The following is a 70,548-nucleotide window of genomic DNA, read 5'->3' as shown; positions in this document are numbered from 1 at the left end:
ATGTATAGTACTTAATATAGATATGGTTAATATGATTATTAGTTAAAAAGTTATCGAATTTGATTTTTCTAAAACAACAAAGATGCATTATAACTTGAGACGGAGGGAGCACTATATACATAGTACTTCATCCGTTTTCAAAATAAGTTCATTTTTTCACATCTCATACATCTTAATAATTGATATAAACCAAAAGAATGTAATACTCTTACTTTATCATATGTTATTGTAATTATTTATCTTGTTATGTACTCCCAATGTATATACTTTCACAAATTTCTATGTAATGAAAAATAAACTTATTTTATTTTAGGGATTTGCTCCGGTCTAACAAAAAAATATCTCGAGATACCAGTACAACACAGTATCAAATCGTTTCTGATCGTTGGATCTAACAATATCCATTATGCCTAGCTAATCCAATAGTCAAAAACGATTTGGTACCGTAAGATAACGATACCTTGAAATACTTTTCGTTGGACCACAGCAAAATCTCTTTATCTTTATAATGAAGGAAGTAGTACCAAACTACCAATGCTGCAGCTCCTCCTGCACGGCTGTCTCATAGCCAGGTCGCACCGTATTAATTTCTCATGCGATGGACAATGGAAAGCCTTCATTTCATCCGGGCTGGAGGCCGTTTTGGCAATGGCCAATGGCTCTCTACGGCAGTAAATGCTGCAGCTCCAGCATGGTTGTCGTCCAAGACACTCAGATCGAGTCCTCATCATCACGGATCTAGAGATTCCGGGAACACCCAAAAAAAAGTTCTAGCTCCGTGTGTGTCTACATACACATATGTGATTTTTTTTTTAAAAAAGCTAATTTATTAATGTATTATTATGCAAATTTAATCAATTTACTTCTAACTTGGTTAAATTCAAGGTATTTTGCGTTCACGAAAAAAATTCAAGGTAAAGCTATATAAGTTGTATCACATATATAAAAACTAGCATGGTGGCCCGCGCAATCTGCGCGGCTAGCATCATTATATTTTCTCTCATATAATAGCATATATGTTTTCTCATTATATTATTCAAATATATTAAAATAACAATATAATTTTAAATTTTGCAATAACTTTACAAAACTACTAATGTATAATATTCATATTATATTTTATATACGTGTTAGTTGTTAATTATTTTTAATATCAAATTTTAGTTATTTGTAAATTATATATATTCCTATATGGACTCTAGACTCGTCTTTTAATATTTCTTTTTTTTAATTCCGAATTTTCTGTAAATTGTATTTCTATATAGACTCTATGCTTTTCTTCTAATATTATTTATTTTTGTTTCTGAATTTTTATTATTTCTAATTGTATTTCTATGTGGACTATAAACTCATCTTTCAATATTCTTTAATTTTTAATTTCGAATTTCAGTTACTTCTAAATTGTATTCCTATATTGACTTTAAACTCAATTTGAATTTAAGTTATTTATAAATTGTATTTTTATACGGACTCTAAACTCTACTTTTAGTTTTATTATGTTTATTCCAAATTTTAGTTAGTTTTAAATTCCTATATGGACTCTATACTCTACTTCTAATATTCCTTATTTTTTAATTACGAATTTCTATTTTTTTCCTTAACTGTATTTCTCTATATGGACTCTATAACTCTACTTCTAATATTCCTTATTTTTTAATTCCGAATTTCTATTATTTCCTTAATTGTATTTCTATATAGACTCTGTACTCTACTTCTAATATTCCTTATTTTTAATTCAAAATTTCAGTTATTTCCTAATTGTATTTCTATATGGACTCTTGTCACGCCCCGAACTAGTCCCGAGCGGAACTAGCCCGTGACGCTCCAGATTAACCTGTTAATCGATACCAGTCCCAGGAAACAGTGCTGGTATCACAGGAAGACAGAATATCACAGCAACAGAGGTCTCTTTATTATAGAGTAGGAGTACAGTCATGTTGGGCTACGGACAGATCCCGAGCTCACAACTGCATTTCAAAAGAGAAGCGGAAGCCAAGAATTGGACCAAACATCACAGGCGCGACTTGGGAACTAGGTCGAAACCCTAAAACTCATCGTATCCGGCTTGCTCCTGGAGGAACTCCTCGTCAGCGGGATCCGCTTCATCTTCTTCAACAACTGGGGGGGGATATGTATATAGGGCAAGGGTGAGTACGGGAGTACTCAGCAAGCCAGGGGAAATAAGTGTTTAATGCAGGCTTCAAAGGAAAGGCTGTTGTTTTTGCAATTGATTTTTATTTAAACCCTTTTTGAAACAGCTAAGTGAGTGCTTCTCAAACGACACGGATGAGACAGTGCGTCGTGTCCGGTCGGAGTATGTGCAATGTATCAGTCTTTTAAATTGATCAAGTTTGGCACCCGGCCAACAGCTTTCAAACGGCCACCCGGGCCTGGCTGATCCCATCAGCCGCAGATTTTCCAACATCAAACCCATTCCTCAACAGCAAATTTCACAAGGCAGTAGTCAAACAAAACTACGCTAGGAATCACCTCACATGCACCCATGACCGTGGGCACGGCTGTTCGAACAGTTTAATAACCTCTGCAGAGGGGGTACACTTTACCCACACGACATTACTAACCCGGATCATCCAGCCCGTGCAGAACGGCCATGACTAGAGACCTTAAGGCTTTCATGACAAGGCATTTCGAAAGCCGACACAGGTTCACCATATGCCAACGAGAGGGGTCCCAGACCAACACCAAATTAGGTCCCAGACCATACTGTGCCAGGAAGCCCAGGGGTCCTCCCCGACACCACCCCGGCGAATCCACAGGTCTCTTGGCATCAAGGCTCCCCCGATTAGCTAATTACTCAGCCAGGGGTGTCCCATTCCACCCATGTGGTCGTACTTGTCTTATGTTCGGATGAAATTCCAAGGAAACGGTCCTTAAGTGCAAGAGCGGGAAACCGTACTCCCGGTACGTTCCCCGGTCCGTGATTTTGGAAATTCATTTAGTTCGCAAGCACCGACCCAAGTGTCGGGTTTTCCAAGTCTTTTGTAAAACCCCAAGTTTTACCCAAGATGTTTCTCAGATTTTAAGTTTGAAGGCGACCGTCGATACCCGTGCAGAGTGCATGATTACCGAGGCGCAACTAGGTGGTTACAAGGGAACATGGTATAACAATTACAATGGAAGGATCAGATGCAGCAAGTTAGGTAGGCACACCGGTCTGCCTTGCAGACGGTGAAAACAGATTAAGTGCAATCCTACCTATGCATAATATTTTTCAAGCAACATAATTAATTTCAAATATAGACTCAAGATGTTCAAAGGTGGCTTGCCTTGCTCGAGATCTTGAGCCTGATCCTCGAAATCCTCGCACTGCGGGTCTTCGGGCTCCGAAACTACACGCGAAACGAGACAACTCAACAAACGGCGAAAATAAAGCCCTATTATTGACCTCTAAGCATGCCATTAGATAGATCTCGAGATTTGAGGAATTTTGGAAGTTGAACGGAGCCAGACGAACTTACGGTTGGGAAGATATTGAATTTCTACGATTATTGGATTTTTGGTCTAAAGGAAAAGGATTTAATTAAACCCTTTTTGAAAAAGAAAGGAAAAGGAAAGAAAGAGGGAGGGAAATTAGACTTCCCTCGGGCGGCTAGGGCGCGGCCCGAGAGGGAGGGGTGGCTCGACCGAGCTTAATGGGCCGGCCGGCCCAAGAGGGCGGCCCAAGGCGCGCGCGCGAGCGGGGAGGAGAGAGAGAGCCGGTGGGCCGGGTCCATCCCGCGTGGTCCCGGGTGGGACCCGCTTGTCAGCGACTCGGCTCACCGTGGGCGAGGTGCACGCGGGGCAAGTTAGGGTTTGGGGAGGGAGGCGCGGCGCATGCGCGCGGTTCGCGGAGGGCACGGTACGGCGGGCCCACGCGCAGCCTCACGGCTCGCGGTGGACCGCGCGCACGGGGAGGGAAACGGAGGGGCGGCTGACTTGGTCGGTGGGTCCGGTCGCGGCCGAGGTGGCGCCGTCGTGGCGCCTACGTGGCTGCCACGCGGACCGGCGGGAGGTAGACGACGACGCCGGCCGGAACGGACGGCGGACGACAGCGGCGAGCGGCGGAGCGAACCACGGCGATACAGGCGAAAGCGAGCACACCGGGGGGTTGCACGGGACGAGAGGAGACGAGCCAACGGCTCGGATTCGCCGGGGGATGCTCGCCGGCGGCGGATTGCGGCGGCGGCATCCGGCGGCGAGAGAAGGGGGAAACGGCGATGAGGTCACGAGGGGTCGATTCCCGGCGGTGAGAGCATCTACGCGGCTACGGGAATCCGTTGCTAGCGTCGGATTGGGCGGAGCTACGCCGAGCGAGGCCGGCGACGAGCGGGCGCTACGGAGCACGGGCGGCGACGGCGGCGAGCACACGGCGGGCGGCGGCAACGGTCGGGGCGGCGCCAGCTAGCTACGGGGAGGCTACTCGTGCTACTACCCGAGTCTAAGGGGAGGAGATGGAACGAGAAGGGAGAACGGAGGGAGACACTACCGTGCAGGGAAGGGGCGCAGTGACGAGAACCGACGGCGCGGGAGTGATCTCTCCGGTCTCGGGCCGGGGAAGAGGAAGAAGACGAGCGCCCGGAGTCCCCTTCCGTGTCCTCGCTCGTGCCGGTTCCTCCGACACGCGCGACGGCGAACGGCGACGGCGAACAGAGCACGGGAGGCGGCGACAATGGAGTGGAGATGATGGGACAAAACGAGAGGAGAAGGGAGAGAGAGGGCACCTGGGCCTTAAAGGGCGGCAATGTCGGTTTGGAAACCGACCTTGGGCGGTCAAGGGAGCGAGCTGGCGCTCGGCGCTCGCGGCCAAAACGGCGACAGGAGGGGGGAGGATGACGCCGGCGGGAGGGAAAAGGGGAAAAGGGGGAGAGGAAAGGGGGCTTGCCTCCTTGCCATTTCGGGAAAAGGAGGAGGGAGAGAGGGCGACGCGGTAGAGAGGGCGGGGGGGCTCTGCCTCCGTCCCTTGGAAGCTAGCGCGCGGAGAGGCGGGGCCGGGTTGTGACGACGGCGATGACGGCGGACCGGCTTGGATCGGAGCGGCGACACGGGCGGCAGGCGCGGGCAGGCGCGGCAGAGCCTGACGGCGGCGGCGACCAGGCGGTCGGCCACCACGGCGCGCGCGCGCGGGAAGCAACGGGCGGCGCGGCGATTTGGGCGGCATCGGCGGGAGGCGGCAGCGAGGGCGGGGCGCTCGGCTCGGTGCGGCTCGCGCGCACGCGCGTGCAGCGCTCGGGCAGAGCGGGGGAGAGCGAGAGAGAGGGAGAGAGAGAGAGAGAGAGCCGGGGAGGGAGGGGGAGATGGGCCGAGAGGGATTCGGCCCATCGAACCCTAGGGAGGCGAAATAGACTTTTGCGGAGGGATTTGATTTGGGAAGGATTTGGATTCGGGATTGAACTCGACGACCGATCGGGGATTTGAGATCTGAGATGGCACGGGCACTAGACAACAAGCAAAGAAACGGATTTCGCAATTAGGGTTTTTAAGAGATAGTTTTCCCGCTAGGCGCCACGACGGAACGGACGCTACAGACCAACCCCCCTAACAGGAATCTCGACCCCGAGATTCAGCACCTAAGGGAGCAGCTCCGGGAACTCGGCGCGGAGAAGATCTTCTCGTTCCCAGGTTGCCTCATCTTCAGAATGATTGCTCCATTGGACCTTGTAGAACTTGACGGTCTTTCTTCGGGTCTGACGTTCTGCCTCTTCAAGAACCTTGACCGGTCTTTCCTTATAGGTCAGGTTCTTTTCCAGCTCGATGTCACCTAGGGGAACTTGTTCTTCTGGAACTCGAAGACATTTCTTTAACTGGGATACATGGAACACGTTGTGCACATCTGCGAGACCTTCAGGTAACTCAAGCTGAAAAGCCACTTCGCCACGTCTGGCGGTTATGAGGTAGGGGCCGATGTAGCGGGGTGCTAACTTGCCGGACATCCCAAACCTCCTCATACCACGGAGAGGTGATACCCGCAGGTACACGTGGTCTCCTTTTTCGAATTCAAGGTCACGCCTCCGATTGTCGGCGTAATTCTTCTGACGGCTCTGAGCTGTCTTTAAACGTTCTCGGATCAGCTTAACTTGTTCTTCTGCTGCCTTGAGTACATCAGGACCGAATACCAGTGCTTCGCCAACCTCATTCCAGCACAAGGGAGTGCGGCACTTTCTTCCAAACATTGCCTCATTTGGCGACATCTGAATGCTGGCCTGATAACTGTTGTTGTATGAGAACTCAGCATACGGCAAACAACGATCCCAAGTGCCTTCGAAATCCAGGGCACACGCACGTAGCATGTCTTCCAGGATTTGGTTTACCCTTTCTGTCTGACCATCGGTCTGCGGATGGTAAGCTGTACTAAAATTTAGGTCGGTTCCGAGAGCTTCATGCAACTGCTTCCAGAACCTTGAGGTGAACTGAGTGCCTCGGTCTGACACAATCTTCTTGGGACAGCCAAATCTACACACGACATGGGTCATGTAGAGTTCTGCTAATTTCTTTCCATCATAGGTGGTTTTCACTGGCACGAAATGAGCTGATTTCGTGAGTCGATCCACGATTACCCAGATGGAGTCGTACCCGCTAGGGGTTCTTGGCAAACCGGTGATGAAATCCATTCCGATCTCTTCCCATTTCCACTCGGGGATCGGTAGGGGTTGCAGCAGACCAGCTGGCCTCTGATGCTCTGCCTTGACTCTTTGGCAAATGTCACACAGGGCTACGTATTCTGCGACATCTCGCTTCATTCCAGCCCACCAGAAGTATGCCTTGATATCCTGGTACATCTTCGTACTTCCTGGATGAATGGAGTAGGCGGACTCATGAGCTTCCTTTAGGATGAGATCTCTTAACTCCTTCTTGGCCGGTACACAGATGCGTGGACCACACCAAACCGTGCCTTGATCGTCTATGGAGAAATCGGTGTTCTTCTTCTCCTGTATTCTTTTTATTAACTCTTTTATCCCTTTATCATCTTTCTGAGCTTCCCGGATTTGCGATTCTAGGGTAGGCTGCACTGTCAAGCTGGCAGGGACACCTGACTGTACCATGGTCAGCCTTAACTCCTCCAATTCTCTGCACAGGCGATCTTGGTCTGGTCGTGTTTGAGCTACATTGCAATAGGTCTTGCGACTTAGCGCATCAGCGACCACATTAGCTTTACCGGGATGGTAATGAATTCCAAGATCGTAATCCTTGATTAGTTCCAACCATCTTCTCTGCCTCATATTTAACTCGGTCTGCGTGAAGATATACTTAAGACTTTTGTGATCGGTGTATACTTCACATCTGTTCCCGATTAAATAGTGCCTCCAGATCTTAAGAGCGTGAACCACGGCTGCCAACTCGAGATCATGGGTGGGATAGTTGACTTCATGAGGCCTGAGTTGCCTGGATGCATAGGCCACAACCTTTCGTTCTTGCATTAGGACACATCCTAAGCCTTGTCTTGATGCATCACAGAAGATCTCGAAATCTTTTCGGATATCTGGCAAGGTGAGAACTGGGGCAATGGTCAACCTTTTCTTCATTTCTTGAAAGCTGTCTTCACAGGCTGTAGACCATTCAAATTTCCTTTCCTTCTTTAGCAGCTCGGTCATAGGTCTGGCTAGCTTAGAGAATCCTTCAATGAACCTTCGATAATATCCAGCTAAGCCAAGGAAGCTACGGATCTCTGACACATTCTTGGGCGGGTTCCAAGCAAGTACAGCTTCAACCTTGCTGGGATCTACTTCGACACCGTTGGAGGAGATCACGTGTCCAAGAAATGCTACTCGGTCCAACCAGAATTCGCATTTCGAGAACTTAGCGAATAGTTGATGATCCCTAAGCTTTCCCATTATCAGCCTCAGGTGTTCAGCATGTTCTTCCTCATTCCTGGAGTATATCAGGATGTCATCGATGAATACCACGACAAACTGGTCCAGGTATTCCATGAAGATCTTGTTCATTAAGTTCATGAAGAATGCTGGAGCATTGGTGAGTCCGAAGGACATCACTGTGAACTCATATAGACCATAACGCGTTGAGAAAGCGGTCTTCGGGATATCTTCAGATCTGATTTTTAATTGGTGGTAACCTGATCTCAAGTCAATTTTAGAGAAAACTCTTGCTCCTTTAAGTTGATCGAACAAGTCGTCAATCCGTGGCAACGGGTACTTGTTCTTTATAGTTACTTCATTCAGGGCTCTATAGTCGATTACCATTCTCTCAGAGCCATCCTTTTTCTTAACCAGGAGCACTGGGGCTCCCCACGGGGATGAGCTAGGTCGCACATAACCTTTACTCTCCAATTCTTCGATTTGTCTTTTGACTTCTGCTAACTCATTAGCTGCCATTCGGTAGGGTCTTTTTGCAATTGGTGCGGTGCCTGGTGCCAGTTCTATGGCGAACTCAATCTCTCGATCTGGTGGCATACTCATTAATTCTTCTGGAAATACGTCGGGATATTCACAGACTATGGGCACCGACTCCAAGGAGGTGACTTGTAAACAGGTTAGGATAGACCGACTTGCTGTAGGGGTGTTAGAGGTAAAGCGGACTTGCTTTCCTCCGGGTCCTTGCAAGGTGATGGACCTTTCAGCACAATCTATCTGTCCTTTGTGCTTAGCCAACCAATCCATCCCTAGGATGATGTCCAACCTTTGCGAGTCTAGGACTATCGGTTTGGCTAGGAAGTCAACTTCCTCAATTCTAAGGTTAACTTCCGGGCATATTTGAGTTGCCCTTATATTCCTTCCAGGGGAATGTACTATCATTGGTACACGTAAATTTTGGGTTTTCCAACCATTTCTTTTCACAAAAGCTTGTGATATGAAAGAATGGGAAGCTCCCGAATCAAACAGGATTATCGCGGGTACGGAGTTGACAGAGAACATACCCATCACAACGTCCGGAGCATCTTGAGCGGTCTCAGCTTGAATGTGGTTTACCCGGCCTCGACCAAAGTTGTTGGAAGCACGAGAACCTTGTCCACTTGCTTGAGAGCTAGGACGAGACTGAGCTGCCGCTGGAGTAGGAGTTCTGGCAGTGCTGCCATTAGCATGCCCTGAGTTGGTGTTGGTAGGATTCTGAGGGCACTGTCTGGCATAGTAACCCATCTGGTTGCACCGGAAACACTGAACTACTGATAGTCCTAGAGGTGACTTGAAAGAGGAAACACTGTTTGGCGCTGTATTGCCACTTGGGGCGCGCTGCTGTGGCTGAGGTGCCGGTCGGTTCATTTGAGGGCGAGGGGCATAGCCTGGCTGGCGGTTAGCCTGAGTGACCGATTGGTGATATTGCATGGGTTGACCAAAGCGAGGGCGAGGTGCGCCTCGGGAAGTATTCCCCTGATGGTTAGACTTGCGTTTCTTGTATTCTTCGGTCGCTTCTTTTCTGGCGTCCTCAAGTAGAAGTGCCTTGTTGATCATATGTTGAAAAGTGGGGAAATCGTGGGCAAGCAACTGGAGTCTCATTCCAACTGCGATTCCCTTCAAGAACTTCCTGATCTTCTTCTTGTCTGTGTCCACTTCCTCAGGGGCGTACCGAGCCAACTTGTTGAACTGACTTAGGTACTCATTGACACTACTATGGCCTTGCTTAAGCCTGTTAAATTCCTCTTTCTTCATATCAATAGCGCTTTCGGGCACATGAGCTGCACGGAAAGCCGTAGCAAACTCATCCCAAGTAATGTTAGTGGGTTCCGGGTGTGCATTGCAGTAATTCTCCCACCAATCTGCGGCAGGTCCTCTTAGTTGGTGAGAGGCGTAGAGCGTCTTCTCAGCAGGAGTACACTGCACTAAGTTGAGTTTTCTATCAACATCCTTCAGCCAATCGTCAGCCTCAACGGGCTCAATGGTCTGAGAGAACTCTGGCGGCCGAGACCTCAGGAAGTCTGTCAGCTTGGATCTATTGTTGCCCATGTGAGGGTGGCCATTTCCATGCGCATTATGCTGAAAACCGGCTATGGCTGCGGCTAATCCTTGCAAGATTTGTGTCTGAACTGCCATCAAGTGCTGCATGTTGTTCTCCACATGAGGTGGGGAAGGGATGCGTTCTTCTCCAGAATTGTGACTGGCGGTGCGGTGAGAGCGGTGAGATTGTTCTTCTTCTGCATTACGAGAAGCTGTGTGATGTGAGCGATTGCTGCGGTGAGGTTGCTCAACTTCTGCATTGCGGGAAGTAGTACGGTGTGAACGGCTGTTGTGGTGAGACTGCTCATTAGCTGACTCATGATTTGCTTCTGGCTCAACTCTACCTTCCTCAAAACCGAGGCGGGCTGGTGCACGAGCAGCACGGCGGGGGCGGCTAGCCATCTAAACTCCCAGAAGAGGGCGAGGTAAGAATCAGATAAGCACTTAGGAGGGCAAGGAGCAAAATAAATAACAACTCAGATAGCACGCACTAGGCATAAACTGGGTTTTTTTTTCAAATCATAAAAACACCTGATACAACGGGTGTGGACAAGTCACAGAGCTACGCCGAGCTTGACTGTACGCACACCACCTAGGAGAACCAGACTACCAAACAACTCCCACAACAACACACGCACGCACTACCTCACCACGACTCCAAAAGAGTTGGCGGCGGAACAAAAGGGCCTAACATACGGACGGCTGCTGAAGACTGCCTCCTCTACTCCTCGTCTGCCTGGCTGCCTCCTGTAGTCGGCTCCTCAGTCGAAGAAACGTCGATCGGCTGACGCGAAGGGACCGGCGGAACCTGTCGAGGGCCGGCAGCAGCACGGGCCGCTGGCGGTGGGGGAGCTGGGTAGTCGAAACGGAACACAGTGGAAGAACCAACAACACGCTTCCGCGCAGTGCGAATAAAGCGTGGGCCACAGCGGGAGGAAGCAACAGGGGTGTGTCCGGGGGTGTAGGAGGGGCTAACTGGGCGTGGGTATGGGGAGTACACTGGTGAGTACGGCGCACGCGAGCTGGGGGAGCGTGTGCCACTAGGAGTGCGAGCAGAGCCGCGGGAGCTGTGGGAGGACAGGTGGCTGGCGTGGCAGAGGCGGCCTGAGTCCCAAGAGACAGTGTCAACTGAGGTGACACCCTCCTCGGCCAGACGGGCCTCCAGAGCGGCGTAGCGGCGGGCAAGGGAGCGGTAAGCCTTAAGGAGTAGGTCGTGCTGAGTGGCTTGAGCCTCCGAAAGCTCAACCATGCGAGTCAGCACTGGCTGAGACTCGCTGTACGGACAAGGGTACCTGGCGTCTAGGTGGCCAGAACGAAGGCGTGGGAGCTGCCGGAAGGCAGAGCCCCCGAGACGGTGGCTGTAGTCGTGGGCCAAGCGACGAAGCGCAGTCCAGGAGAGGTCCTGGTACGCGATCTGGATAGTGGGCCTGGCCACAGTGAAATGGTGTGGGCGAAGGCCAGCTCCGTATATACCTCCACGAGGGTAAAGGTACACAGAGAGCTCACAGCGAGGGGGAACACGGTCCACGGAGTACCCCGTGTACTCAGGACACGAGAAGCCAAGGAAGCGGGCGAGGTCACGAAGCTGAGCGACGTGGTGACCCTCACCAAAACCGTGGGAACTGAAGCTAGCGTTCACTGCCATCTACAATTTTGAAAGAGGGAGAAAAGATCAGTAACCATTTTAGCAACAAACTATTGAAAATGAAGAAACCAAAAGAAGCCTTAGCTTTTCGCAAGTAGTTTTGAACTTAGTATCCTTAGGGTCGTCCTAAACGTCGGGTTTCGCCCTAGGGCCAAGCCTATGCTCTGATACCATCTCTTGTCACGCCCCGAACTAGTCCCGAGCGGAACTAGCCCGTGACGCTCCAGATTAACCTGTTAATCGATACCAGTCCCAGGAAACAGTGCTGGTATCACAGGAAGACAGAATATCACAGCAACAGAGGTCTCTTTATTATAGAGTAGGAGTACAGTCATGTTGGGCTACGGACAGATCCCGAGCTCACAACTGCATTTCAAAAGAGAAGCGGAAGCCAAGAATTGGACCAAACATCACAGGCGCGACTTGGGAACTAGGTCGAAACCCTAAAACTCATCGTATCCGGCTTGCTCCTGGAGGAACTCCTCGTCAGCGGGATCCGCTTCATCTTCTTCAACAACTGGGGGGGGATATGTATATAGGGCAAGGGTGAGTACGGGAGTACTCAGCAAGCCAGGGGAAATAAGTGTTTAATGCAGGCTTCAAAGGAAAGGCTGTTGTTTTTGCAATTGATTTTTATTTAAACCCTTTTTGAAACAGCTAAGTGAGTGCTTCTCAAACGACACGGATGAGACAGTGCGTCGTGTCCGGTCGGAGTATGTGCAATGTATCAGTCTTTTAAATTGATCAAGTTTGGCACCCGGCCAACAGCTTTCAAACGGCCACCCGGGCCTGGCTGATCCCATCAGCCGCAGATTTTCCAACATCAAACCCATTCCTCAACAGCAAATTTCACAAGGCAGTAGTCAAACAAAACTACGCTAGGAATCACCTCACATGCACCCATGACCGTGGGCACGGCTGTTCGAACAGTTTAATAACCTCTGCAGAGGGGGTACACTTTACCCACACGACATTACTAACCCGGATCATCCAGCCCGTGCAGAACGGCCATGACTAGAGACCTTAAGGCTTTCATGACAAGGCATTTCGAAAGCCGACACAGGTTCACCATATGCCAACGAGAGGGGTCCCAGACCAACACCAGATTAGGTCCCAGACCATACTGTGCCAGGAAGCCCAGGGGTCCTCCCCGACACCACCCCGGCGAATCCACAGGTCTCTTGGCATCAAGGCTCCCCCGATTAGCTAATTACTCAGCCAGGGGTGTCCCATTCCACCCATGTGGTCGTACTTGTCTTATGTTCGGATGAAATTCCAAGGAAACGGTCCTTAAGTGCAAGAGCGGGAAACCGTACTCCCGGTACGTTCCCCGGTCCGCGATTTTGGAAATTCATTTAGTTCGCAAGCACCGACCCAAGTGTCGGGTTTTCCAAGTCTTTTGTAAAACCCCAAGTTTTACCCAAGATGTTTCTCAGATTTTAAGTTTGAAGGCGACCGTCGATACCCGTGCAGAGTGCATGATTACCGAGGCGCAACTAGGTGGTTACAAGGGAACATGGTATAACAATTACAATGGAAGGATCAGATGCAGCAAGTTAGGTAGGCACACCGGTCTGCCTTGCAGACGGTGAAAACAGATTAAGTGCAATCCTACCTATGTATAATATTTTTCAAGCAACATAATTAATTTCAAATATAGACTCAAGATGTTCAAAGGTGGCTTGCCTTGCTCGAGATCTTGAGCCTGATCCTCGAAATCCTCGCACTGCGAGTCTTCGGGCTCCGAAACTACACGCGAAACGAGACAACTCAACAAACGGCGAAAATAAAGCCCTATTATTGACCTCTAAGCATGCCATTAGATAGATCTCGAGATTTGAGGAATTTTGGAAGTTGAACGGAGCCAGACGAACTTACGGTTGGGAAGATATTGAATTTCTACGATTATTGGATTTTTGGTCTAAAGGAAAAGGATTTAATTAAACCCTTTTTGAAAAAGAAAGGAAAAGGAAAGAAAGAGGGAGGGAAATTAGACTTCCCTCGGGCGGCTAGGGCGCGGCCCAAGAGGGAGGGGCGGCTCGGCCGAGCTTAATGGGCCGGCCGGCCCAAGAGGGCGGCCCAAGGCGCGCGCGCGAGCGGGGAGGAGAGAGAGAGCCGGTGGGCCGGGTCCATCCCGCGTGGTCCCGGGTGGGACCCGCTTGTCAGCGACTCGGCTCACCGTGGGCGAGGTGCACGCGGGGCAAGTTAGGGTTTGGGGAGGGAGGCGCGGCGCATGCGCGCGGTTCGCGGAGGGCACGGTACGGCGGGCCCACGCGCAGCCTCACGGCTCGCGGTGGACCGCGCGCACGGGGAGGGAAACGGAGCGGCGGCTGACTTGGTCGGTGGGTCCGGTCGCGGCCGAGGTGGCGCCGTCGTGGCGCCTACGTGGCTGCCACGCGGACCGGCGGGAGGTAGACGACGACGCCGGCCGGAACGGACGGCGGACGACAGCGGCGAGCGGCGGAGCGAACCACGGCGATACAGGCGAAAGCGAGCACACCGGGGGGTTGCACGGGACGAGAGGAGACGAGCCAACGGCTCGGATTCGCCGGGGGATGCTCGCCGGCGGCGGATTGCGGCGGCGGCATCCGGCGGCGAGAGAAGGGGGAAACGGCGATGAGGTCACGAGGGGTCGATTCCCGGCGGTGAGAGCATCTACGTGGCTACGGGAATCCGTTGCTAGCGTCGGATTGGGCGGAGCTACGCCGAGCGAGGCCGGCGACGAGCGGGCGCTACGGAGCACGGGCGGCGACGGCGGCGAGCACACGGCGGGCGGCGGCAACGGTCGGGGCGGCGCCAGCTAGCTACGGGAAGGCTACTCGTGCTACTACCCGAGTCTAAGGGGAGGAGATGGAACGAGAAGGGAGAACGGAGGGAGACACTACCGTGCAGGGAAGGGGCGCAGTGACGAGAACCGACGGCGCGGGAGTGATCTCTCCGGTCTCGGGCCGGGGAAGAGGAAGAAGACGAGCGCCCGGAGTCCCCTTCCGTGTCCTCGCTCGTGCCGGTTCCTCCGACACGCGCGACGGCGAACGGCGACGGCGAACAGAGCACGGGAGGCGGCGACAATGGAGTGGAGATGATGGGACAAAACGAGAGGAGAAGGGAGAGAGAGGGCACCTGGGCCTTAAAGGGCGGCAATGTCGGTTTGGAAACCGACCTTGGGCGGTCAAGGGAGCGAGCTGGCGCTCGGCGCTCGCGGCCAAAACGGCGACAGGAGGGGGGAGGATGACGCCGGCGGGAGGGAAAAGGGGAAAAGGGGGAGAGGAAAGGGGGCTTGCCTCCTTGCCATTTCGGGAAAAGGAGGAGGGAGAGAGGGCGACGCGGTAGAGAGGGCGGGGGGGCTCTGCCTCCGTCCCTTGGAAGCTAGCGCGCGGAGAGGCGGGGCCGGGTTGTGACGACGGCGATGACGGTGGACCGGCTTGGATCGGAGCGGCGACACGGGCGGCAGGCGCGGGCAGGCGCGGCAGAGCCTGACGGCGGCGGCGACCAGGCGGTCGGCCACCACGGCGCGCGCGCGCGGGAAGCAACGGGCGGCGCGGCGATTTGGGCGGCATCGGCGGGAGGCGGCAGCGAGGGCGGGGCGCTCGGCTCGGTGCGGCTCGCGCGCACGCGCGTGCAGCGCTCGGGCAGAGCGGGGGAGAGCGAGAGAGAGGGAGAGAGAGAGAGAGAGAGAGCCGGGGAGGGAGGGGGAGATGGGCCGAGAGGGATTCGGCCCATCGAACCCTAGGGAGGCGAAATAGACTTTTGCGGAGGGATTTGATTTGGGAAGGATTTGGATTCGGGATTGAACTCGACGACCGATCGGGGATTTGAGATCTGAGATGGCACGGGCACTAGACAACAAGCAAAGAAACGGATTTCGCAATTAGGGTTTTTAAGAGATAGTTTTCCCGCTAGGCGCCACGACGGAACGGGCGCTACAACTCTATACTCTACTTCTAATATTCCTTATTTTTAATTTCGAATTTCAGTTATTTCCTAATTATTTCTTATTTTTAATTCCAAATTTCAGTTATTTCCTAATTGTATTTCTATATGGACTCTAGTCTCCTCTTCTAATATTCCTTATTTTTTAATTCCGAATTTCAACTATTTCTAAATTGTATTTCTATATGGACTCTAGTCTTATCTTCTAATATTCCTTATCTTTTAATTCCGAATTTCAGCTATTTCTGAATTGTATTCCTTATCGAATATTCCTTATCTTCTAATATGGTCTCTGTTTTTTCTTTTTCTCCGATTAATGTGAAAATTTCTAGGTCATGAGAACGAACGTGGAGGCTCCTTTTTCTATTCCTTTAATAATATAATAGATTCTAGATAAGTCACCGCTCATTATGTAAATAAAAGACAAAAATAGTATACGATACGATATATTTTAATACTATGAATTTATATTTATAGTATTAAGATACGACACGTTTTATACTAGGTCAGTTTTTTTTTATAGACAGGAGTGCGGGCCTTTTTTCCCCTCCTGTGACAAGCGGTTCAAAAGTACGCGCAGCCTGCCGCCTTCATCAGGGACTGTATGTCTGTATCCATGTCGTGTCGTCATCTGCACGTACGAGCTGCAACTTGGGGTGTGGGGTGTTGGGGGGTGAGGGGGGCAATTACTCTGTAACTAGCGCTGGATGAGAAATTCCCTAACAGTGCGAATCTGGATCGACGGTAAAAATGTCTTATTCGATTTTAGGTTATTTTTATTTTGAAACGGAAGACATGTGCTTCTTAAATACTATAAATCTGGACACGTTTGTTCATATTCACAGTAATATGATATGTCATATTTTATATTAGATTAACTTATTTTGAGAAGGATATAGTACAAGACTGTCGGGTATGTTAAATCCATAGCAGCTGCCACTGCATGAACATTGTGCGCGCGGCAATGCAAAACAGTGCATACGTTGTTGTAAGCTTCCATTCTTACGTGCTCCTCTGTTTATAAAACAAGTTTAGTTTTATTTTTTTATTTCTAAATTAGATTCATTTCTAACTAGTCATTATATTCGAGTTTATGAATGTACTCCCTCCGTTTTATAATGTAAGTCATTCTAACATTTCCCACATTCATATTGATGTTAATGAATCTAGACATATATATCTATCTAGATTTATTAACAACAATATGAATGTGGGAAATGCTAGAATGACTTATATTGTGAAACGGAGGAAGTAGAAAATAAATATGTTAGAAATATATAAAGAAATGAAATAATTATATTGAGATTTAAGAAAGTGGGAGTATTATGTTTTTTTATTTATATATGTGAAATGGATTAAAAAATGTATTTATTATGGTACAGAGGATGCATGTAGCTGTTGAGAAGTTGGACTCTACACTACAAAGGTGCTGTTCCAAGGAGATGGATCAGGGAACGCATTCACTGTTGATGGCCGATCGGTAGGACACGACGAGTTCATTCAAGGACAGCGTGTGAAACCTTGTATTGCAGTTAAGCTCGGATGGCCAGAACCCACCATTAGACGTTAGAGCTATCTCGCCCAAGAATAATATACTACCTCCATTTTATATTATGTATTAATTTAATCTTTTTAGTCAATTTTCTTCAAGTTTAATTAAGTTTATATGAAAATTCAGCAACAACTATAACATCAAATTAATTTGATTATATGTAACATTGAAAATTTTTGATGATGTATTTGTTTTGTGTTAAAATTATTGCTATATTTTTTTATAAAATTAATTAAACTTAACTAAGGTTAATAAAAAAAATCAAAACGACTTATAATATAAAAACGGAGGGAGTCCCATGTTTAGAATTAAAGCTTTCAATTACATATCCATTTGCAAAGAAGCAGACAGTAGTACGTGGTACATCTGAGCTTTTATCACACACCAAAGAAAAAAAAAATGAGAGGAAAGATCGTGATGAAGATTCATCAGTTCTTCCATTTCACCATCCCACAGGCTGATCATGGGAAGCTGCTAGCAAATATTTACCAAGCAAAAAACACCATGCAAACACCATGCGATCCCCAGAGGCTTCAAGACCCGAGCCGGTACATGCCGTCCACAACGAACGGCCTGCCCATGTACAGCGGCAGCGCCGCCGCCGCCGCAAGGCCGCCGCCGTGGCCGGAGTGTCGGAAGCCGCCTCCGGCAGCTTCCATCGTCGGGAAGGCCGTGCCTGCCACCGGCGTCGGCTTCCAGTGCCGCTTCCTCTGGTTGATGAACCAGTTGTTGATCTGCTTCTGGTCCAGCCCCGTCGTCTGCGCCAGCGTCATCTTCTCCATCTCCTGCTCATACATAACCCCGTAAATTTCACGCATTTTCAAACGAGTTAATTTGGTGCAGAAAATGTGGTTGAATTGATCAAACGGGATGTGATGCGTGCGTACGGAGGGATAGGGCCACTTGTAGTGCAGCTCCCACCAGTGCAGAAGCTTCTGCCTGGCCTCCTTGGGAAGCTTCCCTTTCTTGGTCCTCTTGGAGAACACCTGCCGGAGATCGCCCAACGAGCCACCGTACTTCCTCAGAAGCTGGTGCTTCAGCTGCTTGTCACTAGGGTCGATCTCCTCAGGACAGCTCGTGTCTTGGTCTTGCTCTTCCTCTGATGATCCCGTGCCTTCACAATTACTCTCTGTTAAAAACAGCAGCTCAAAAAGGTTAATTGTTCAACATGATGTTCTATCAAAATAATTAAAAATTACATGACTGCGTGCGTCACAGCAGGTAAACCTCATATGAAGGGAGGTGTGAGAGATCGAGTAGATTATGCATAGTTACAATTCTGGTTAGGGTGTGTTTAGTTCACGCTAAAATTGGAAGTTTTGTTGAAATTGGAACGATGTGACGGAAAAGTTTAAAAGTTTGTGTATGTAGAAAAGTTTTATTGTGATAAAAAAGTTAAAAGTTTAAAGAAAAATTTTAGAACTAAACCCGGCCTTAGATTGCCCCGGAGAGTATAATGGTAGTACTGTGTATTACTCAATCGGTCAGCCCCACCAGGCCACCAGTCAGGCAATTAATTCTTTGTGTTTACTAGGTAGGAGTGGATCGAAGTAAGCAACAGTGCAACCCTGAAGGCCTGAACATGTTGTACACTCTGTGCACCCAATAATTGTCCTTGCTCAGCTAGACAGGCCCTGTTTGGAGGAGCTTGTTCCAGCTGCAACTTTTCCCAAAAGCTCCTTCTGCTAGAAGCTGCCCCAAACAGTCCACAGCTTCTGAGAATCTGTAGTTACAGATTCTGAAAATTGAACTAAGAAGCCAGAAGCTGGAGAAGCTGGGTTTCAGAGCTTTTCCAAATTTTCAGAAGCTTGCTACGTAACAGCTGATTATCAGAATCTAAAGCTCCCCAAACAGGCCACGGTATTTCCAAATTCCAAGCAGAAAACTAGACTAGTCAAACAACCGCCATACCGTTCAATTTGAGACAAGGATATTCATTTTGATTCGTAGGGAAAAGCTATGACAAGAATATATACTAAATATTACAAGGCCTGCTTGTGTTCTGTTTATTCGAAGGCAAAAAAAAAAATCAGTGATCTTGTGTGAACACTTAGACAGAACGGTTTTAAAATATACTCTCTCCTTCTCAAATTGATCATCATATAAATTTATACACCAAGACCAAAAAATAATTTAAATCACATCAATCAAGACACAATGCACACATTCTCCCACAATGCATACATCGATTAAAACTCCATGCCAATTACTCCACCCTAGCATGCACGCATTCTCCCATGTTGTATTAATTGTATTCCGATGAAATCCGTGTCCATGCAGTTATATGATGATCAATTTAAGAAATTTTGATTTCTATTACATGATAATCAATTTAGAAAGGAGGGAGTAATTAGCGGGCACATAATAAAGATTCAAATAATCAAAACGATTGTAATATATAGATCCAGGATTTGTACGGATAGTGAATCTCATAAATTTTGCCATATTAGTCGTCTTTTGAAACACCACCTTGTATATACGCAACTACTAGTGTAAAAAACTACACTAATTCATATAGACAAAACTATTGATTTTAACAATGAAATAAGGCCAAATACTTACAAAGACTACACTAGTTCCACTAAAAAAATTATTCATACCCTTGATTTCAGAAGATTAAAAAAATATAAATAACAAATATATTACACAACTCCTACAATTAATAGGATAATATTTATAGTATGCAGTTCAAATTCCATCCAATATAAAAATTTATTTGAAACTTTCTGGGAGCTATTTATGCTGCATGTGTGCACATACACATTCTGTTGACATTGGAATATTTCCAGACAGTAGAGCAGCATGCAACCAGAATATGATTCAAAAAGTAATTAACAGAATGAAAAGTGTTACTTATGAACAGTTAAATGGATATTTCTGAAATGACAACATTGAGACGAAATGACATCAAAAGAGTGCAAAGTCTAGTTAGTATTGATGCTAGTACAAGACACTGGTTAAAGTAATGTGTGCATAGACTGTATTTTCATTGTTGTGGATGATATATATGTTAAGTTAGATAATCATTCACTTATTAACAAGCCGTGTTTATCACTCTTATGAACTCCTAATGCAATCCTCCCTCCTTTTTTAAATATATGACATTGCTGACTTTTGAACATGACGTTTGTCCATTCACCTTAAAAAAAAATAGTGCAAATATGTAAAATTATAAGTTATGTTTGATGTACCTTTAATAATAAACAAGTCACAAAAAATAATTTATATTTCAAACGTAATATCTAAAAGTCAATAGCTAATATCTGAATATGATCCATACTGGTGAAATAGTAGGATTCCAACAATTCATCTGAGTATATGGAATAGATCAAATCATGTGAGGGGATGAATTGTTGCACCAGTCCAATAAATATCCAACAAATTAGAAAAAAAATCAATTCCAAAAGAGACCATCTGTAGACAGGAATATATGTGTAGACACAAAAAAAAAATGTCTCATCGGTAGGGGAATAGCTGAATGACATTTTGGCAGACTAAATATATAAGAAACCAGATAATTCTTCCATATATATACTCCTATATATTATCCAGGATTTGTACGGATAGTGAATTTCATAATTTTGCCATATTAGTCGTCTTACGAAACACCACCTTGTATATATGCAATTACCAGTGTAAAAAACTACACTAGTTCATATAGACAAAATTATTGAACTATGTTTCAACAAAACACAATATGATATGCATGCTGGTCACCATGCTGCTTTCATTCTTTCAATTATTTGGCACTCGATTGATGTCTGTATATATAAGAAAGAGTTCTGATCTGGAAATCTATTCGTATGGCTACGGAAAGTGCTCAATAATGTTCGGAAACAACTGCACTTGAAAGGACACAACTAGATGGTCATACACACTTATCAATTGTCTAATATATAGCTGGATCCTTACCCCACTCCAGTAACTATATATCCAGGCCATGAGACAAAGTGCACAGGGTACTAACAGTGCCCATTCATGTCCGACAGCCAAGACTCGATCCAGGATTTGAGGTCGGTAAACCAATTACACTCACGGAGGCACAATGACAATAGGCCCACCGGCCACTCATTCTGTCATCCACCACCACTCATGTTTTCAACCAGCTAGATGTTACTTACACCTCAATTTGGCCACTATGTTCTGCAAACTTTGATGGTTTGTTTAATTTACCTCTTGGCCCTTAATCTTAACATAAATCGTCTAAGTTGAAAACAAAGATCGTCTAGCCATTTCTCTGTGACTACCAGCGGAAGACATGACAAGAGAGCAAAAATGTAGGTTAGACAAGGACCTGCAGAGATATTGGGGACAGAACGTGCTGAGAGCTTTCTCCTGTCAGTTCATCACTTGTGATGCATGCACTGAACTCTTTAATTAGAAGCTAATAATGTCAGCAAGGTTGGGTCTTAATTCTAAAAATAAAAGAAAATCAGAGGAAAAAAAATAGCGTCAGTACAAGGTACAAGTTCAAAGAACTGCATGTGCTCCAGTATTAATTATTCCTTTGTATGATTCATTAAGATTGTACGACAGAGGGAGGACACCATCGTTGTATTGCACAGGAGGAAGTGGAGACTGGAAAGTAGGAGAACCATGCATATATGGCAATTTGGAAACCCTGGAGCTCAGCTCGCAGCCTCACCGTGTGACCTCATGATGCTTATCATACTGGTCATGTATACTTAATTAAGCTCCAATTATTACGAAACTGATCTAATGCATGCAACCCTTATCCCCCACCCTAATAAACATATTAAAGCCTGAGATTAGCAGCCTTAAGAAATACTGCTGCAACAGCCACATGAGTCCAAAGAGGTGACAAAAAAAAAAAACTAACTCCAATTCCATAAAGTGAGATACCATTTCGGCATTTCCCAATATGGCAAGCTGCAAATCTTTGTAGAGAAGAGGCGTATAAAATACTCACCAGCGAGCGAATCGAGCTGCGTCTCCACCCTGCTGAAGAACTCCGCGGCTTCCTGGATCGGCCGCTCCAGCTCCTCCCTGTACCTCGTCAGCATGCTGCAGTACGCGTCCTGTGATGACAAGATCAGATCCCATGTCGATCGATCAGAAGAACAGTGGATATATATGTGTGTGTGTCTGTCTATATATATGCATGCATGCGAGCAAAGGAGTTGATGATCTATATATGTTGATACCATGAACTGATCGAGCTGATCCGGGTCGTCATCACGCTGTGGCTCGTGCCGGCGACGAGGGTGGCCGTCGGCTTCGTCCAGCTGCTGCGCCGCCGGCACAGCCGTGAGCTTGGTCAGTACATCCGGCGGCGCCCCGACCTGATAAAAAAACCAACAAAATCAACTTGGTCAGTACATTCGGCACGGCCGTGAGCTTGGTCAGCACATGGCGTGTTGTCGTCTGTATCTGCATGGGTTTAAATATATATGCTTCTGCTAGCTTAGCTACTACACCTTTTTGCAGCCTAAGTAGGCGGCTAGGAGAGCCGAGTACTGTGGATGCGACATGATCTCGGCCTTGACCGCCGCCTCCGCGCCCGCCGGCGAGACCTGTCCCTGCACAGCTGCTGCTGCTGCTGCGCCGCTACCGCCGCCGTGGTGATGCCCATCACGCCCATGCTGCCGCGCCGACGACTCCGGGCCGGCGAGCAGCTGGTACAGCAACGGGGGCGGCGAGATGTGGTCCGGGTTCTCCGGCGAGATCAGCTCCGGCAACCGAGCTGTGGTGCTGCTGCTGCCACCTCCTGCGAAACTGGCGAAGCTCTCCATGGCCGACAGGACAGGTGAGGTGAAGAAGAAGCGATAGATAGTAGTTATGGCAAACAAACCCTAGCAAAGAAAAGGAGGAGATGATCTCCTGAAATGAGGTGGTGGTGGTTGAGATGGATGGATGCAGGGAATGTGAAGAGGAGAGGAAGCTAGAAAGAAGATGAATATGATGGTACTCCTCCTAGTATACGTATGGCCCATCTTAGCTTTGTTCTAACGTCAAAATCAGAGCGAGAAATTAATGAAGAGGCTAGGCTATTCAGTGTTTGCAAGCAGCAGCAGCAGCAGCAACAGTGAAACTACTGCAAAACACATGAGAAAGGAGGGAATAATTATACTCCTGGGCTAAAGCGTAGACAGAGCAATGACGGCGAATAAAAACAGACGGGGGGAAAAAGGATCTGGACAACGTAACAGCGGCAGGCGCAGCTGATACACATGGCACATGCACCTCTCGTGTGGGATGTTTCCTCTCTTCTCCTCATTCGAATACTGTTCGTTTTCAGACAGAAAACAGAGATATTCATATGCTGGCCAGTATTACGCCGCAGCTCCTTTCGTCTCCAGGTCGATCGGCATGAAGCAGCAGCAGTACTACGTACTACTAACTCCATTCCAAAATAAGTGTAGCTGTGGACATCCGTGCCCAACGTTTGACCGTTCGTCTTATTTAAAAAATTTGTGAAAAATTTAAAAATATTTAGTCACACATAAAGTACTATTCATGTTTTATCATCTAATAGCAATAAAAATACTAATAAAAAAATTTCAAATAAGACGAACGGTTAGTACACAAATGCACTTATTTTGGGATGGTGGGAGTTCGTATAGCAGCGTTTGCAGTACAAGGCGTCTCATGAACAGCAACAGGACAGTGGACGGGACGTACGAGAGAGCTACAGTCTACAGCAGTTGTGTGTTAGTTTCATGCGTTGAGCGGTCGAGGTCCTTAACTTCTTTTCACTAAGATGGAAAGATTCTGGGAAAAGTAATGTGATGGAACTGTGCATCGATGTGGCCACTCTATATAGCTAGAGATATCTCCTAACCTCAGATATCATATCAGAAATTCAGCTGTTTAGAGCAAGGCCAATAGTGCAGCTAGCAGCAAGCTCCAAAATTTTGTCATGTCAAGTAGAGCTAACTCATACAATAAGCAAACTACAAGTTACCTATAAGCTGCCTTGGTTAAAGCATACATACATTAAATACTTATACATCAGTTGTTGACCACATAATGTATTTTTTATTACCTCTTCTGGCTGCATGCGGGCTATATGGTTTCGGGTGTTGTGCAAGCGCTGGCGGTAAAACAAGCGCCCGCTTGTTTCATTATTGACGAATTTCTTTCCTTAATCACTGATTAAACTGGTTAGCAGGTTTTGGAGCCGGTTTAATAGAGCTATTGTACCTGCTCTTAGTACTACCTAGTACATCGTCAGTTGTGCTAATAGCATCAGATATATCAGAATTACAGTATACTTACAGTCATCGAGACCTCGAGTAGTTAGCTCCGATCCTTCCTACGAGCTCAGCTCGTCCTGTCAAATCCACGTCGAAGGATGCACAAGTATACGGATAGTTAGTTTCCGCTAATTAGGCAGCCACAGACACTCCGCCAGGCATAGCGCGCGGCACAGCACGTGGGCGTGTTTAGAGCTATAATAACTGCCCATCTTCCAGACTCTAGAGTAAACGGAAACAGTAGCACAAACAGGAAAATCTTATTAAAAAAATAGTGTAAATATGAACAATATAAGTCATGTTTTAAAGTTTTTTTTAAGTTATAGAACAAATCACAATAAAATAAATGATATTTATTTTGTGAATAATACAAATAACCAGCCGTTATACCAAAAATCAATGACATCGTTTATTAAAAAAAGGGAGTATTTTGAAGGTAACAAAATGTAATTTTACCATACCTCTAAGGGAGTTGCTATACAACGGAATCCCGTTGGGACGGGATGATACCAGTTAGGTATCAGGTCCTGATACCTCTGAGGTATCATGTCCTAATACCTAACCTTTATCAGGAGATACTTCCGAGGTATCAGGTGATACCTATAAGGTATCAGGCGATTCCTATCACGTATCATGTGATACTTGCGAAGTATCAGGTGAAACCTGTCAAGTATCAGGCGATTCCTACCATGTATTAGGTGATACTTGCAAGGTATCAGGAGCCAGGCACCTAAAGCGTCGTCGCCGGTGATCCCACCGTCCACGTCTCGTGCCGGAGCTTGTCGCCGGCGGCGGCATCCTCCACGATCCACGCCGGAGATCGTCGCCGGTGATCCCACCGTCCACGTCTCGTGCCGGAGCTTGTCGCCGGTGGCGACATCCTCCACGATCCACGCCGGAGATCGTCGCCGGTGATCCCACCGTCCATGTCTCGTGCCAGAGCTTGTCGCCGGCAGCGGCATCCTCCACGGTCCACGCCGGAGATCGTCGCCGGCGCGGCCACATCCTCCGCCATCCACGTTCCACGTCGGAGCTCGTCGCCGGTGGCCGCGTCCTCCTCCGCCACGCCCCACGCCGAGCTCATCGCTGGCGGCCGCGTCCTCCACCATCCATGCCCCATGCCGGAGCTCGTCGCCGAGGCCGCGTCCTCCACCGTCCACATCCCCACATCATCATCGAGCGTTCGCATCGGCGCGGTCACAGGCGGTAGCGACGAGCAGGCAATGACCGCGACCATGAAGCCATCATCATGTCGTCTTGTCGCCGACTCGCCATGCACATACTCATTGTCTTGCCGTCTCGCACCACCGGGCGTCGTTGACGCTCCTCATCGTCTTGCCGGAGCAAAGCAATAGCAACAACAGGAGTCATGCATCAGCAATAGCTCTCACTGGAGCAGAGTAACAACAATAGGAGGCACACCATCAGCAGCAGTGACGCACGCGGAGAAGACATGGCTCAAGGAGATAGTGCAGGAGGAGGCGATACCGTCCCACGCGCTCGGGACGGTATCCCGTGGTATAGCATTTCCGCACCTCTAAACACCTTAAAAAAGGATAAAAATGAGTATTGCATCAATGAATATAAAGGAATGTGTTTATTTAATTTCAGACTTTTGAAATTGCATTATACACGCTATTAATTACTACATTCATAAATATGACTTTTAAAATAAGATTTTTTTGGTTAAACTTTCAAAACGTTCACCATAAATAACATTTTCAAATAATCCATTTATATAAAAATAGCAGAAAAAAGGCTACACCATGTTTGCTCTATAGGTAGAAACTTTCACATTAATCGAAGAAAAAGGGTAAGGCATTACAGTCTATCTAAATTATAATAGCGTAGATTAATTGATATAGTTGTATAGAAAATATGATTGTATTTATTAATACACTTTTATTCTATGTCAAAATTATTTTCATAAAAAGAATGATGGTTAAAGTTTGACCTAATCTTAGACTAAATCAAATGAGCGGATAGGTAGTGAATATACTAATTAAATAGAAATACAATGGACGCAGACGCACGTCTATTTCTAATAAACCTTTATCCTGGGAACCCATTTCTGATGGAAATTAAACGCCACAGGCCACATGCATCATCGAACGTCGCTATTTTGCATAGCCGCCACAGTCATCGGATAGGTGATTTAATCACCGAGTTGTTTTTTGTTGAAAAGCTGCTCACATAACGTCTGTGCAGGTGGCCTTGTAAAATCAAATCAGCGTACAAGTATTACCTGAGATATCTTTTGGATATTATTGGTAGTAGAATGTAATTAATCAAAGAATCTTATCTTTAAAAGTAAAGATGGGACAGGAAGACTTGTCACCAATCATATCATTTTGAGTACCCATAGACTCAGGGTGGATGGATGCATGGATGCTCAGTTGGCTCACTATTTTGCTAGTACACATCTGTACATGCACGGTGCAAGTTATATACTCCTATGCTTTACAGTAAGCTTCTAATTTTTAAATCCAAGAGACATTGCTGAGTACTTGAACTTACCTCACTGTTTGCATACATAAATATTGCACCTATCTATTTTGTTCTGCATGTAGCTAGTTTCTTCTGTATTAACCCATAAATACTATTTTACCATGAAGAAAACGGTAGAAGAATCACAAGAAGAAAGGAAGCAACAACTGGAAGAGATTGAAATTTTAAAGAAGTCACCAAAGGAGACAAATGGCCTTCGTCGTTTAATTGGCCTCAATACTCCCTCTTTTGGTCAGCCTCAGTAAGGTTTGTCTATCCTCTAAATGTCCCCATGCTGATTCATGTTAAGATGACTAGTTTTGTGGTTGGTGTGATCTGGACATGTGACTTTGTTTTGGTTAGTGAATGTAAACGACTATTTGGACATGTGACGTCATTTTGGTCACTAGCGATGGCTGGATTTGGTCGATGATGATATGCGCAATGTACTGATGCTGTATCGATGTAATTGAACCTGTTTTGGTCAATGAACTTGTGATGTTTGTGTTGGCTAATGAATCTGTGCTTATATTAGAACATGTGACTGAATTTGGTCGTTAATTGGGCTATAAGAGCAAGTTTAATAGTGTAGCCCACTACTAACTCCAATTTATCTATAGCTAGTCTAATAGCCAATTCATACAATAGTTGCTTACTATACTATTAATATATGGTCCCACCTATCATACACATACTGCGTCTTGAAGTCTGCACTGCAGCTGGCTACATATCTGTAGCCCGCTGATCTTCTCTCTCATCCTTTATCTCATTAAAATATGTTTACAGCTGGCTAATAGCCTGCTATTGTACCTGCTCTAAGATTTGAGATTTCCTGGATGTTAGTTGGGTTGTGTATTGGATGATAATTGGGCTAAAAATTGGCTGATAAGGTGGCTGAATACGTGATTGTATAATGCTTGGGCCTATGTGGGCCTTTCGAATTTTCTGGGCCCACTCATTAGTTGATTCCAATGCAAATGCATATAAATACAAGTGGGATGAAAATATTGTGTAATTTGATGCGTTTTAGATGGGCCAGGCCTAAATCTAATCAGGCTTGCAACTAGGCATGACCCATAAACATGTGGAAAAAGTATAATTCGACTCCCTGAACTATGACCCGAGTATGATTCATGACCTCCAACCACAAAACCGGGCATATCGACTCCTCCAACCATCAAAACCAGTGCAAACTATGCCTCTGGGTGGTTTTGGAGGCGGTTTAGGCTGACGTGGCGACCACGTGGCGGTGTTGACCGGTCTTCGTCCAGCGTGTCGTCGACGTGTCGCTTATCTGGCACAAGAGTAAAAACAAAAAACAAAAAATTATGGGGCCGACATGTCATTCACACAAAAAAAAATAGTGGGCCCCACATGTCATCTTTTCCACATGTGAGCTCCCGGCCGTCCGCATGCTAGGGGAAGAGCTTGCCGTCCGCGCGACGGTGGTGGAGCTCCCGGTCGTCCGCACGCCGGGGGAGGAGCTCGTCAGCGTCCGCGCGCGGGGGAGGAGCAACCGGCCATCCGCCCGCCGGGGGAGGAGCTCGCCGGCATCCGCGCGCGGGGAGGTGCAATCGGCCGTCCACACGCCGGGGGAGGAGCTCGCCGGTGTCCACGCGCGGGGGAGGAGCTCTCGGCCCTCCACGCGCCAAGAAAGGAGCTCGCCAGCGTCCGCGTGCGGGGAGGAGCTCCCAGCCTTTCGGGCGCCACGGGAGGAGCTCACCGGCGTCCGCGCGCGGGGGAGGAGCTCCCGGCCTTTCGCGCGACGAGGGAGGAGCTCGCCGGCGTCCGCGCTTGAGCAAGGAGCTCCCGGCCGTCCGCGCACATGGGGAAGAGCTCGCCGCCGTCTTGCCGGTGCCCGTCGGCATCTCGAGCAACATGTGGCAGCGCGCGTCGAGGGCACGCTTCAGCTCACCCATGTACCGCCGCCGCTGCCGCTCCCTACCGCCGCCCCCACCGCCGCCCGCTGCCACTGCCGCGGCCGCTCCCCACCGAAGAGAAAGGCCAGGGGAGAGAGAGAGGAGGGGATGGAGGAGGAAGAAGGGAAGGAGGAGGAGGATGACATGTAGGTCCCACAATACTTTATTTGTGTGAATGATATATGGGTCCCACATATTTCTTTTTATTTTTTTATTCTAATGCCATGTAAGAGCCACGTAGGATAAAGACTCGATCAAGAGCGCCATGTAGGCGCCACGTCATCCAAAACCACCCAGGGTATTGTTTGTACCGGTTTTGATAGTTGGAGGAGTCGATATACCTGATTTTGTGGTTAGAGGACATGAATCATACTCGGGCGATAGTTGAGGGACTCAAAGTATACTTTTTCCTAAACATGTTGATCATTGTATGGGCCTTGGCAGGCCACAAGAAATTTTGTGACGAAATAAATTGACAAAAAAAACTCTGCCATATCAGCTCCACGTCATCGTGTGCTAAAATTTTATGACGTTTTCTATCCGACATGGCATCTGTACACTCATCAAAGTTTAGTGAGTTATAACGATTTCTGAGCTCAATAATGACAAAAATGGGCGTCATAGACTCAATGACGATAGAAGGATCGTCACTAGATTAGTGACAAAAAAACAAGTTTTCATCATAAAACTTCATTAGAGACGCATGATAGGTGACGAATGAATTTTCGTCACGCAAGCATCACAAATTTCAAATCATGACGTAAATTTCAGTTTGTGACGTAAGTGAAACGTCACCTATCATAAGATTTCTTGTAAGGTCATACACAGTGCAGATATAAGAAGTGGTCGAGTGCCTCCAGCTTGTCATATCGGTGCGATGATGCTAGGTTGGCTAAGTTTGTGCAAGCCCTTCGGATTCTTCATGCCCTCTGAAGGGTGCGGGTGCCCCTACAGACCGAGCAAAGGCCAATACCACGAGCCACGTTGACCTTGGATGTAGGAGAGAGTGGAGAGGGGAGAGCGTGGGATGCTGCCACTAACAAGCTAAAGCGCATCTAGCAAGCTAGAGTGCACCTACCACGCCATCCCCCAATTCATGTCGGCTCGAAGCTCACGTCATGGCCGAATTTGATAGCCACTAGCTATAGCCACCCTAGAGCCGTGGTCATCGATTTGAGAAGGAGAGAAAATGGATGGCCACGGGAACTAGCGAGGAAGGACTCCCCATGGCATAGGAATCCGCAAGGGCATTCGGCTTCCTCCTCATCACTGAGCTTGTTCACACCCTTGTTCACTCGGCCAATGCAAGGCCAGATAGGAGGCATGCGACTAGAGGTGAAGAAGAGAGCAATGTTGACAAGAAGGGGAGGGGAGATGGGAGCCGATGGAGGGTAGGGAGTGACGAAGGCAATGGGAGGAGCCGTCGGTAAATGGGGATTTCATGGAGTGGCTGGGGATGGGTCTATACAATATCTACGAGATTAGGTCAAGGGAGCTATTTTATAATAGTTTCTAGTTTTAAGGGTGTTTAGTGTAAATTTTAGTCGTAATCACACAAAATTTGACTAAAATAGAAAATATGAGAGGTTGACATGCAAAATTGAAAACATGACTTAATTCAGCAACTTTTTCACTATAGGAGAGAATGTGTGGCCTCAACTTTGAGATCCTTATTGGAGTGGCTTGTATTATGAATGGCCTAATAAAGCTAGAGTGAGGGATCAGCTACTTATACGTATTTTGTCTCATATGTGCTATTTTATGTGGCTTCGTATATTATTAGTTCACTCAACCATTTAACATATATACATAGGAGTGAAATATAGATATTATGGTGAGTAGTTATATTAACTGGCCTGGCCCAATAAGGTTACTTAGTACTACATCCGTTCTAAAATGTAGCTTTCTAGCATAGGACCTTGTCCCAAAATAAAGTCATTTCTCAACCTACCTTCTCCTCTCAACCAATCATAACCATTTTCTTTCATCTACTACTCTGTCCTAACAAAAAAAGACAAACTCTAGCTCCAGCCTGGACACGCATGTGTGCTAGGATTAGACTTTTTTGGGGACGGAGGGGGCACTTTATATTCTTAACCAATCACACACTTTCTCAAATCATTCTCACATATTTTCTTAATACCCGTGCCAACCTAAAAAAATACTTAAATTTTGGCATGAAGGAAGTAGTAGATTTATTTAAGATATTAATGCCAGAACTACTTCCTCCATCTTTAAATGTAAGCACTTTTTAGATTGACACGAGTATTAAGAAAGTAGGTGAAAATAATTGAAAGAAATGTGTGATTAATTGAGAGGAGAAAGTAGATAAAATAGAATGATTGTGATTGGTTGAAAGGAGAAGGTATGTGAAGAAATAGTTTTATCTTGAGACAAAGTATTGTGCTAAAAATAAAACATTTTAGGATGGAGATAGTAGCAAAATTTCAATAAAGCAGGGATCAGTGCAGGAGTAGAAACGTATAGTGGTAACTAACCAGTGAGGCCCCATGTATGCAAGCCAGAAGCTTTGAGCGGCCACGGGCCACGTGCAAGAACGTGGCCAGTACATTGTGCAGCCTCCATCGACCTGGTGCTTGTGTAGTTGTGTGCAGCGGCAGCAGCAGCAGCTTCCGCATGCATCCGGCCATCCTACTTCCTGCTGACAAGAGAACATGGAAGCAATAAGTCAGTGTTCCAACTCTGGTAAATACAAATGCTTCGGCCGTACACTGGCGGTCAGATTAAACATGTAAGGAGCAGAAACTGGGCCTTGCATTGCTGCCATTCATCCACAGCCAGAATATCAGCCCAACACAAACTGGTAGTGCTTCCAAACATATTGCGTTGTATGGAGTAGTCAGGATTCAGCCCAGTTAAACCATCTGGAGCCCATTTATGCCTTTCAGGAGTGCTGTCCAGGAGTGGACACCATCTGGAGCCCATTTATGCCTTTCAGGAATGCTGTCCAGGAGTGGACTTATCTTTCTCATGTTACAGTTTTATTCCATATAGGATGAGCCCGTTTTCCTTTACTAGATGATATAGCTTTTCAAGATCCTCTCAAAAAAAGATAGCCTCTCAAGAAAAGATTGACAGCTAAATGACAAACAAAGCCTAATCACACCCACCATTCCAAGTTACTTTCAGAGAGGTCCTTCAGAATGTGAAATGGTTAATATATAATTACGTGTCAAAGCTCCTGACCCGTCTGATCAATCTTTTGCTCGGATGTCACTTTCTCGTGTCCAGACCTCCAGATGACTTCACTTACAAACCTGCAGTCATATATAGAAACAACTTTTTACTTCCTTAGTCCTCACACATGAATGATACTAATACCATAAGTAAATACAGCAAGAATTCAAACCAACGACAAAAGGCGTTGCAGTTTCAATGTTAAACTCAACAGCTGGAAGCTCACAGATTTGTCAAAATACAGTATATATCATTCAAACGGTCACTTCACCGGATTATTGCAATAAATCAGTAAACAAGCTATTGAATAGGAAAGGCATAAATCAGAGGTAGGGATTAGTACAGGATGGCATGGTACATTAACCTCGAATGCTTTCCAAATTCCTAACAATATAATGTACAACAGTTCAAAAACAGAAGAAGCGTTTGACCAGATGACAAAGGAAAAAACATAAAAACAGGATCAAACACCTCCCATCTTATAACTCGAGCAAGGTGGCCACCTGGTGATCTATTGATATGTCAAATTCTTTATCAATTGAAATCATTTATCCATAGAGCAATACCAAGTTATTTTCCAAACATCCAAATATGGCTTACAATGTAATATGGCACAATGATGTAAATTAGCTTTGGAACTTTATTTATGATATATAATCAATCAGTAGGACCAATTTGGTCTTCCACGTTTCATTAACATGAATTATTTTTCTAAAACTAAAGTATAAATAAATCATACAAGAGCCACGGTCCAAACTGGACCAACTAAAAGATCAGCACGAACAATGTAAAGATTGAGTAGAACAGAACAAGAATACCAATACAACACAAATTAACAGAAAATCTACCCTGATGCAAGCCAGCCTACATCATCCATTACACCATAGCATTGACAGTGACTGAAGGAGTAAAGGGAGCAAGGAAGGCCAAATGCCAGATGCCAATGACTCGTTTATTCGGTGAGTATATTTCAAAGCACTTGGAAATCAAGCAACTTATTTAATTGACTTACTATCCACAAGTAGCTCAATCGAGACACAAAAATTATGTTGAATATGATAGTATGCTCGCTGGGTTGGTATGCATAAATGGATGGCAATCACACATCAAATGGCTACTCCAAAAGATAGCAGAAAAATCCCACTCCCCTTGAAAAAATAGCACAAAGGTTTTGCGACACACCAGAGCAAATTATGAACAGAACTTCTGCAGCAGGATTAGGATCCAGCTAGAGAAGAGGTAATGTGAAGACCAATCATGCCACCTGATTGTTGTACCTGATATTGGAAACAGGGATATTTTTAGAAAATGCAAGCACTGTACTTGTTTCTAGCTAGTCTGTGCTATGTAAGTTACTATGCTTCTACCAAATATTCTACCAAACTGATCGAAGAAGGATGGGCAGTTGGGCACTACCTTTCTTTAAGAAATGATGCTTTTATACGATGAAATGCATGCATTTTATTTACAATGCATAGTTAGATGGGTGTTCTAAGAATGTTATTTCACTATTCAGCATGTAATCTTGCAAAACTTATTTCTTCTCTCCCATAATGGAAATTAAAAATACATTACATTTTGCAAAACAAAAGATTATATAGTGTACATGGGTTGCACTTCCAGGTTATGATTTTTACACTATATTGAACTGGCCACTGTCTGGTTGTCTGCAATACAGTATATATGTGTGCAAGAGTAGTACACAGCATGAACCAAAGGAATTGGATCAGACATGAAAACTTGAAGCATACGGTGCACAAAGACCAGGTCCAAGGAAGAGGCCAGCAATAAGCTGCTGCCTTGCTGATGGCCGCATGATGGAGATTCTAATCCAAGGGAAACAACAATTAGAAAGAAAGCAACCCAGATCACACCACCACAAATTAAACCGTATTTTATTACCATCACACGCAGCCCCCTTTTCCCGTGGCAATAATACAATCCTCTATCCCTCTCTCATGTCTGCCTTTTGAGCACATAAACACACCACCCTCGCCATCATCATGCCTAACCAAGTTTAGGCCCTAATCAACGCTTTGCTCTGCACACCTCGCAAGAGATCAGAGCCCCTGAAAGCTAGAAGAGGAGATAGAGGATAACCCACACGCCATGGGGAGAGCGCCGTGCTGCGACAAGGCGAGCGTGAAGAAGGGGCCATGGTCACCGGAGGAGGACGCGAAGCTCAAATCCTACATCGAGCAGAACGGCACCGGCGGCAACTGGATCGCCCTGCCCCAGAAGATCGGTATGTGTTGGCAATTCTCATGAATCATGAGTCGATGTGGTGGTTGTGGCAGCAGCAGCAGCAGCGATAGTGGTAGAAGAAAGCTAATCAAGTGCATGTGTGTCTTTGTTGGTTTGGGTTTGTACATGTAGGTTTGAAAAGGTGCGGCAAGAGCTGCCGCCTCCGGTGGCTGAACTACCTCCGGCCGAACATCAAGCACGGCGGGTTCTCGGAGGAGGAAGACAGGATCATCCTCAGCCTCTACATCAGCATAGGAAGCAGGTATACTTGCTAATTCAGCTGGGCACACACAAGTCTAGTCACTCCTACGATCAACTCAACTGTAGAATTAGCTGCGAAACCGGTAGGCAGGCAGGCAGGTTGCACATGGGGCATGAGAGTGTAGTACAATTTATGATCTGACATGACCATATATGCATGGCACAGGTGGTCGATAATAGCAGCGCAGCTGCCGGGGCGGACGGACAATGACATCAAGAACTATTGGAACACGAGGCTCAAGAAGAAGCTCTTTGGCAAGCAGTCGCGCAAGGATCAGAGGCAGCAGCAGCACCTGGCGCGCCAGGCGGCAGCAGCTGCCAGCGACTTGCAGATCAAACAAGAAGCGAGCAGGGGTGCAAACGAAGCCGATGGCTTGGCTGCCGGTGCCAATTACACTTGGCATCACCACCACGCCATGGCCGTGCCTGTGCACCCGATGTCGGCACCAATGGTGGTGGAAGGAGGCCGTGTGGGAGACGATGTCGATGAGTCGATCCGGAAGCTTCTGTTCAAGCTCGGAGGGAACCCATTCGCGGCCTCGCCGGCACCGCCATGCATACCTCCACCACCAATGTACGAGGAAGCCCCAAGCTTCGTGCCACCATTGGCGCACGGCGTGCCGCTCAACGAAGGCGGCATGCAGTGCTCCAGCGTGCTGCCGGCGCTGGAGCTGGACGAGAGCTTCCACTTCAACCATGTCAAGCTGGACGGGCTCGAGTGCCTCTTCGGGATGGGAGATCACCAAAACATGAGATGGAATGAGGTGAGCCCGTTGGTTTGCCCTAATAACGCTGTGGCGTCCAGCTCCCAAGGGATGCAGCAGTACTGCCTAGTTGAAGAACCAGCTGACCTCGGGATGCAGTAGCAATTTGGTTGTGTTTCCGTGTACATGCATGATTGTGTGGTGTAAATCTGTAGCATTCATGGGGAAATTAATGGGGAAAGATGAGATCAAGCTTCTTTGAACTAAGAGCAATAAGGTCGAGCTCTCACCACTCCTAGATGAGAGATAGGTGCATGCCTGATTTTCCAGGTGTCTTCATGTGAGTCTAGTCTTTAAATGGTATTTTCCTCTACTCTCTTACTGCCCTACAGAAACATTTTACATTAGACTGTACGTGTTGCATTTATCTGTCGCTTAATTTGGTGTGTTTTGGCGTATTTAATTTGTATCAAGTGACAAGTACTGACCTAAACTTAAGACTTAGGGCTATAGCTAGAAATTTGTTTTATGTTCCTAATAACGTACCATAGGGCATTATATCCCCTTTTTTTAAAGATCATGCTATACGTACACACACTTATCTTTAAAAAAATTTCTCTAATGTTTGCTTAAATTTGGCCCAAAAAAACAGTATACATCATGCGATATTAAGAAATATACTAAGACAAGCATATCTACAGAATCCGCAATATTAACATATCCTGCCCTTTTGTATGCAAAGGTAAGAGAGAAGAATCAGTTTACTCAAGTATTACTCAAGTGTCTACAGCCATAATTTATTATTCGATATTCCAAGGCACTGGGCATTTATGTGCCAGAAGATATGTCATTACTGGCACATGAGATTAAGATTTAGTTTGTGCAAAAACTTCCTCATGTGCAGTGTCAAATATATTTATGGTGACTAATCCGTTCAAGTTTGAAATTTTGGAGTCTGAAATGATACGGGACCTTCATTTCTCTTGATGTCATATGCAATTATCAAAACGTTTATTTGACTTAGCTTGTTTGATTTCTCATTCCGTACAGTAGCCAAGTAAGTGAAGCGTTGGTATAATCATTAGTTGACATTTGTCTTCAACAACTAGTTGTCGTACTGGGGAAAGAACAGACCTCTACCCAGGTAATAATCAAACTATATTTATATCTATTACTAAGCTAGCATGCCCCTTCCTACGACCAAGGAAAATGTCAGCCCAGCTAACTGTTCTAGAAAAATGAAAACTCAACTGACCTCTCCCATCATTGACACCACACATTGTTCCAGCAAGATGTCGTCATTGCCTTTTCCATTCGGATGCTTGCATAAAATGAAGTAAAGAGCATGCTTTTTAGGAGTTCCTCATAAATATGTAAAAGAAATACATAACAGAATGTAAAAAAAAAAGGATAGAATACTCTTATGTTGTGGGTGATTACAGCCATAGCGTTTAAACAACAAACACGTTACATGGATATGGTTCATTTACATGAGTTGCCAATTTCGAATATCACCATTTCTAGCTGTTTTGTTATAGGAGGGTCTGAATCTACGAGAAATTAGATAGATCAATACAATTTGATGTCTTTGATAGATATGTTTTGCTAATTTAAGAAATCACGTGGATCAATTAAATCAACATAACTTATTTTCATCGGCACCAATAATCAGCCGAATCAGAAAGGTCAAGTTTACATATGTTGCTTTGTTTGGTAAAAGAAGTTCACAGTTCAGACCAAAAGGAGGCCCAGTCTATATGATTGTTAGGAGGCATCATGCATGGACAAACAAGTCTATCATCAGTTAGAAAAGAAATAGTATAGTACAGACTACAGAGCATGCCTGAGAAGAGTCAAGTTGGTTAATTCACAGTCCAAGCCAGAAAGGAACCTGTAAATCTACCAGACTACCAACAAGGGCATGAAGTCAATGCTGCTTTGGTTACCTAACCTCCACATAGGTGAGTAGGCATATTTAAAATGATTGAGTTGATAGGACAAAGGCCATCCATCTCATCTGTTGTGACATGAAACTTCTTTGAATTGAATTTTCATGAGGCAATCAATAAAAGTCATCACATTGGTCGTCTTAATTTTCATTATGTAATTTGTTAATCATAATGTATTAATGTCGTCTGCCATAGCTAATTATAGATTTCTCATCTTATGACCTATATCTATGTAATTGCAATTAGACATTTCCACCATCTGCTATACTAAAACAATATTTAAACTGAGACACTCACCTCATGGCCATCTTATCAGCCGTGTTCAATGATTAGTATAGCTTGTTAATATGATGTCCCGTACGGCCACAGCACATCATTAGAGACATCTTGAAGTACACTTGCTTTAACAGCTCAGTTTCAATCGGTACCTAACACCTGCACAAATGGGGCAACAGCTTGCCTTTCATTTTGGAGAAAAAAAACTAAATGCTAATGCTATAATAGATATTATGTGCTACATGGTTCTCGTGAGAGTTATATTCCCCTTGATTGAACACTATCACACAGCCAAAAAATGTTCCAAAATGCATATATGCATGTAAAAGTTAGACCAAAATGACATTAAAACTATTAGCAATACAATTTCTAACCCCTGCAGCAATTCATGAGCGACAAACCTACAAATATCCTGTTTGTCCTAAATTAGAATAGATAAAATCAATGTAAAATCAGTGGTTAAATAAGATAGATGTACTAAAGAAGTAAAAGATATGCGCAAGTAATGTTATATGAAATCTTTTAAAATCAAGGACTCTGTTACGTAAGCAGTGACACTGCAGGGAATTTACATACACTTTGGTTTGGTTGATCATCTGCTTTAGAGTCAGTGAGCAATAAGTGGCGTTCCAGATAATGGACATGCATCGTTTGTCCTATTCTGTTAGACAAGAATTTTTACTAAGTAGATATAAATGTCTAACATACAAAGCTGGTCAGCTTAACAGCATTTCAGTTTAATTGGGTCTTAAACACTGTTTTAGGAGTAAACCATAGTGTTGCTATAAGTTCAAACACTTACATTTTGATAGTGCCAGTTTTTCATTCAGCTAGGCCCTTAACGCAACTACACCAAAACAACCAAGTACTTTTTTCATTCCTTTACCATTCCAGAGTTGCCGGCTGTCTTATTTTTTCAGTTAGGTGAAAGCAACTTAATTTTCCCACAGCAAAACAAAATTATTCAGATTCTATATAATATATGCCTTCACTGATATATGATATTTTTCAGTTACTATTGTTTTCGTCTCTCCTTGACAATTCCAGAAAAATGCTAAACCTTTTTATAAGATGATAAAAATAACTGGTGTCTATGTATATCTTTTACTAGGTTGCTAGCTAGAATCAGGGGACAAACACATGTTACTTGTAAGTATGGCTATCATAAACTGTTAGGCGGTGGACCGGTGGTTGCTTGCTTTGCAACCTAGCTTCACTGATTGATTCAATACCACACAGAGATATGGTAATTAATTTGCAGAACACCATATTTTTCAAAACAGAATAAAATCAGTCAGCCAAGAAAAAAAGAGAAATAAGTGCAAAAATGGCAAGCTTTGTGCAAACGAGAAGCTGATGCACAGAAAATTGCAGAAAGTTGTAACAGGAACCTCCCACAAGCAAAGAACTATCAACAGGATAAGCTACACGTATTACCAAAAAAACGACTTCCCCTAAGAGCTAGCCAAATTCACTATAAAAACCATACACTGGCTGTAAAGTGGTGAGAATATCCCTGCCCAACTAGGTTTCTGCTAGAAAGAGCGCCTTGCAAAACGTCAAACATTCACAACTTGATGGCACATGCCGTCAACACAGCTGAGTTAATTAATTGCATAGCCAAGTATTGCCTGCACCTGAGACAAGAGCTAAAGAGCCAGTACTGTGATGATAAAGTACTCAAGAAATCTGAGAAGGGTTTGTTGTTTATTACATGACAGGGACAGTCACTAAGATAGATTTTGATGTTCCTTAACTTTTCTGATACTAACCCAAAAGCTTTTTAATCTAGCGGCCTCCTCCCACTCTGGGTAATATAATCTATGCACTTATGTAAATTTATTGACTGTCACAGGCAGCCACTTTACTAACTTGTTCATTATTATTCCATTACAAGAGGAAGAAGTCGAACTGGCTCTGATTATGTTGTCCAAGGAAGGATAAAGGAATAATCATAGTAACCTCACTGACCATCTTCTTCCATATGACTCTATCCTCAATAAATATATTATGCATCTTATTTTTTATTAGGATGACAGCAAGTTTGTTAGATTAAAAAATTTAAGTAATTATCTGGCTGCAGGGCTGAAAAGGGCGTCACGTTTGTTGTTGAACCATCAAATCATATAAAGGATAAATGAATGGAGAAAGTGTGGTTGTGATGCAACACTGTCAAGCATATGAAACAGCTAGGAAGGATACGGTAAAGTTCAAGAAATATGATATTGTTCACGTATAAGAGATCTTACCACCTTTAAAGCCCTCACAATTTCCACGAGGATGATCCATTCTTTGAAAAAAGGGTATTATCCTTGGATCACTCTGTTCTTAATTAAATAATTATGGAACACATATCATTAAAAATATTCTTCTCTATAAATTAAATGATGGAATAAGGGAATATTATTGAATCAACATGCTAACTTATGATTCCTACAGAGTAACATTTCATCCAGCAGCAGATCAGACAGCATGTCATCAAAGTGAACAAAAGATGCAAGCAGAGACATATAAGATATCTAAGCTTCTCCATAAAAACATGTTCATGTTCAACATGCATGTAATGTTCTATGGCATGTAAACATAATTATTCTGAAAATTGGTTTTGTATGTTACTAGCTGTGTGTCTCCTCTCATGGATATTAATTCAACCGGTTAAGTAAATTCCAGACGATGTGATGAGAAGTGAATTTGATCCAATAAACAGGAATCCAAAGTTAGTATATTGCATCCTTAGTCAATGTAACTGGTTTCACCTTAGGAACACACGGTACACATTGATGAAATGCTATAATAGGCCTAGAGATCTACCATTTGCTCTTTCGGCACAAGATTGGAACCCCTTTTCATGGTCTCTGATAAACTGATGGCCCCTACTTGTGAAAAGTAAAAAGGGGGAAAGGACAGCCCCTTAACCAGTAAAGGTGTTTCTCCAACATGTAGGTCTATAGCTGATTATAAATAGAGCTTGCGGATTTCACTTCAGTAAACAAAGGCACTTGTGATACGATTTCAACAATACATGCCTGCAAATACAAAACCACGTCCTAGTGCACCATTCATACATATGAGCCGGATATGAAAGGAGAAGCTTTCATATTGATGTTATTAAGAAGAGAGGTGAACACGCGCGTAGACCGCTGATAGGGATCGAATGTGGGTGGGCATGCACGCAACCCAGCGCTCTGGCCATTTGCACTAGGCGCAGCTTCCCGTACATCCATATGTATGGATGAGAAGATTAAATATGGTTATTTATTGACTGGATTGAATAGATCAAGATTACAGTTCAATAAGGTATTTTCTAATTAATAAAACTTGTATATGGTCAATTTGGCCAAGAGTTGAAAAACCTGCAAGAGCATGAACGAACAAAAATTCAAGCTATCTCACTATCTCAATGTAGCAACACTGTATTGATTGACACAAGGAATAAATGGATAAGACGTAAACTCTAGTTGCAAACATATCAAACTGAATGAATGCTTGACTTCAGTACATCATTGGTCTAATCATACAGTTTAAGTCCCTATACAACTAGCAGAAGCCAAACGGAAGACGTTCTATTGCACATTTCATGGGCCCGATTATCTCACCGTGGCACCTAACAGGGACAGTTTCAACCTAATTTACACCACCAGTCAGCTTCTATCACTGCAAACATAACTAGCGATCTTCTAGTTGATTGACGTTAATTAATAAACGGGCATGTTTATCTAAAAAAAGGACATGTCTATGTAAAATAATATAGCACTATCAAGTCAAGAGACACTAGTGTCTACTCATAGGCTCATAGCTACCTTCAAATGTTCTTTTCATACAGAGATGAAAACTAAAAACCGAAATTCCACACACAAAATTTCTCCACCTCTCGTTCTATCTGACCTAATCCCAGATCACAGCCGTGTTAGCCACCTCAATAGCATCCCGTTCCCTAAACTCTATATATGATTCCTCACCCAATCGTGCACTACCGGTAACCGCCATTGTCGTCACGCGATGTGATCCGCAGATCTGCAGAGCAAACAGAGCAACAACGCCACCGATTCCCAACCCCCAACACTCCAACAACCACCAAACATGCCCCTCTCCCCGCATGAACCCGTCTCGATTAGTTCAACGAACTAGGTTTTCGAAGGAATCGCGCGAACCATACGATCCATCCAGGAGGGGGAAAAATTAAGGGCAAACCTCCGGATCGATACCTCTGACGCGCGCGCAGGAGAGGAATTCGGCTCGAGCAAATGCGTCGGATCGAGGAAACCCTAGGATCCGGGTCTCGAGTCTCCACCGCCTCCTCCGCCTCCGCCTCCGCCCCTTCGCAAGCCTCCGATCCCCACACTTGGGTGGGAAAATTTTGGCGGCACAGCGGAGCGGGGTGAGGCCGCCCGCGCTGGACCAGGAGGCTGGAAGCCTGGAATCCTGGGCATTTATAGGCCCATCAGGCCTTATTTCCGTCAGGCCTAGCGGCTGTTTCAGTTGGGAATTTAAGTCTATTATGACTCCCTAATTTTTTCCCCTTATTTAAACACCGACCTCAACCGCAAAAAGTACAATGCCTCTTCCTTCTCTAAAAACAGATACAAATCAGCTCCTGTTTCAACTGACGTGATGGTTTTACCACATAAAACCCACATGTCAACAACTTTCTCTTCATCTCATCTTCTTCCTCACCTCTCACCTCTCCCCTCTCTGTGCGTCAACCCGAGTCACAACGCGAAAACCCGCGGGTTATCACTTATTTGACATATAAGTGGGTTCGTGGGTCGGTTCGCTTACATCCCTAGATAGTAGAACAGGTCGTCCACCGGATCCACGTACTATTGTTGCTGCCCTAGACAATGTCACATCCACGCCACAGCCACAGCACATCGCTTGGCGTGCTCGCCGCCTCCGCGCCTTGCAGACCCTCCATACCACCTGGTCTGCAATGACGGTCTGGTTCAGGAACCCAACGTAGGATCTGTGGTTGGTCACCGCTAGGAGGGAGAAGTAGTTGTACCCGTTGGCTGCCGGCTGCTGCGGCTTCGTCCTAATGGCCGCGACGGCCTTTTGAGGCATGCGCAGCGGCGCTGGTCCAACATGTTGCATAGCCGGATCAAGGTGTAGCCTCCCCTTCCTTCTCGGTGAACTAATGGAGCCACTAAAAGGGAGGGAGGCTGAAAGTGAAAGGGGAGAGGTGAGGAAGAAGATGAGATGAAGAGGAACTCACTGACACGTCGATCCCACATGCTGACTCATCGAGTCGACCATGATTAAATTGCCACCGTTTTCAACACCATCACGTGAGTTGATTTGCCCCGATTTTCGAAGATGGGGGAGGCTTTATACCTGGTTTTGTAGCTGAGTAAGGCGATTAAATCAGGAGCAAGAGTGAGGGAAAATAATAGACTTATTCCTTCCAAGTTGCTGTCAGGCCGAGGCCGCAGGCCCGCGAGGCTTCAACTGCTCCATTCTAATTGGGCCGGAGTGTGACAGCTAGTTTCGGCCCGATATTTACGGGCCTCCGTTAAAACCTAATCGGGTCGCTCAGGAGACAGTATACCTTCAACTTTTATTTACCGTCTTCTCTTTCTACTCCGAATTAAGGCATTATAAGTAATGACCTTGCACCCAAAAAAAATTATGGTTAACCTGTCAGTGATAAGCTTTCAAGCAATCTTCTCAATCTCGTTCTCACTGAATTTACTTCGACTCCTTTGCTGGAAAAATAACCGCAGATCAGATCATCAGAACCCGGTGTTTTTTTACATCGGGTATTTTCTGATTCAGTTTCACACTTGTTACTGCGTGCCAACGGCTAATGGGCTCTCGTGGAGACCGTGCCATGTGCCGGTAGCATTCGTTTTTTTTTCTCTTGTTCTTTCAAAAATGAGCCGCTCCAACGGCTAGTTCGCGAGCAGTCGATCGCACTAAAAATTCCATTGGCCCAACTGAAGCAAAACACATCGCCCCCAAATCCAATCCTCCCCCCACCATCGGACAGCGAGATGGTCATGGAGATCCCGAGCTCGAAGCGCGACATGGCGCGGGGAGCGGAGGACGACGGCGAGGAGGAGGAGGAGGAGGAGGAGTACGACCGCGTGTTCTACGAGGACATCGAGGCGCCCAAGTTCGTCGACCTCACCGCCCCCGACGCCGCCCGCCCCTCCGACGACCCCTCCTGGTTCTGCCTCCGCATCGGTACGGCAACACACACACACACACACACACACATCGCTGCAATATTTTCTTGAGATGAAATTGCTGAATTCTTGAGATGAATTGCAGGTTGTGACCAGAACCACGAGCATGTCGACCCGGAGGCGCTGCACAGGAGCTTCTTCATGCGGGTGCGCGCTGCTTCTTCCTGGTATGCGCGCGATTTCGTGGTAGGGGAGGTTGTAATCCTTGTGGTTTTTAATGGTGGCAGGTCATGGCAGCGAGGAGCCCCAACGTGCGGCTGCAGAAGGCGATCAGGAGGAGGAACCAGAGGTAGAATTTCCGATTCATCCCTCACTGCCTGCGTCGAAATTGTTGTGTGGTTGGTTGGTTCATCCGATTGACGTAGCCCATCCTCTCGTGATCTGGTGCAGCTCGATGCTGAAATGCCCGCACTCCGCGCCGCCGAAGCCTCCAAGGTCACGGATCGCGAGGCTAAGCACGGCGACGGAGGCCGCGGCGAAGCCCAGGCTGAAGACCCACCGGATTTGCACCCTGCGGGCGTCTCCGACCCGGACCAAGGCGGCGAAGGTGGAGGCCTCCGGCGCGAGGAAGAAAGCCCTGACGACGCCGAGGAGCAAGCCCGTCCGGCCGATGCAGGATCCGTTCCTCAGCGTGAAGCACCAGAAGCAGGAGCCCGTCGCGGCGGCGGCGAGGAAGGGGACCGTCGCGAAAGCTCTGTTCATGGCCACGCCGAAGAAGGACGCCAGCAAGACGCCGGCGAAGGCCCAGGCGGCGCCGCCGCTGTCCGAGGTCTGCTCCAAGATGAGGAAGCTGAATTTGGCGTGCCGGGAGGTGCCTAGCAGATACCTCTGTCAGTCATCGAATCCGAAGAGTTCCAAGAAATGCGACCAGACTGCAGTGAAGAGTGTCAAGGCAGCTCAAAATTCCAGGCCGGATGAGAGGAAGAAGAAGAAGATTCTAGGCTGCTCGTTGCAACATGCCAGTTCTGAAGCTGGTAAAGAGAACAGAAATGGCCGTGAGAACACAGCTGCAGATGAGAATGCTTGTCCAGAAGCTGCGAGCTCCAGCGAGGAACCGAAGGAGGTGATGCAGGAATCCAGAATTGAGGTGGAGACATCACAAGCTGACAATTGTGATGACGATAAGGAGAATTTGTCATATGTTGATCAGCCAACCGAACAAATGGTGATCATCTCGCATTCTGATGGTGAAAACCTGCAGCAGCTGGAGAACAATGAGAATGTCCCTCGGAAGGTACTGAAATTGCCTTCTTCTTTGTTACTGTAGCTAAGACATGTTGAAACTGAAATGCTGTAATGGACAATATGCAGGTAGACAAAATGCAGAGCAAACTGAACGCAGAGCAAGGAGGAAAGCTCAAGAAAACTACCAATCCGAAGCCATTTCGGCTAAGGACTGATGTGAGTTACTGGTTACATTGTGAAAGCTCGTTGTTGTGGAGTGTTTCACTCGTTCACTAACCTTCCTCACTCCATCTTCTGAATTTTAGGAAAGAGGAGTGTTGAAAGAAGCAAATCCAGAAAGACACCAGACGCTCACCGAGAACAACTCCACGGCCGCAGTTCAGGTAAGTTGCTCACGCGCACCAACTATAAGATTCCTAATGTAGTGGTCACCCACTGATCTGTATGCATGTACGCTGATGCAGCAAATAGGAAGGTGTCGTGACGGAAAGGGACGAGACAAACCGACGTGCGGCGAGAAACAGGTGAGCATTGATATCTCCCCCAAACATAATTTGCAGGTCCAAATCAATTTAGAAAGCACTCATGCTGAATTGCTGATCTGCGCAAACTGTATATCCAGAAGAAGCAAATCAGAAATGTTGCAACTGGTCAGGTTGATGAAGCCAAAAGGGTCTTGAACAGCATTCGTTGCAACAAGGTGAAGCCTGCGATGACGAATGGAAAAACAGTTGGGAAATCACAGGGAGCTTCCAGAGTAGCATCATCAACAAGAAGTACCAAGATAACAAGGTTTGCCCCCACAAAAAAAGTGTTATTGTTTTACAGAATTGCCATCATGTAATATTTTTCTTGCGTTTTCACAGTGGCTCCATGGCACCTTCTAAGGTTGGAAAAGAGAAGAGTACATCGGTGAAACTATCCAGGCTACAAGCAGCTGCTGCTTAACTGAAGTGACAAATGTTTTATTGTCAGCTCCAAGCATGAAAATATGTATTTACCGCGTCGAATTCGTTCCATTGTATTCTTGAACTACTCTCTAGTCTGCACACTCACTCACACCAACAAGGATGTATCATGTTCCCTTGTTTTGTCCATGCCATTGGTATGTTGAGTGAAATTTTTTTCTCTGTACTACCATCATCATCTAGATTATTTTGTAACCTGAAAGAAAAATCAGGGAAGAAGAGGCCCAACCCAGGAGAAAATTCAGATCGGCATCTGATTTCACATGGTTCTTGGTGTTGTAAATTCAAGCCCATTGGCCTTGGCTGAACAAAATACAGAATGGCAGGGACATAAATTTGAATCCAGAATGTCACGAGATGCCCAGCCGCCCAACCAATCCAAGCCAGGCAGCTGACCCTCTCTGCCCTCCTCCCTGCATCCATCCAAACGCAGAGACCGAAGTCGAACAGCGTCGCCATCTCGCCACACGGCCAGAGGCCGAGATAGATGCCATATGATATGCCATCCATGGACCACACGCAGAGACGCACTGCATATGCCTGCGTGTACAGAGCTGTTAGCTGTACTACGCAAGGGGCGCATCCCCTACGGATACGGCTGCCATCAACTCTGCCATTGAATCCATCCACACCATGATCAACTGGCTGTGCGGCAGCGTGCGATCCGGTGAACAGTTTCCACGGATTTGCAACAGATCGATCGACGTTTATGTGTGCATCGCTCTGCCATCTGGTAATGTTTTCATTTCAGAGGTAAATAATGTTAGCACTAGGAAGCTTCAGCAGGGTCCATGGCCCAAATGGACCAAACCAAAATCTTCTCTTGCACCATACTCTCTCCATCCAAAAAAGGTAAAACCTTAGATTTCCGTGTCCAACTTTGACTGTCCGTCTTATATGAAATTTTTTTATAATTCGTATTTTTATTGTTGTTAGATGATAAAACACGATCAATATTTTATGCGTGACTTGTCTTTTTAATTTTTTTCATAATTTTTTCAAATAAGACAACGGTCAAATGTTGGGCACGGAAACCAGGGTTTGTCTTTTTTTTGAGACGGAGGGAGTACTTGATCACTTGATGCTTGTAGCACCGCACGAGCAGCATCCCCCCCCCCCCCCCCCCGCGCAACAAAAAAAGAAGAAAAGCACTAGTATTTGCACGACTCCACTTGCCCCTAAGAACGAACGAACGAATGTAAATCCTACCCTTATAAGCATTTTCGGATACTGGATCGGTAAATCCTTGAAATTAACGAGGTCACCACAGACAGCGAGACGGTACGTCGGCTACCACCGAAAGCACAATGCTGTTAAATCCTGAAAAATCTTCTATGGAAAATCGAACCTAGAACTTAAGATGCTACTGAGATTCTTGTAACCACTAGGTTACATGCACTTTCGCAAACTCCACAGAGATTTGAGACACAAATGGCAAGAAGCTTCCTTTTTCTCGAGCTGCCCGGCGAGACATTCTTCCATAAACGGCGGGGCCTCGAGATCGGAGAACCCAGTAAACAAAGTGCGTAAAAAGCGCTTTCCCTCTCAGTTAAACCGACGAACAGTCGATGTGGAAGCAATTAAGATTCGTGATTTATGCGTGGTAGGGTAGTGGACTAGTGGTGGTAGCCGTGCTAAAGCGCCGAGATTAATTTAGGAGGGGCGTACGTACTCTCGCTGCAACTTGCAGGACGTGGTGGGGTCAGGGGTGCCCGCCGCCGGAAATGGCGCAGAGATCACGGCGGCCGCCGGCGATGCGCGGCGCGTCCTTTACCTGATCTGGCACGCACGTGGACACGTGGTACGTGACAGGCAAGAGGTGCACGCACGCACGCACGCACCCGTACCGTTCGTTTGTGCACATGTCGGTGTGTGTTTGTCCAGTGTGCGCAGACCTGCGAGCAGTACACTTTTGTATAGGCAAGCCTCTTTGAATCAGGCAAAGTTAATCTACTACTCTCTCTCTCTTTCACTTTCAGGTTATAAAACATTTTAATTTGATCAATATCAAACGGTTTAAGTTTTACTAAGTTTATAACAAATACAATAATATTTATAATGCTAAACTAGTTTCATCAAATCAATAATTAGATATATTTTCATAATACATTTGTTTTGGATTGAAAATATTACTTTTTTTTTTATAAAATTGGTTTAATTTAAAGTAGTTTGATTTTAACTAAAGTTAAAACGACCGAGGGAGTAGTATCGTATAAACATTAACAATCACACTCTTTTTTTATTCACGCTATCGTAATGATCATCGTGGCTCGGGGGAAGTCGTGATGGTCCAGGCGAAGCAGAAAAAGGGAAAAAGAAGAGAAAAGCGAATAAATCCAGGTCACATGCGACTCCCCCGCGAGTTGAGGCATGAGATCGCGCGGACTGGGGGGCCCAACCGAGATCGATCGGAATTGCGATTCATCCCCCATCTCCATCGCCGGTTTTTCCATCGATGTTTGCAACGCGATTTGCCTGATTGGCGCCGGGAGTTTGGTAGTCCTGACAAATGGCGTCAAGAACACACAAATCCTTGTGAGATTGCGAGAAACAGACAGACATACCGCGCCTTTGTGGCCATGGATGGATGTCACGTTGACAGTTTTGACGCCGCCTTGCCGGCCCGACATGGCTGTGTGTTCGCCGTTGCTGTTAGCACGCGATTAATTAAGTATTAGATTTTTTTTTAAATAGATTAATTTTATTTTTTTAACAATTTCGGTATAGAAACTTTTACTTAAAAAACATATCGTTTAACGGTTTAAAAAATGTGTGCGCGGAAAACGAACGAAATGTGGGCATTCAAACACAGCCTTAGCCTAGCCAGTAGTGGCCAGCTAACCAAGCATACGGGCATTTCCGTTAGCCGCGGCCGCCGGAATACGTACGCCTAGTATTCGATTTCGGCGAACATCAAAATCGGCCGGCGCGCGGGCGGGCGCCAAAGGCTTTCGCGGCGGGCGGCGTCCGAAACCGGGTGGCTTCAGGCTAAACAGCTACTACTAGTAGCTCGCCGGCCGCTCGTTCTTAATTGAACGATGACAAGTCGACGTCGCAAAAAAGGGTCATCGATCGACTGCTGCTAGTAGTGCTGCCAGTGTACACGTACGTGCCGCTAGCTGTTAATGTCTGTGTACGTTCACGAGGAGAAATACGCGTATTAATTTGGTTTCATCGCTTTTCTGAAAAAAGGAATTGTACTAACCTTATAGCAAGATCAACAGTGCAACTAGCAGTAAGCTCTAAAATTTTGTCATGTCAAATAGAGCTAATTTAAGAGCCAACTTATACGACAAGCTAACTACTACAAATTAGCTATAAGCTGCCTTGGTTAAAGCATACATACATTAAATACTTGTATGGATACATCAGTTGTTGGACCCACATAACATATTTTTTATTGTCTCTCCTAGCTGCACGCGAGCTATATGGTTTGGGGCATTGTGCAAGCGCCGGGGCTAAAACAAGCGCCTGGTTGTTTCATTCTTGGTGAATTTCTTTCCTTAATCTTAGATTAGGCTGATTAATAGGTTTTGGAACCGACTTAATAGAGCTATTGTACCCGCTCTTATGGGAAAAAAAATCATCCTCATATCTTACAGATTTAGGGGCACCAAATGTACTTCACGGTTCACGAATGCTTCATGCCCTTCTCCTCCAACTCTGACAACATTCTTTTATTATCCGACACCAACAACACAACGAAACCACATTAAAGAATTTACGGATTAAAGTCATGCGCCGTGATGGAGGTAGTAGGGGGGTGAGGAGGAGAAAGATCAAGGGAAATCGTCGTGCTTAGAGGATGACCGTAGAATGAGGTGCAACAAGTGGGCATCAACAACGTTGTTGAAGTCGCGCGGTCGGCAGCTAGCGGTGGGCCGGTGTTAGTGGCGGGGTAAAAAGAGCAACAGGTTACAATGTGGCAGTTGGTGGTGGTGGATCCGGCAGTAGGGATCCGCCTCAACAGGTCACCCACTTGAGGTGTAGAGGGGGAGGGCGCGGGGAAGGAGGAGGGGAGGAAGCTGACCAGATAAACCTCACTGGCACCATCGACATCTTCCGGCCACCCAATGAGGTTGGGCGACATTGATGAGGAGTCAAGCAGGGGCATCAAAGTGTTCGGAAAGTGCGGTGCTCAAGAAAAATGAAAAAAAGAGAGGGAAATTAGGTTTGAGTGTTTGCACGAATCTTACAATCATTGAACGAACCAAAATTATAAGATTTTAAAAGGTATTCTCTATCCAATGTGTAATAGACGGTAAAAAAAAAGAGATTTGCTCTATCCAACAAAAAGTACCGGCATCAAATCGTTTCCGATCATTGGATTTAATATTGCCCATCATGCCCAGTTAGATCCAATGGTCCGAAACAATTTGGTACCGTAAGATACCGGTACCTCGAGGCACTTTTTGTTGGACTGGAGCAAATATATTTTTTAAAAAAGTTTTCCTCTCCCAAAGCGTTTGCTCGTTTTACACCAACCTGACAATTGCCATCACTGGTATAAGAGCAAGTTTAATAGTACAGTTAATCGTGAGCGCTGAAAATTTAACACGTCATCTAACAGCTAATTAAACCACGCTAAATACAGTAACCGGCTATAGTGTTGCTTTACCCAACGTAAAGTTCTATTTTTCTATTGGCTGTTCACAGCTATCTCATCCCTTGCACAGGGCTGCGTTAGAGAAAGTTTATAGGCGCTCGCGCCTGAGCCGACGATAATATAGTTGTTCGCTTTTCTCTCTCCGCTATTTCTCTCTCTGCCATGTATGTTAAAAATCTGATGTAAGCATACTATTAGCTCACTATTGTACTAGTCTAACACGGGTTGCGTACACATGCAAGTGTCCATGTGTTATCCGTAGTAGCCTACCTTGCTGCTGCTACCACTGCACCACACAGCTAGCCTGTATTGCTGACGCTTGCATAGTTGCACGGGTGTTAATGAACACCGTGCATGCGTACTCGTACCGATCGATCGATGGCGCCCACGCCGGCCACGCAACGCCAAGGCGATCTACAAACCTGCACGCGTACTAACAAACACGAGGACGACGTAGTACGTTACTACCCTCTCTATCCCAAATAAAACCTAATCTAAACACCGATAGAATATTACATAGCACAACGAATCTAAACACCAATAGAATATTACATAGCACAACGAATCTGAACATATTCTTGTCCAGATTCGTTATACTATTTAATGTCTCATAAATGTCTAGGTTATTTTTTTAAGAATAGAGGGAGTACGTGGGAGTTTTCACTCTACGTGCCGTACTTGTTCAGCTTGCAGCCTGCAGCTGGCTGCCTTTGCTGAATTGCTGATACTACTACTACTAGCTACTCTAGTGATAGCCAAGCATGCATCCAGCCCGGCCACTCATTCATGGCGATATTGATTGACCACACGCATTGCATGCTCGGTGGTGTAGGGTCAATCCTTTCGTCCTTCAGTGTAGCACAGTAGTGGTAGTAGCTCGTTTAGCGAAGGGATTTTCCAGGGGACGACGTTTCATGATCCGATCGAACTAGTGTATCATCTACTATGAATGCATGATCACGCTCTTGTCACAATCGAGAACAGTGCACCACAAAACCACAAAACCACAAAAAAGGAGGAGCTGAATGAATATGGGTGTGAATTACCACGATCGACCACCAGGCTAGCTTAAGCACAGGCCATCGGCCGGCACCATCCGCTTGGCACGTATGGTTTGTCGTCGCCCATGGTGCTCGACAGAAGGGTACAAAGCCATGGCCAAACTGCTTGGCAGCTAGAGTATGATCAGTTAATATGAAGTCAATCAGCATGAGTTTGAGGCACCCGATTTAATTCCAACGACAAACTTACAAACCTTAGCGAAATCAAGGACAATGATTTTATTTTGTTTTTGTGTTGTTTGAATGTGTAAAAATAAATAAATAAAATTATACCTTTTACCATTAAAAAAACACACACCCATCATATATTACTCGCTCCGTTCCAAAAAAAAAAGCCAACCTAAGAGGGGATGTGACCCCTCCTAGTACAATGAATCTGGATAGCCCAACCTCTTCTACAACCTCTTCTAGTACTACGAATCTGGACAAAGGGTTATCCAGATTCATTGTATTATGATGTTTTTTTTGGGACGGAGGGATTACATACATACTCATGAGCATGTTACTTTTAAATTAAAGTTCCATGGTAAGAAAGAAATACATATGTGCTAGTTGCCATAGTAGCACATCTTTAAACGTGTATTCGGGACATATCGATTCACTAATAATACATGAGTGATCTATGTGAGAATTGAGGGGGATTTGAACAAAATTAATTGGAAAAATTGCAAAAATCACCCCATAAATCATTTGAAGTTTGACATTCCACCCTATAAATTATTTTGTTACAAATATCCACCCACCTACTCAATTTTGTTGCAAAAACCACCCCAGTAAACATATGCTTAACCAAATCAACATGTTTTTATAAAATGTGAGCCATCAATATGGTCTTTACCAAAACTAAATACTTATAGAGTATTCTTGATACATTTTTTGTGAGATTCCACATATAAAATTGTTGACGAGAGCCTAAACATTGTTGCACTGAGTTTCGCTATATGAAAAAAAAATCAATCAAATATGGAAAATAAGTCTAATGCAAGCACTTAGACAAGATTGACTTGGCTAGCTTAGCATGTGGTAATCCTACATCGGCAATAACGAATTGATTCGGTTAAACACGTGCGCATTGGGGTGGTTTTTGAAACAAAACTTAGTAGCAGGTGGGTATTTACAACAAAATGACTTATGGGGTGGAATGTCAAAATTGAAGTGACTTCCGGGGTGGTTTTTGCAATTTTCCCTAATTAATTCCACACCTATAATAATTTGAAACTAACCTTCTCAATTCTCTTCAACTCTATTTTTATAGGATTAAACGATTAAGGCTTACTACTACACAGGAAAAAACAATAGCCTCGTGTAGTGGACAAAAAAGTGTAATAAAAGGTCGTTGCCGGTGGAAGTAGAAACTAGAAAAGGGATAAGCGCGTGTGACAAAGGCGGCCGCTGGCCAGCACGCACGCAGCAAACGAACACGGATAAATAAACCGGAGTCGCGCGCAGAAAAAACCGACCACGGACCAAACCCGGTCGAGCCGCGCCTTTTTCTAGAACAGCGGCGATGTATGAGATGACTCGGCGCCGCGCCCGCCTCCTCCTCCTCCCCGTGTGGGACCACCGACCGCCCCCTCCGCCGGTAGGGCCCACATGCCCGTCTCCGCTCCCCAGCGCGGGACCCACCCTCTTGTGGGGCCCACATGCCCGCCTCTGGGTCGGACCCACCCCTGCGCGCTTTCCCTCGGGCGCCCGTCGCTTTCCTTTTTTTTATTATTTTTTTGACTCCTGCGAGATGCGGAGGAGATCGGACGGCGCGGTTTGAAAAGGGCCGCGTCGGTGCGGATCCTGGGCCGTCCGATCGGGCCACGATCCCGAGCCGCGGCTACTGTTCACGGGGGTGGACGACAGCGCAGTCACAGCCACGTCACAGGAGTTACGGCTTCGTTCGTTTCGGCCTCTTTTGCAGTAACACCCTCCAAGAAGAAGTTAATTTCCCTGTTGTACCAATCCATACCTGGTTCTGTCTACGAAGGACCGATTTGTACAGTGCAGGAGTAGAGAGGTGCTTTGTGCAAAAAAATTCGTCGATCTGAAAAGCAGGCTACTGTTTCTCCCGTGGTAAAGAAAGGGAAAACAAAACAGAGCATCGCCATCTCTCTCCCCTCCCCTGAAAGAGCTAAAAATACAAAAACATTTGGCGTACTCAACACAACGATCAAACCAAACAAACGCAAATTACGTGAAAAAAAAGGAACGAAATTTGCGAGGAGAAAAAAAATTCAACGCGAGGACCACAGTCCAAAGCCGCTCCAAACATTCCACACACACAGCAAGATTAGAAAAAAAAAAAGAAAATAAAAAAAGCCATAAAGAATAGCAGTACGATTTGTTCCCCTTTTGCCCTTCCACCCCGGGGGTTTAAACCGCGGGAACCGCGTAATTTGCCCCCCCTAATTAACTCCGACATAAAAACCTTACCAAACCAAGGGGGGTTTAGGGGGAAAAAAACACGCACGGAAAGACAAGAAAAATATTAAAAAATTCGCTTCCTCTTCTTCCTCCTCCTCCTGCCGATCTCTCTCCTCCTCTTGACGTGTTGAGCTGAGCTGTTCCCACTTCCCACTCCGTCCTCTTCTTCTTCTTCTTCTTCTTCCTCTCGCTCTCGCTTCTCCTTGAGCTTAAATGGCAGTGGGATCAGCTGCGTAGGTGTGAGGGGGAGGGATTGGCATTGAGGGGTGGGGGGAGGTGGAGGTCCAGGAATAGGGTGTGGGTGAAGTGTGGGAGGCTAATTTGGGGGTGAGAGGAGAAGGAGAGGTGAGGGGTGGGGGGAGGAGGAGGGGGAGGCTGGTTCTTGGACCGGCCATTGGATGGCGCCGTGGAGCGGCTTATGGGGCGGGAAGTTGGCCGCCGGCGGCGGCGGCGGCGGCGGCGACCACTACCGGGGCACGCCGGTGGTGGTCAAGATGGAGAACCCCAACTGGTCCATCTCCGAGATCTCCTCGCCGGATGACGACGACGACGAGGAGTTCTTGGTCGGCGGCCGCCGCAAGGGGGGGCGCGGCAAGAACGCCAAGCAGATCACCTGGGTGCTGCTGCTCAAGGCGCACCGCGCCGCCGGGTGCCTCGCGTCGCTGGCCTCCGCGGCCGTCGCGCTCGGCGCCGCCGCCAGGCGGAGGGTCGCCGCCGGGAGGACGGACGCCGACGCCTCCGCCGCCGCCGCCGGCGAGAGCCCCGTGCTCCGCTCCCGCTTCTACGCGTTCATCAGGGCATTCGTTGTCCTCTCGGTGCTCCTCCTCATCGTTGAGCTCGGCGCCTACATCAATGGCTGGGACGACCTCGCCGCCTCCGCGCTCGCCCTCCCCGTCATCGGCGTCGAGTCGCTCTACGCGTCGTGGCTGCGCTTCCGCGCCACCTATGTCGCGCCATTCATCCAGTTCCTCACCGACGCATGCGTCGTGCTCTTCCTCATCCAGAGCGCCGACCGCCTCATCCAGTGCCTCGGCTGCTTCTACATCCATCTCAAGCGCATCAAGCCTAACCCCAAGTCACCGGCATTGCCCGACGCCGAAGACCCCGACGCCGCGTACTACCCCATGGTACTCGTGCAGATACCAATGTGCAACGAGAAGGAGGTTGGTTTGTGCTGTTGCTATCGCTCTAAAACATGCCATTTTTTGTCTCCGAAGTAGCAACCTTTTGATGTTTGTTTGTTGGTCTGTCCAGGTTTATCAGCAATCAATTGCGGCCGTGTGCAATCTTGATTGGCCGAGGTCCAACTTCTTGGTTCAGGTATTGGATGATTCGGACGATCCGACGACGCAGACACTGATCAGAGAAGAGGTGCTCAAGTGGCAGCAGAACGGCGCTCGGATTGTGTACCGGCATCGTGTCCTTAGGGATGGTTATAAGGCTGGAAATCTCAAGTCGGCGATGAGCTGCAGCTATGTCAAGGACTATGAGTTTGTTGCCATCTTTGATGCGGACTTCCAACCGAATCCGGACTTCTTGAAGCGAACCGTGCCACATTTCAAGGTAAATTGAGATGAATTTTGTGCCTATAGTTTGTGGTGATAATGTATATGGTTTAGGGTTCTAATTATGATTCATTCGTTTGCTGTTGCAGGACAATGATGAATTGGGGCTAGTGCAAGCAAGATGGTCATTTGTGAATAAGGATGAGAACCTATTGACTCGTCTGCAAAACATTAATCTTTGCTTCCACTTTGAGGTAGAACAGCAAGTGAATGGGATATTCCTAAACTTCTTCGGGTTCAATGGCACTGCTGGTGTGTGGAGAATCAAGGCATTGGATGACTCGGGAGGGTGGATGGAGCGTACAACAGTGGAGGACATGGACATTGCAGTCCGGGCACACCTTAGGGGCTGGAAATTTATCTTCCTGAATGACGTCGAGGTACTATATATGACAAACTTTCTGAATAACTTGTTGGGTTATGTTTCTTCACCTTTTCAGTTGAAATAACCCATTTCCCTCATTATGGACAGTGCCAATGTGAATTGCCAGAGTCATACGAAGCTTATAGGAAGCAGCAGCATCGGTGGCATTCTGGTCCAATGCAGCTATTCAGACTCTGCTTACCAGACATTATCAAATGCAAGGTACTGATTTGCTCTTATTTGTTGTAGTACTTTATTTTTGTAAACATCTAAACAATGAACTTATATAACCAAATGTTGTTATGAGATATCCGATTGGTCTGGATAAATATATCTGTTAATGCAAACACGAAATAAAATTAAGGCTTTACAGCAATTTTTCCCGTATCCACTCTGTGCAACTTTGTCTTCAAATAGCATGTCAGATATATCATTTAATCCGTTTATTACTTAAAGTGAAAATTTGAACATCAACAGGTAAATAATGTGATATTGACAAAAAAAAGTGTGTTCGGTGCTTTTGTTGGATACACAACACGCGCTCATGGCATCGTGAATATGCTCCAAGGATGTTAACATGATGAAATTCTAAAATGTTAGAGGTTTTTTTATACTCTTTAACTGATTCTCGAAATATTAATTCACATATTGATATGTCCTGTACCATTAGCCTTTTCTCTCAAGTACTTAGGTTTATACACTTCAATAAAGACGCATGCTCATCGAGCAGCATCCATCTCACTAGAATATAAAATGTAGATATCTAATTGTATATCATTTGTGCGCATGTTACAACTGGACCTTTTTTTGCATTACCATGACAGAATATGAATTTGCTTATCACCTTTTGTTGTCATTGTCATCAAAATAATGTACTACCTGATAGGATGTCTGGATGAAACAACTGACTTGTTGATAGCTCTGTTTTACCAATCTGATTGCTAGATGAAACAACTGGCTTGTTGATAGCTCTGTTTTACCAATCTGATTGCTTATTAATTTTGTTTTATTCTGCTGCAGATTGCGTTTTGGAAGAAAGCCAACTTGATCTTCCTTTTCTTCCTTCTCCGGAAGCTCATACTACCATTCTACTCTTTCACGCTCTTCTGCATCATCCTCCCAATGACGATGTTTGTGCCTGAAGCCGAGCTTCCTGACTGGGTCGTATGCTACATTCCTGCCCTGATGTCCTTGCTCAACATCCTGCCTTCTCCGAAGTCTTTCCCTTTCATCATCCCATACCTACTTTTCGAGAACACCATGTCCGTGACAAAATTCAATGCCATGATCTCTGGTCTGTTCCAGCTTGGAAGTGCATACGAGTGGGTGGTGACCAAGAAGTCAGGCCGATCATCGGAGGGCGACCTCATTTCTTTGGCACCCAAAGAGTTGAAACACCAAAAAACTGAATCGGCGCCTAACCTCGACGCTATTGCAAAGGAGCAGTCCGCTCCTAGAAAGGACGTAAAGAAGAAGCACAACCGGATATACAAGAAAGAGCTTGCACTCTCATTGCTCCTCCTAACTGCTGCGGCTCGCAGTTTGCTCTCGAAACAGGGTATACATTTCTACTTCCTCCTGTTCCAGGGCATATCTTTCTTGTTAGTAGGCCTTGATCTCATAGGCGAGCAGATTGAGTAAACTGTAAAAAGCATGATAGATGTTAAAAAAACAGTGACAATGGAGGGTGCTCCAGGGATGTTGTGTCGAAGCTCTTTGGCGATATTGAAATGTTGCATGACGCAATTGTGTCGTCCAATTGATTTATGTCATGACTTCACACAACATGATCCACAATGTACACGCCCAAATAGGCCCCTCCCCCCTCGGTTGTGTAGATATAGTTGTTCTTGGACTGTAAATTTGCCTAGTTATTCCAAGACTATCCGATTCTTTTGTAAACCAATTTTGGTGTTCATGTGGGGATTTTATGTTAGGAGGCAATTACTGCCTGTACGAGTGATTCGGAATCCACAATGCCCTTAATTAGAAGCCATTCCTTCCTTATGTGTCTACTTCTGAATTCTGATGACCATCTTTGCCCAACCTGCTATGTTGGTCAATCTACCTTTGCTGATGCCATTCTGCATAACTCCAGCAAAACTGATACTGTCCATTACAATGTCACATGACTGGAAGCTTTATTTTTTCCTCTTAAATGTACGCGTCCAGATTCCAGCAGGTAGTCAATAAAGAAGCTGCCCTTCTGATAATCGCCGAGAATATAAATGTTGACAAACTTTTCAAAAGTGTCAAAACCGGAAGAGAACTTGTGAAACGTCATGCTTTTTCCAAGTGATACAACTACACTACATGGTGTAACGTACAAGACCAGAAAACATCATCCTACATACAGCTGGACACCACCACCACACACCTGCTGCTGATGTAGTATCCCAATTCCATCCCAGTTGCCCAAGAAAATTCCAATCCGGCTCAATTCAGGCAGCAGCAGCACACACGTCTCCAGCTGAATGTCAATTACCTGAATCTATAAAAAATAGGAGTCCCATCTCCATTTCAAGGGGCCAGAAATGAATTCCAGATAGTGAAGTGAGATGGAAACAAAAACTAATAAACCCGGATGTTGTCTCAATTGGAGATGAGCTGTGAGTAGCCGAGAACGGTGGCGGCAGCATCAGCTGCAGATAGTGAGAGACCTGTGCCGAGTCCATCGCCTTATCTGCACGGGCATGTGGCCGGGAGACAGCTGTGTCGCGCCAAGGCGTCCGTCCGTCCGGCCCTTCTGCTGGTCCAGCGGCTGCCGTAAGCGAGCGTTTCACATGACGACGCTTTCTGTCGTGCTGAACTGGAGATACAAATCATTACTGTACAATATACAATACACCAAATGTCCTCCTTTTTTTTCTTTTTTTTTTCTTTTGGTAGAACAACAATTGTACTAGGAGTGAGTATTAGGTGCGAGTGCTCGAGTGCAAGTATATATGCAGCTTTGTCAGCCGTTTGCCTTCTTGCAGTATAAGCCAAGGGAAATGCCATTGGTAGGAGTAGCAAACAATGGCGGACACGGCGACACGGCTTAGTTGCGTTCTTACATCTGGTGAATCTGGATCGCTCGATGTAGAGTATCACTCGATCGATCTCTTCTGATCATGGCGAATGATTGCCGCAGCTCAGCAAAGCTTGGGGGAAGTGAGTTACCCATAGCTTAATCATGATGTCACGCATTAAAACCGGGCAGTACCTGACTTCTAGCTTAGCTTTGCTGTAACGATCTGCCTTTGTGTGATTTTTGACCGTGTGACGTAAAAAGGCGATTATATAATGGTCCAATTATTTGCACAAATTGCCCCACCGACGACATGCATGCCCAACCGGTGAACAACAATGAGAGCTAGCACACGTGTAAAGTACACCCGGCGCTCCATTGAGTGAGTGGCGGTCGTCACAGTAACTTAGTCTCGAAGCCTAATTAGATTAAGAAAAAAACGCGTGCAGTGCACCAAAATACGTATATAATACTAAACACTTTTAGGCGGTGTTATTTTATCTGAAGATGAAGATGAAAATTAAGTTTTTTTTACGTAAAACGAGGTGGTATTAATATATAATTGATTGTGTTTTAATTATTATAAACTTGAAAAATAGATTAATATGATATTTTAGAGCAATTTTTATATAGAAAGTTTTTACACGAAACACACCGTTTAGCAGTTTAAAAAGCGAGCCACAAAAATTTTAATCTTCATTCAACTTTTGTTGGAGAAAAGAACGGGACCTTACTCCATGATGTATTGCTTGTGCATGAATTATGGTACAACATCCGTTTCACAATGTAAGTCATTCTAGCATATGAATGTGGGAAATGCTAGATATATGTCTAGATTCATCAACACAAATATAAATATAGAAAATGCTAAAATGACTTACATTGTAAAACGAAGGGAGAACATTCTGTGTACTGAAGTACTTAACTTTACACAGCACAGCAGAGTCATCGGTTCACAAAAGTCCGATCAACCGAAACACGAAGCCCAACACTCCTATCTAAACAGGCCGAGGCCTTAAACCAATCCAGTTTTCAGGGCCCAACCTCCTCGGCCCTAGCCACGCGACACCAGCCCAGGGCGAACGACGCGCGTATGTTTCCGTTGATTTCGAGTACGGCTCGAGGGGTCGGAGAATAATTCTCCGAACCCCCTTGGGTTCACGCGAACCGTCCGATCGTGAACGTGCGGGCAGGAAGTGGCCCGGGGAACTGCGAGGGTGGGTTCGATCGCGAGGTCATGCCCAACTGTGGCCCTGTTTAGTTCACACCAAACTTTCCCCTCACTCTCAACTTTTCATCACATCTAAAACTTTCCAACACACATAAACTCGAAAAATGCCTCAGTTCGGACGTCCGATCTTAGAGAAAAAATCGAACACCTATAACTTTGCTAAATACAGCCTCCTATCCCCTTTTGCATACCCTTTACATATGCTTCATCACTAAGCATTAGCATCATGAAGGAGAGGGGACACGAGGCTATTTACATGTACACCCTTTTAGCAAACTTGAAATTACTATTATCCCAAATTACTTATCCAATCTACGATCCGATTATACTATTATATTCATTACAATTAAATATTTACAATAAGATGTTACATGATTATATTATAATGAAAAAACACACATATATTTCAACCATTTAAATTTAATGTTTCGCATGTGAGATTCGGATGTTTCAGTTGAGATTATATTATGTTGCACATTTTATAATTATTGTGTTGCAATGTATGTTTCTTTAATGTATCACATGGTGCTATTTTCATGTTTCAGCAAGTAGTTTATGATGTTTCACTAGTTTATTTGTAAATGTTGCACATGTATTGTTTGATTGTTTCAACAAGTATTTACTAGTTAATTAAAAATGTTGCACATAGTATTATTCATATGTTTCAGTAAATATTATATGATGTTTCAATAGTTAACATCATGTGATTAAATTACAAAAATAATCATGTGAGATCTTGTTATAAAAATTTAATTATAATGAATAAAACAATATAATCGGATCGCGGATCAGATAAACAGCTAGAACCTAGGCATGATGCACGGTCAATATGTAAGCTAAGCACAGTAGGAGGGCTATCCGATCTTTGGAATATTATCGGACGTCCGATGGTTAGTTGGCTCCTAACTTTTTTTCCAAACTACCAACTTTTCCCAAACTTCTCCCCAATTTCAGGAACTAAACACAGCCTGTATAACACATATAATGCCCATATTCGCATCTCACCGTTGAGACGATAAACACAATTAAGATGTTTGAGAAGAAAATGTTGGAATTAATGAATGGGCCTTAGCCCACTCGAAGATTAATTATTTGGAAAATCACAAAAGCCCACCTCATGGGATGGCATGCATGTGGAGTTTAGTACCACCTTGCTTATTCTAGGAGAAGGGGACCTCCTTAAAAGGGAGGATGCCTTCCTAGCCATTTGAAGCATGTGTGGTGGAGAGAAGAGGGGAAACACACGCGCGCGCTCGCTCGCCTCGCAGGGCCGGGCAGGGCAGGGCAGGGCAGGCGGCGCGCGTGCACGACGTACGCGTCGAATGGTTCGAAAAATTGGCTCCTCACCCTTGCGCAGATGCAGCCTCCTTTTGTAGTTTTGTTTTGCTGCAAATTCGGATTCGTTTTTGTTTTGGAAACGTTCCGAAAAATCCGGTGCGTGCAAACGGCATGGAGTCCGGATAAGTTACGCGCGACTTATCCGGTTCGGTTACGCGCAGTAGAGATCGTGCGGGCGCCCTGATCAAGCGACCCTTCTCTATATAAATCGACCCGCCGTCTTCACGCAACACACGCGAAATCAATCTAGGGTTTGCCTCCTACTCTGTACTGCGCCGTCGCTCGTAGACTACTCCATCTCGCTCGCCGGCGTGCACCGGCGATCGGGAGAGTAGGTCCCCAGAACCTCTGTCTTCGACGTCCTGCACCGGGAGAAGGCGGCAATAAGGTTTTTGGGAAGCGCTTCGCGCGACTGCTCCCTGTTCGTTCGCGACGGCTCGTCTTCCTCTTCGCTCGCGTGTTTCGTGCCTTCGTAGACGCCTGCGAAAAGTTTCGACCAAGCAGCCGGTCTTTCCGTCACCTCGGTACGTGTTCAATATGTTGCGCATATTTGATCTGTTCATGTTATACTGTGTAGTTTACATGTGTAGATCTAATGATGCGTTCATGCTAGTTTTCATCTGTAATGTCATGATTTATTTATGGAATAGATTAAATCATTATATGCCTATAATCTCAACAGAAAATTGGTTCTGTTAGCTAAGCTGATGAATCAAAACATTCTACCACAATTTGCATGCAAGGAGGCAACAAAATGTGCCAATCTCGTAATCACCTTAGGTAGAAGGAAGCTTTTTTAAGTTTCACTTCACCAATTCATAATATGAACATACATGATAATGTGCACGGTCACAGCTGTTCTTGCTAAGTAAATGAGAAAAGAACCACATAAAGACATGGTTTACTGAAGTCCATAAGTCAGTAACATTCAATCCACATGAATCCGGCAAGCATTTTACACTTTACATATTCTAATCCGTCAATTTGCACTCAGAAGATGGCTGGACGTATCTCACAAAGGATGGCTGTGCGGAGGGAACGAGTTCCCAAGTCAGAGAGTAGTGTAGGAAAACACATGAGAGGGCGACGTCCTCTGTGACGCGCGGCGAGGCGGCGACCGATGACACACCTAACTGATCAATAAGACCACACGTCTGAGTACTTAATATAAGTTTCGAACCCTAAGTAGACTATATAAATAGAGAACAAAATCAAAATAGGGGTACTTACAACTGAGTAGTAATGTACTCCCCCGTCAAAAAAAAACTAATCTATGATAGGATTTGATATAATCTAATATAACGAATTTGTATATCTAATCATATATTAGTTTTTTATAGGATAGGGAAGGATGCACAAGCAGTTAGCACAGACTGACTGCACAGGGCACGACGTGGCATGCTTCGTGTAGTTTCAAAACGCACAAAAAAACCATACACGCCCGCGACGAAACGAAGGCAGAAGGAGGTTCAAGGAGCCCCGTCGCTAGACCTGTTGAACAAGCCCATGACACCAAGAGGCCTAGCCCGTTAACCAATCCTGATTTCACGGCCCCGTCCACTCCGACCACTCGGCCTAACCAGCCGGCGGCCGCGACGCCCGCCGACCAGACCAGCGGAAACAACGCGCGCCGCTGCTGCGGACGGATCGTTCACGGCACGCGTGAATGCGTGATCCGCCTCGGCAAAACCGGGGCATCCTCGTTCGTTGCCGCAGCGGGACATTCTCCGAACCCCCTTGGTTTCTTACGTACCGTCCGATCGAGAGAAGCTGAGAAGGTCACGCAGGGGTTCGGAGGATTTTTCTCCGAACCTCTGGAGGGTTTACGGCCGCCGTTCGATCGAGAATGTGCTTTCAATCTACTTTGAGATAATAAACACCACCACAGTGAGTTCGGCTTTGCAAAACCAACACGTTGTTCCTGTTGAAGTTAAGTGAGAACACTAAAACCAACCAACTCCAATCAGTGTGGCTGTGAGCCTGTGATAGAGGATCTGCAGATCTACTAGTATGCTGCTGCTGTTGCATTGCCCCAATATTACAAAAACCCTTCTACTACTGGAGAAGGTGATGAACGAGGCAAACGCACGCATATGCATATCGCGAATTTCACCCTAATTCTTGCTCATCTACCACTAACTAACCAGCTTCCTAAGCTAAAGTGGCTATGGACCTCGCCTAACGACGAGTATGCTTTGCTGCTCATGCGTCGGTCCACGCGGTGAACATTGGCAGGTGCGCGATGGACACGCCGGCCCTCGCCGGCACCGAGCTCACCGCCGGCGAGGGCGAGGCCCAGGTGTTCAGCGGCACCGGGCTGTACAGCTTCGACGCCGCCGCGGGCTTGGCGAACAGCGTGGCGAGGACGCCGCCGCCGCCGCCGCCGACGCCGACGCCCCTGTCAGGGCTCTGCTCCCGGGAGTTGCCCAGGCTCGTCGCCGCCATCGACATGTGCGGCGCGCGCGGCGGCGCGCCCGCCGCGTCCACGGTCGACACGATGTCCTGCAGCACCGAGAAGGCGTCGCTCGGCAGGAGGTCATGGTGTTGGTGGCCGCCGTGCCCGTGCTGCTGCTGCTGCTCCGTTCTCGCCGCCGCTGGCAGCGCGGCGGCGGTGGCCATCTTCCACTCCGCCACGTTCCCGGCCTGCACCAAGGCGGCCGCGGCGTCGGCGACCGCCGCCGCGCCGCCGCCGTCGCCGACCTTACCCTTGCGCCGCGCCAGCTCCCCCGGGAGGAGCGTGCTGCTCTCCAGGATCTTGTCCACGTCGTACCTCGTGATGTCGAAGTTGGTGACGGCGTTGAGCCCCCGGAACTTGATCGCCGCCACGTCGTACGCCTCCGCCGCCTCCTCCTGCGTGCCTGCATCCACAAATACAACCAATCACACACGACGACGAACTCACTCATCATCAATCAAAAGTAAAATCCGAGTTTTCGCCGCCGCCGCGCGCGGTCAGGTCACAGGTCAAACCGGCATGGCGCGCGCGCCGCGCCGCGGCAAAAGCCGACGCGACTGCGGCGAGGGGCACAGCCTTTGGAAAGGAAGCGAGCAAAAGGCAAACCAAACCAACCGCGCATGCATGCATGCGCAAAAGCACCGCTGCTGCAGCAATCAAAAGCATGCAAGAAACGGCAGGGCGAAACATTCTTTCGAGCTGGGCCATGGTGGTGGCCATGGCCGTGCAGAAGCAGCAGAATTGGCATCATTGAATCTAGCCATAGCTGACTGAAGGTCTTATGATCATTGTGACAGGACACACCCTGCGTCCTTAAACCGTGACAGCCTCTGCAAAGCCAACCTCATACACACTTTGCTGCTCATCGCTGATCGATCACATGATGAGAAGAATCCGGACAAGAATAACTACTAGTAGATCATAGTGCAGTTGCAGAGATTGGGGAGGAAGAACACTCACTGAATGTCCCCAAGTAAAGGTCCTTGTTGCCCGAGACGCGGCCGATTCGCGCCTGCCATCTCCCGTGCTGATGATGCCTGCAAACATTGACAGAAAACACACCAAGTTAATCACTCAGTTAACATGCTTCCAAGATCCATTTGCCGTATTTTTGCTGCACCCATGTGATTAACAACGACCTGGTGACTCCACGGTAGATCGAAGCGCCACGCGAGAAGCCACTGCTTTTCCTGCAGCAAACAGACATGGAGGTTTACAGATGTCAGTGTCACAATCTTGTTCGTTCAGTGACTTGGCGATTTCATAGGTAGCTACGCAGTGTACCTTCTGAGGTGAGCCACATACTCCTGCCTGCTCATGTTCTTCATCTCCTCCAGCTCCTCCTGGTAGTCCTCCAACTGCCCAGAAAATGGTGAAAACAAACGTCAATGATAGCAGTAACATCATAACTACAGTCATTCACAGTGCCCTTGAGCTAGCACTCTAAAATCTAAACTAAAATGTGTACTGTTTGCTTGCAAGAAAAGCAACAAATGAACTAATAAGAGTTGGTAATTTAATCACCGGGAAGTTGATGTGCGTGGAAGGGCCCCAGTACTTGAGCGCAGCAAGATCATACGCCCTGGCAGCCTTCTCCTCCATGTCATACCCACCTAGCAAAGGTTACATTGCAATCTCACAATCAAATCTTTGTTTCCAAAAACTAATCAATTCATCCCAAGTACTTGTGTACTGGTACTCACCAAGATACACTGCAGCCCATGCCAAAAGATTCAGCAGGATGATCATGCAAGAACATACATATACATTTCATCAGCATTTAAAACATAAGAAAGTGTGATTAATCACAATGTCAAGTTTCTCTAACCTTGGCGTCCTTTTCTGGTCTGGCCTTCCTTCTTGCAGCTGTTGTCCCAGAGGTGTGCCTCATATCTCCCAGTCCACCTATGCCTGCTTTTTACAAGGTTTTTTTACTTGAGGTTAAGTGAAGCTGTGAAGGTGGAAGCCATGGCGGCATGGTGGCGAGAGGTGTCTGTCACTATGGCGCTGCTAGCTACTACCTGGTGACGCCTCTGTACTGCGACGTCCTCTGGCCGAACGTGTCAATGGACTTGCGGTGCACCGGCTGCTTCTGCCCGGCGCGGTCCGCGCCGCCGCGCTTCTTGCTCACGGCGTCCATGGCCATGTACGGCTCGCCGGCGGCGGCGGCCTGCACGGTGACGCAGCTGGACTGGGACCCGGCCGAGCTCATGGACAGGGTGAGAGGGTGCAGGTGGCCGCCGGTGGGGATGATGGGGCCGGCGGCGCAGACGTCGTCGGCGGCGGCGTTGGCGATGTCGTAGCCGCCGCCGTGCATCGCCGCCCAGCCGGCCGCCATTGCCGCGGCGGACTGGTCGTGCACCAGCGCCGCGTGGGCGTACGCCGCGTCGTGGCCGGCGCCGGCGCCGGGGATGACAGCGCACTGCAGGAAGCCGCCGCCGCCGTGGTGCGGGTCGCCACCGACGGCGCCGCCGTCCTGGGCGTGTCCCTGGTGGTGACCGTGGCCGCCGTAGTAGAAGGCGGAGTTGTCCAGGCTCAGCGCCATGGCGGGGCCCGCGCCTAGGAAATCCTCCAGCTTGGGCGACGCCGACACCACCACCCCTGATCACGAGTCAAAGCCAACCAAGCGACATAAAGAGACGCACATTTGCTACAAGCCAAAGCGACCATGAACGCAACTGTAGCCACAGCCCAAGTAAGAAGAACCCGCGCTGTCTAGACGAACACCAGCACGAGCTAGCCATCTCTCTATCCAGCTACTACTTAAGCTAGCTAGCTCACCTTGCTGTTCTTGGTCGCCTCCCCGGAGAGCCTCCATGATGCAGAGCGAGCCGTCGGACTTGAGCGGCATGGAGGAGAACCCGGCGCCGTAGTACGATCCGCCGCCGGCCGCGGAGGTGACGACGGCGTCATGCCCGCCGCCGTAGTAGAAGGAGGAGGCGACGGCGGCAGGGTTGTAGAACAGCCCACCTCCATGCTGCTGCTGATGCTGGTGCACGTGGTGGTGGTGGTGGTGGCCGACATCGTCGACGCCGCCGGCGCAGTGCGTCGCCATGTGCGGCGACAGCGAGAATCCCAGCCAGCCGCCGACACCTCCGGCGGTGGCAGCCATGCTGCCGCTGCTGCTGCTGCTGTTGCCACTGGCCATTGCTTCGGTTATCGATGAGGAGGGATTCAGGAGGAGGAGGAGGAGGAGGAGGGAATGAGGCGATCAATCATTGGCGAGTACATGGCGCAATGATGCCGCCACACCCTCCATTTCTATCGACGCGCGTTCGGTTTCTGTGTGTGTGTGTTTGTGTGCGCGTGTGGCGAAGCAAACCGTGGTGGCGGATGAGGCGAGGAGGAGGAATGGCCGGTGTTGTTATTAAGGGGAAGAAGGAGAGGAGAGTGGAGTGGGGGCTTTGAAAGTGTGCAAAAGGAATGAGTTGCTGATCTTGGTCTTGAGCTTGACCCGTTCTTTTTTTTTTTCAAAAAAGAAAGGGGAAAGAGTAGTACTACTACAACATTCTGTCTTCTTTACCTCTATGTTTTGCATGGGGATCTGTGTTCGTAGAGGTAGAAAATATTTTCCATATTGCCCATATTGCGGTGGTAATCTCGTGGGTAATATATCTTTATTTTTCTTAGTAGTCTTATTATGATTTTCTTCGAGTAACCCGCATGGTTATCGTGATAACCGTGATAAGAATCGGTAACTAACTCTTATACTAAATTGGCAGGAGAAAACCTTCGTGATATCAACTATAGTAGCTAACCTCTATTAAGGGTCTTTTGATTTGGAGGAAAAAATATAGAAATTTTGAGAATTTTAATCTTGTAAGAAAAGTTCTTATGGATGGCTTTGAATCAAAGGATTAAATCCTATCTAATCCTTTAAAATTACTATAGAATGGACAATCATATAGAGATTTTGAAAGGAAAATTAGCAAGAGCTCAAAGCTCTTGAAAAATTTCTTTGAGTTTATCTCTCTCATTCGATTCAGGTGTTTTTCCTAAGATCAAATCAAACAGTCATTTCTATATTTTTTTTTATGTTTTGCAATTTTCTGTTACGGCTTCAAAATCATGTGTTTTTCCTTGTTTCTTCATTTTTTTAATCCCTACAATTTAAAGGGACCGTTAAAACCGGTAAGTGAAAACCCAGGGTTTGATATTGGCGATATTGTCCAATGATATGTACTCTTACAACACCAAATCTCAGCTTCTGTTTTTGAAATGATCCGAGTTTGATTTTTTTTTAATAAAATGGGATAAAGCCGGTCTCAACTCTCTTTATCCCGCTGGCAACCAACCCAAAATTATATTTTTAGACGATGAGTGGAGTAGTACGACGAGAGTAAAGAGATTTCATTTGCAAGTCTATAAAGTTAACCAACCTTTAAATGGCATCCTCAATTTATGTTGTGTATAGCTAGAAATACACACCAGCACTTTGTTTAGTTCCACGCTAAAATTGAAAGTTAAGGAAATTGGAACGATGTGACGGAAAAGTTGGAAGTTTGTGTGTGTAGAAAAGTTCGATGTGACAGAAAAGTTGAAAATTTGAAGAAAAAAAGTTAGAATCTTAACATGGCCCTGAATCTTGCTATTTAGGAGTATTAAACGTAGATTACTGACAAAACCCATTCCATAACCTCTAGGCTATTTTGCGAGACGAATCTAACAAGATATATTAATCCATGATTTGCTACAGTGATGCTACAGTAATCAGCCGCTAATTATGGATTAATATACATCATTAGATTCGTCTCGCAAAATAGTTTAGGGGTTATAGAATCGGTTTTGTCGGTAATCTATGTTTAATAATCATAAATAGCAAGATTCCGGAGAGCTATTTACTAGCTCGGAGGATCCAAACAGGGCCATGGCCTTGTTTTGGAAACTGTGATAGTACAGTTTGCAGGATAACATACGAGTATACGACGATGTATATATCTTGGCGTTTAAGCATAGGATTCTCATAGAATTTTTGTAACAATTTCATGCAAAACAATACAATAATTCTTATATACTCCTTTCATGTGCTTGTTTCTACTGAAGTAACAACCTACCCTACAAAATTGATGTACCATTTCTGTTTGGCAGCAAAAAAACAAATCATTACTTCAAGTAGTAAGGGCAGTCTAACTCATAATGTCTATAAGTTGTGTCTTTGGTGCCATATCAATAAGACATTACGATAGAAATTACACTCTACAACCCATGGCTTCTTAAAGTGGGCCATTAATAAATACATCATCTCTCTTCTCTATCAATCATATTTATTCTTCATATATTATGAAGACACTATTATCTCCCAATGCAAAACTTGATAGTGTCTAGTGCATAGGTTCTCGTGTTGAAGCTGTGTCTTGCATGAGACCCAGTTTCTTCCTCTCTTCATTCTCTCTCTTATTAATTAATTAATATAGTACCACATAAGCTAAAAGTCCTACATGACAATATAGTTAATGCCATAGACACCATTCTAGGTGGAGGGTTGGGATTGCCCTAATATTGTGATTCAACGCTTGCAGCATTTTAATGCTGCACATTATTTAGCCAGATTTGCAGTATTAAAAAATATCTCATCTGGTTTAGATTCTTATATTTTGGAACTGAGACGGAGGAAGTACATAGTACGTTTTCTTCAACTTCAGACTTCAACTTCCTCTCTTTTTTTTCATTGGGACGTTTTTTAAACTATTAAATGGTGTGTTTTTTAAAATTACTATAAAAATATTGTTTGAAAAATTCAAATAAATTTATTTTCAAGTTTATAATTATAAATACTTAATTAATTATGTGTTAATGGGTTTTCTGTTTGGTATGCGCTGAAAATCTCTCTCCAACTTAGAGAAATAACTCAACCGGCTGATAGTAATGCAACTAACAGTAATGTAACCAATGAATATAATGTATTCGGAAAGTAGTAGTACTCCTTATTTTGTTGGGATTACTATTCGATCGCTTAATTACTACAAGTTTCTGATCGCTTTACATAATTAAACTATGATGATGCAAGCAAGGCAATAACAGAGTTGGCTTGCGGATAGTAGACAGGGAAGAGATGCCCTAGAAGCCCTTAGCTAGATTGTCACTTCAGATCAAGCACACTGTTGTAGAGTGGAGTGTAGTGCAATACAACTGGTGATTGATCTGATTTAATTCCATCTTGCATGAAATTTCTACTAGTGGTGAGCTGCATGCCACCCATTACATGCACACACACACACACAACGCCTCTCTCAACAGTCATATTTGTACAGTAGGGTGTAGCAGAGACAATAACTCGAGAGACCGATGACAGATTGATGGAGGGATGATGCATGTCAACGTGAAATAAAGAATATACGTATGTACACATACCGTATGGAGTATTTGAGTGACTGTTCCTTGATGTTGATATACTAGTACCATTGCCAAATGAAGGGCAAGGGAGTGTAATGTATACGGCATAGAAATCTTGTATAACTAGTACTATACGTCATACCGGATTAATTTTGAAGTGAGAATTTCGTTGGTGTCTCTCTCCTTTGTGCCTAGAGAATCAACGGACCGTTGTAGTGCGAAATCTTGCACAAAGCATAGTATATATGTACTTCTATACTTAGTGTTATGGGACGATACTACCTTGGTTCCAAAATATTGCTATCTATTAGTATGCGATTTGTTTCATCTTAAAATGACAGATTCGTCGTCTCAAACAGAGAAATTAAGTATTTAATTTGAACGAGCGAGTTATTAATTGATGCATGTAATTCAATATCACATGCATGTCTGATTTAATTAGGCAAAATTGTTTTTTTTGACCTGCATACATCTAATTTAAACATGCTTTTGAAACCTTTTTTTTTTTTGCTTGGGGTGTTTCTTCTGGTGTTTTTTAAAAGGTTTCTCCTCCATCTTCCTACATTTTT

The 70,548-nt window shown here is 46.0% G+C and overlaps 5 protein-coding genes across 7 annotated transcripts; 3 read left to right on the top strand and 2 right to left on the bottom strand.

Annotated features, from left to right (window-relative positions):
* Positions 1-17,292: 17,292 nt before the first annotated feature.
* On the bottom strand, positions 17,293-23,088 carry LOC127766991 (homeobox protein knotted-1-like 8). 2 transcript variants are annotated; one of them, XM_052292186.1, is made up of 5 exons: positions 22,450-23,088; positions 22,177-22,314; positions 21,942-22,050; positions 17,899-18,125; positions 17,293-17,796 (listed from the first exon to the last, which is right to left on the bottom strand). In XM_052292186.1, exons 1-5 carry the CDS (start codon positions 22,762-22,764, stop codon positions 17,545-17,547), a joined length of 1,041 nt encoding a protein of 346 aa, XP_052148146.1. In that variant the 5' UTR covers positions 22,765-23,088; the 3' UTR covers positions 17,293-17,544. The 2 variants fall into 2 exon arrangements, with proteins under 2 accessions (XP_052148146.1, XP_052148145.1); XM_052292185.1 differs by having other exon boundaries at positions 17,899-18,140; positions 22,450-23,063.
* A 10,588-nt stretch (positions 23,089-33,676) lies between these two features.
* Positions 33,677-35,505, top strand: LOC127768410 (transcription factor RAX3-like). Its single transcript, XM_052293990.1, has 3 exons — positions 33,677-34,077; positions 34,209-34,338; positions 34,504-35,505. Exons 1-3 carry the CDS (start codon positions 33,942-33,944, stop codon positions 35,201-35,203), a joined length of 966 nt encoding a protein of 321 aa, XP_052149950.1. The 5' UTR covers positions 33,677-33,941; the 3' UTR covers positions 35,204-35,505.
* Positions 35,506-43,152: 7,647 nt separating this feature from the next.
* On the top strand, positions 43,153-45,770 carry LOC127768409 (uncharacterized). The gene is made up of 9 exons (XM_052293989.1): positions 43,153-43,449; positions 43,537-43,598; positions 43,679-43,740; positions 43,842-44,685; positions 44,763-44,852; positions 44,942-45,019; positions 45,101-45,160; positions 45,259-45,428; positions 45,503-45,770. Exons 1-9 carry the CDS (start codon positions 43,257-43,259, stop codon positions 45,582-45,584), a joined length of 1,641 nt encoding a protein of 546 aa, XP_052149949.1. The 5' UTR covers positions 43,153-43,256; the 3' UTR covers positions 45,585-45,770.
* An 8,257-nt stretch (positions 45,771-54,027) lies between these two features.
* On the top strand, positions 54,028-57,615 carry LOC127767556 (probable xyloglucan glycosyltransferase 9). Its single transcript, XM_052292930.1, has 5 exons — positions 54,028-54,846; positions 54,938-55,246; positions 55,338-55,628; positions 55,721-55,834; positions 56,633-57,615. The coding sequence occupies exons 1-5, from the start codon at positions 54,082-54,084 to the stop codon at positions 57,251-57,253; spliced, it is 2,100 nt and encodes a 699-aa protein (XP_052148890.1). The 5' UTR covers positions 54,028-54,081; the 3' UTR covers positions 57,254-57,615.
* Positions 57,616-62,932: 5,317 nt separating this feature from the next.
* On the bottom strand, positions 62,933-67,201 carry LOC127765585 (AP2-like ethylene-responsive transcription factor CRL5). 2 transcript variants are annotated; one of them, XM_052290519.1, is made up of 9 exons: positions 66,428-67,201; positions 65,668-66,247; positions 65,475-65,560; positions 65,350-65,358; positions 65,171-65,259; positions 64,931-65,004; positions 64,786-64,836; positions 64,607-64,683; positions 62,933-64,049 (listed from the first exon to the last, which is right to left on the bottom strand). In XM_052290519.1, the coding sequence occupies exons 1-9, from the start codon at positions 66,792-66,794 to the stop codon at positions 63,394-63,396; spliced, it is 1,989 nt and encodes a 662-aa protein (XP_052146479.1). In that variant the 5' UTR covers positions 66,795-67,201; the 3' UTR covers positions 62,933-63,393. The 2 variants fall into 2 exon arrangements, with proteins under 2 accessions (XP_052146479.1, XP_052146480.1); XM_052290520.1 differs by having other exon boundaries at positions 65,475-65,557; positions 66,428-67,198.
* Positions 67,202-70,548: the final 3,347 nt, after the last annotated feature.

Source organism: Oryza glaberrima, chromosome 3, assembly GCF_000147395.1.
Source record: "Oryza glaberrima chromosome 3, OglaRS2, whole genome shotgun sequence".
Taxonomy (NCBI): domain Eukaryota; kingdom Viridiplantae; phylum Streptophyta; class Magnoliopsida; order Poales; family Poaceae; genus Oryza; species Oryza glaberrima.
This window is presented reverse-complemented; position numbering and strand designations above follow the sequence as displayed.

Bases quoted from the DNA above. Each gene is read 5' to 3' on its own strand.
- LOC127766991 (XM_052292185.1), bottom strand. From the start codon at position 22,764: ATGGAGAGCTTCGCCAGTTTCGCAGGAGGTGGCAGCAGCAGCACCACA. The intron at 22,315-22,449 runs GTGTAGTAGCTA...TTTTTTTATCAG, and splicing joins CCTACTTAGGCTGCAAAAAG to GTCGGGGCGCCGCCGGATGT. The intron at 22,051-22,176 runs GTATCAACATAT...TTGTCATCACAG, and splicing joins ATCAGCTCGATCAGTTCATG to GACGCGTACTGCAGCATGCT.
- LOC127768410 (XM_052293990.1), top strand. From the start codon at position 33,942: ATGGGGAGAGCGCCGTGCTGCGACAAGGCGAGCGTGAAGAAGGGGCCA. The intron at 34,078-34,208 runs GTATGTGTTGGC...TTGTACATGTAG, and splicing joins CGCCCTGCCCCAGAAGATCG to GTTTGAAAAGGTGCGGCAAG. The intron at 34,339-34,503 runs GTATACTTGCTA...TGCATGGCACAG, and splicing joins TACATCAGCATAGGAAGCAG to GTGGTCGATAATAGCAGCGC.
- LOC127768409 (XM_052293989.1), top strand. From the start codon at position 43,257: ATGGTCATGGAGATCCCGAGCTCGAAGCGCGACATGGCGCGGGGAGCG. The intron at 43,450-43,536 runs GTACGGCAACAC...GATGAATTGCAG, and splicing joins CTGGTTCTGCCTCCGCATCG to GTTGTGACCAGAACCACGAG. The intron at 45,429-45,502 runs GTTTGCCCCCAC...GCGTTTTCACAG, and splicing joins AGAAGTACCAAGATAACAAG to TGGCTCCATGGCACCTTCTA.
- LOC127767556 (XM_052292930.1), top strand. From the start codon at position 54,082: ATGGCGCCGTGGAGCGGCTTATGGGGCGGGAAGTTGGCCGCCGGCGGC. The intron at 55,247-55,337 runs GTAAATTGAGAT...TTGCTGTTGCAG, and splicing joins GAACCGTGCCACATTTCAAG to GACAATGATGAATTGGGGCT. The intron at 55,629-55,720 runs GTACTATATATG...CATTATGGACAG, and splicing joins TCTTCCTGAATGACGTCGAG to TGCCAATGTGAATTGCCAGA.
- LOC127765585 (XM_052290519.1), bottom strand. From the start codon at position 66,794: ATGGCCAGTGGCAACAGCAGCAGCAGCAGCGGCAGCATGGCTGCCACC. The intron at 66,248-66,427 runs GTGAGCTAGCTA...ACTCGTGATCAG, and splicing joins AGGCGACCAAGAACAGCAAG to GGGTGGTGGTGTCGGCGTCG. The intron at 65,561-65,667 runs GTAGTAGCTAGC...CCTTGTAAAAAG, and splicing joins CAGTACAGAGGCGTCACCAG to CAGGCATAGGTGGACTGGGA.